Source organism: Lissotriton vulgaris, unplaced genomic scaffold (genome assembly GCF_964263255.1).
Source record: "Lissotriton vulgaris unplaced genomic scaffold, aLisVul1.2 SCAFFOLD_3251, whole genome shotgun sequence".
Lineage (NCBI taxonomy): Eukaryota > Metazoa > Chordata > Amphibia > Caudata > Salamandridae > Lissotriton > Lissotriton vulgaris.
The window spans coordinates 30906-91853 of record NW_028253665.1 but is presented as its reverse complement, the minus strand read 5'-3'; the positions used below and the strand labels follow the sequence as shown (position 1 = coordinate 91853).

The 60948-nt window shown below is 46.6% G+C and overlaps 1 long non-coding RNA gene across 1 annotated transcript; it reads left to right on the top strand.

Moving 5' to 3' along the window:
• The first annotated feature begins 2014 nt into the window (after window positions 1–2014).
• LOC147660891 (uncharacterized) lies at window positions 2015–33194 on the top strand. Its single transcript, XR_015306120.1, has 3 exons — window positions 2015–2090; window positions 29404–29442; window positions 33156–33194. It is a non-coding gene; the product is annotated as an uncharacterized LOC147660891 (long non-coding RNA).
• Window positions 33195–60948: the final 27754 nt, after the last annotated feature.

Here is a 60948-nt window from a genome sequence, read left to right as displayed (position 1 = left end):
TTGGATCAAAAGGTTGGAGATTGTTATTTCATCCATGTCAATTAAAAAACACTCTCTCACTCAACTAGAAGTGTGGAACATATTAACTAACAAATGCACAGAACTTAGGGTATGATATATATAGGCGGGCGACCCATTTCTCCATCAGGGAGATAGAGTAAATTATTCTGTCGCCCTGACGGATGTGCCACCTGCCTAGTTTAGAAATAAATGCTCAGCTGGCAGTCATTTCTAAAGACTTGTCAGAGACTACCATCACAGTGATGCACTTCAGTGCTGTTTAAAGTTTGGTGCAGAGCTCTGTCAACTTGATGCAGACCCTTGCAACAATTTTTATTTTTTTTATGTTTGAAAAGAAAATCTCAAAGTAGAATTTTCTTCTTGAAAATGAAAATAAAATGCTCTTCTTGCCATGGAGTCCTCTCGAATCGTAATGGGAGCATTTATCACTTTTCCCTGCCCCTTACCACCAGGGATTTCCAGGTGATGATGGATAGTGAAAACTGATCTCTAATTCTGCTCATCTAAATTTGGTTCAGCGGAATCCGAGGTCTGCCTCTGACAGCCCTTACTCCACCGGGTTGCCAGGGGAGTTTAATCATAGTAGAGACAGAGTAGTCTCTGCCATGATTAAACCTAAGATACGCCCACTTTTAGATTTGGAGGTCGGACCTATATATACTATGACAGTGTTAAAACATACCTCCAATATATAAATCTGGCTCAAAGTATTTGCAAAGCAAATCAAGTAGCTTCACCTATACAATGTGATTGTGTATCTAATGATACCACATCTCGGAAATCACTTAACTTTTATACATTTTCTTTCCATAGGATGAGGAAAGAGTCACATGGTAGAAAGCAAACCTGATGATAATGTGAGGGGAAGCAGGCACCCCTCATTCTCATGAGAAATATTTGAAAGCTTTTGAAATTAGGATACACAGGAAAAGCTTCTCCCTGAACAAAGAGACTTTAAGTTTCTTGCTTGAAAGTGCCAAGGTGAAAACCTGGTGTAGGCCCTCACAGATAGGGAGGGTTGTATATCTTGGTACAAAATAGGAGTACAATGTAAAAGTGATTTCAAAACAATGTACCTGCTCAAAGCGGCATTATAATAAACATAATACTATTGCATATGTATCCATTACTTGGAAGAACTGTGCTATCCACAAGCCCAGTAGGAGGCTCGGGTAGCATCCATACCTTGTATCAGACAAATGAAACTGCAAAATGTACTTCATCTTCCTTTTGCTCTACCTTTCTAATCAGCTGTCCTCCAATACAACTGGATAATGCAGAGGGGTAACAATTCTAAACATATTGCCACAAACATGTATAAAGGTTGCTATACAGCAACAAAATCCTACATTGTAAATCTTAGGCCATCATTTCAATTAGCTTGGAGCTTTTGCCTTGCACACTATTGTTAACAATAACACAATATCCTGGAAAATATCTGAGATATCAAGTACTGGGGCACCACAGTGACTACGAGCTCTATCCATTTAAGCCAGAGTTGAAGATTCATTCTTATCATCTTTTGAGAGCAAACATTTGTCTAGTTTTGTGCTCAGAAACAATGAACCAGTTAGCCTTGTGACCTGCTACTTTCGGAAGTATCCTAGATGTCTCTTTGATGACTCTGGACCCCTAATGACTATTTACTGTCCCAAAATCAGGATGTCTTAAGAATTCATAATTAAGTTACTGTGCGCAAACACATACTCTGCTTCCAGGTCGATACATAAATCATTCTAAGCCTGTATACAGATACGGACCTTACTCCCCAGTCTGAGCTTGAATGATTCCAGTCCTATGTACAAACACTAACTCTACTTCCAGGTCAACACATAAAACATTCCAAGTCTATGGCCAAACAATCTCTCTCTTTCCAGGTCACAATGTAAACATATCAGATGCTGGGTGTAAACACTGAATCTATGTCTAGGCCATAACATAATTCAATCTCATCCTGTTTCCAAACACTGATGCCAATTCCAATTCAAAGTACCAACAATGTTCCCCTCTGTTGCAGAATATCCATCTCTCGGGAATGGAGAAACAAAGAAGAAATAAAACCAGCAGAAGTATGTACCTTTCATTGCAAATGTTTTAAACTGTAAATTGTGAAGAACCTGGTTTCATATGCATACATAGATTGACCTGTTTAAATTGCCTCTACTTTTTTCAGGACGCTTCATGTTCAAGTGCAATGGATTTATTTAGGTAAGGGAAAAATCCCAGTGAGGCAACCATGTCAGGGTAAGAAAGGTTACCAGTTCTCATGCCACATCACCCAGACTTCGGTGGGTTAGTCCAAACAGTGAAACAAGTGAAGTAGGCTAGTGGACTCCAATATTGTCAAGCAATTAATAATTTGTGTTTCATAGCAGTATTGCATTACTGCAGACGAGACCTGAAACATCGCCTGCCACACTGTTACCAGTTATTTGTAGATACTCGTAAGACATCAGTTTTCACTGCTCGTTAACTCTTTTCTTACAGCAGAAACTGACTCAATATATACTTGCTCTTCATCTATATTTAGGGCATTGTATTTCCTGTTTTGATACAACCTGTTTCTCTGTTTCATAACATAATTCCAGGGAATGTACAATTTTTCAGGATGAACACCATCACATTTTAAATATATTATGTTGCGCGTCTTCCGTTAATCATTTTTTAGTGAGTAAATTAGGTAACTGTGAGAAAATTAGAAATTTACAAATGTATGTCCAATTTCCCCATGATTTTCTCCCAATAACTTTAATGATAATGTTGTCAACAAAACGAAAGCCGCACTCGAGTGAAACCCTTATGAATTAATGCAGCCCAAATGGGAAGAACTAGTAATTTATAGTACATTTTAATCGCCGGGACTCGCAAAGCAAGGACAAGTGGGCTGGGATTGCTGCGGCCTTATGTTTTTCTTCTCCCTGAATGTTGTTTTGGTGTTACATTCGGTTGGCTCCGCCTCCCAACTGGCCTCTTTGGTTGCAATGATATGATATAGCGCAGGAGGTAGCCTTTGCTACCTCGTGCTTTTGGCATTCAGGTCACTCTGAGATATATGGTTGTTGGTTTTGGGCTGTTGCTATGATGGTGCCATCAAAGGCTGCGTATGGTGGTTCTGTGGACGGATGTCTCCACTCCAGTGACCAGCGTTTCACCTCATGGCCACAGATTAAATTATCAGCAAGCCCACATAACATTTCATCCTTCTGGGGTTTGATAACCAAGTTCTTTTGTGCTATGTCACTATAAACACTTGTCAATCGGTGCCCCCTTGCCCCATGGGGTGAATGTGCACTTTATTCAGGGCATGATTGAGGCTGTGGAGGTGGCGACTTTTTTGGCCCGGGCATTAACCATTTTAGCCTAATGGGGGTTATGGGGTGGTGGGTCGGAGGGTTAATTATGTTCTGGGTTCTGTTCTGGCAGACTTAATGAGGCGTTTTCATGGCCTCTGGTCTCCCCGCATCTTGTCTACAACTGAAGGTTATGCTGTTTTTCAGGAATCCGAGTCAGAACACAAGGGAATCAAGACCAACCCGACCAGATAGGTTCAAAGTTGGGGATCCAAATATACCTGACGGGCTCCCGATAGTAGGGGCACTTTAGCGGAGATCTTTTTCCAATAGCCGTATGGTGAAGTGGGGGTGAGGGGCCAGAAATGTGTAGATCTATAGGTTGAGGGTGAATCTAAAATAGGGTTGGGAGTACCATTGAGATCACATTTTATTCAATAGGTCTCCTACCCATAATTAATAACGATAATGATACGTTAAATTCATAGAAATGCTCCGAATAGCGTAGACTAAAACATCACACTGTACAATTTAGTGCCCCTACTATAGGGATCCCATCGGGTATTGCACCGCTGACCCGATGAGGAGCAGCCCAAATGATGAAGGATGACACCCAACTGGGTGTGTGAGGGCATTATAATCCAATATTTGGATCCACAACTTTGAATCTATCTGGTCGGGTTGGTCTTGATTCCCTTGTGTTCTGACTCGGATTCCTGAGGAACAGCATAAACTTATTTTGTAGACTTGCTTTGGGGCATTTATGCTGGACCTCTCCAAAAAAGCTCCATAGTCCCCTCTTTGTGTATTGATTCACCTCATCTTGCTCATGAGCTCCTTGTCTTGGTGCCTGCCTGTTTGTTTCTCTTTATTTTGCTTTGCGGGGGAAGTGTATGGGGTCTGTCATCTTCTGATTCTCCCCACTGGTAGTCCCCCCTCTCAATCTGCTGCGGCTGATTTTGATTTATTTGTTGCTTCATTTCAGCAGAATTGTGCCTGGGTGTGTACCGTTCCATTCTGCTAGTCAGGCCGAGTATGGTGGCTTGATGGACTTAAGTGACCCCTGCAGGGGTCCTGTGTTTGGCCTCAGGGTCACAGGTTCCTATTCTGTTTGGTCCCCTCAGCCCGTCATTCTTCTCTGGTCAATAGTTTGAGTCCCATTGAGTTGGGTTGCAATACACTTCTGTTGTATCATGCCACGGTGCCCTTCTGGACGTTTGTGTGCTGTGCACTTACACATGTTATGTTGTATGGGTGCTGTGGCATGTTTGGCAGGTGGTGGACAAATCCTTTTCCCCTTGATCTCTTTAACGGTGGTCTCCTGTGGATGCCTTTGCAGTTATTTTTCAATCGGTGTCGTATTTGACTTTTGGTCAACTTGGTCTCCAGGTTTGGCATGATATGCAGTGGTGGCTGTACCCATATACCCTCTCCAAGGGTTCTCAGTTGGGTCTGCCCCTCCTGTAAGGGGTTTGGTATAGCGGACAGTCTCTCCTTTTCCATCTGTTAGGCATTGGCTCAAGTTCGAGCTTTTGTTTCCTCCCATCTGTCGGGGGGCTAGAGATGTGTATTCAGGACACCCAGGTGACATGGATCCTATGTGTGTCAGCAAGTGGGGATGTTGGTTTCCTTCTTTTTTGTTCATTGCCAGAAACAGAGCATGGGCCTGCGGTTCAACTCAGTCTCCAAGGACACTGTTCTCATGGCTTCTGAGGGGTGTTTTCTTGCATCCCTCATCCTGATGGATGCCTGCCTGCTTAATCTTATCCATCTGGCTGGTCCACTGTTTCTTCATTTGTCTGTGGGCTCATGTTCCCGCCTTTTCCAGGCGCTTCTTTTTCAGCTTTTCATCAATGACATTGGTTTTTCCATCCCTCTTGGCACCAATGGCTCTGATGTTTATCATGGCTCTCTTCCATCTGTTCTACTGTGTATCCTGGGTTCTTTCCCAACCTTGAGTGTCTGCCCATCTCTGACTGCTGAGACTAAGGGAGATGACCTCTGCATTGCCTGTGTTCTCTGGGGCCTATATCCATTTGTTCCCTGGTTTCCGGCTTCTCATGAATCAGCGGCTTTCATTTCTGGGCCCCCGGAGGTTGAGGGTTTCTCTGGTGGTGGTTGTTGTCTCTTGTTCCCTCAGGGGCTCATTCCTTTTCCCTCAGTAGTCTTGCGGACAAAAACTTGCACCTGGGGGAAAAGGCACTGCTGGTGGATTCCTGGGCCCTGGGCTGATGATCCCTTTTTGGATCTCCGGTCTTCGTACTGGTGGATTTTGGTGGTGTTATGGCAGGCACTATCTTTGTTAACCTCCTCTCCTTCGGTCACGTGCTATCTGTGTTCAGATAGCCAGCCATGTCCTTTGTGCCTCTGCCTAAGTAGGGGGGATGTGAGGGATCTCTGTTTTTCTCTTTTCTCTAGGGGATTCGCCTTTGTGTGGGACTTGTGAAGACTCCTCTCTCTCTCCTTGCCAGTCTCCCTCTTTGGGGTGGTGAAGTGGCCTGCGAATTCTTTTGGACTGTGTGTGCCCAATCTCTATCAGCAAAATAACTCCTGGTTCGACCTTCCCTGGCTGGGTGTGCTTGCCTCAGCAGAATTGGCTGTTCTCCCTCTGTTTGTGGCTTGATTCACTCATGGTTAGGACTGGATGTTTCATGCTTTCTTCTTCCCTTGGCCCTTGCTTTCCTGGGCCCTCAGTGCATTTGGGTTGTTCTGACAGTGTTCTTCTGATTGTTCCATACTGGTCTCGGACCTTGGTTTCCCCTTCTTAATGGTTTGACTGCTTGTCTGGTTTTGTGGGTTCCTGTACACCCATCTCCGCTGCTTGCTCCTCTATTCTGCCCATCCTCTCTCCTGTGCCTCCAGCTGGGAGTTTAGCTCTTGTGAGATTGTCCCTGTTGGTTCGCTCACGGGCATTCGCCCTGGTGTCTTGCATTCATCATTGGTGGTGCTTTGGCTCTTGGTGTAGGTAGATGGGTCTATCTCCTGTTTCCTATGATTTGGTCAGGGTGTTAGGTTATTTTTAGGGGAATGGTTTACTGTTGGGTCTGCTGATATCTCCTCTCCTTGCCCAGTGGGTCTCCATTCTGCCCTTCAGGGGCTGAATGTCTTCTTTCTCTCCATTGAAGTATTGCTTTTTGCTGAGTTTTCTGCTTCTGAGTACTGACCCCTGTTTTGCGGTCCCCACCCAGGGTCTTACATTGGTGCTTCTGGCGTTGCCTTGTCCTACTTTGCACCCCTGGTTTCCGTTGGTCTTGTGGGTCTTGTCCTTCTGGTTTTTTCTCTTGCCACATCTTCTCCAGAGGTTGTGATTCTCCGTTTTTTGGATGTGTTGTAGGCCTTTCGCATCTGCCTGTATTACCTGTGAATTTGGGTGGGAATTTCCTTATGTGTTGCCTGTGGTCTGTCTGGATGGTGTCTTGTGCCTTCTTTGTGAACTCTGACTCAATCAGTGTTCTTTTCATCATCTGTGGCATTGTTTCATGGTGCGTCCCTGCATGTTAATTGTACTGCTCCTTCTGGGGCGCATCCCCACACTTTTGGTTCCCACTACTGTCTCTGGTTGGGGATGGCTGTTTCCACAAGTTTTGGTGCTGATGTTTTGTCGGCTGTACATGATCATGGGTTTGTGCTGTTTTTTACATTGCTGTTCATGTATGTTGTGTCATCCTTGGTTTCTTTGTGGTTCAATCACCATGCGCTTGGGTATGGGCTCATTAGTAATGAATGGGACAGGAAGACGGATGAGGAGATAATGCCTGGTTACTCACAGCTAATCTTCATTGCTCCAAGTCATGTTCTTCCCATTCCGTTCCTGAGCCTGTCCCTCCCTCCCTTGTTTCTCTTAATGGGGATTGTTTTTTTGTTTTTCATTCATATGAGTTTCTTTGGTATTCTCAGGATGTCCTAGTGATGTGTTTTCCCCTATGTGTATGATGGCTAGGCAGCACCATATTGGGGGAAGTATTCTGACCTCAGGCAGGTAAAGGTTTTTGTGGAGCAGGCTAACTGCTCATGCATAAGGAATGGAATGGGAAGATTACTGGTGAGTAACAGTGCATTATTGCAGTCCTCATTCATTGTGAAAGCACATTTCTTCCTTATTGTAGACGTTATTATGAATATATTAGTAGATTATTGTGATTTAAGTAAGAGGGGATGGTAAATTAAAGCAGCCATTGCAAAGAGCACCAGTAAATAAGTACAACCCTTCTGAGAAGATCTACCACATTAGTGCACCTGTGGGGCAAATTTCTCATACATTATTGCATGCCTGATGAGAAATGCTGGTAAATTATTGCAGTCCGCCTCGGTTACACTAATATGTTATGGAAGCCTCGACAAGAAGCACTGGTAATTATTGAAACTTTTGTGAGAAAGGATGGTAAATTAATCCAGCCCTTTTCAGTAGCCTCATGAGAAGCTTTTGTTTATTTTTGCAGTACATGTGAGAAGCACTAGAAAATTATTGCCGACCTGTTCAGAGTAATGTTAAAGCATTGCAAGCCTAGTAAAGTGTATTTTTTTTTGTAAAATTTTTATTTATGGTATGCAAGGTGAAAAATAGAAAAAGGGAGGGGAATAGTGCAAGAGGAGCGAGAAAAGTAAAAGGAGAGAAAGAAACAGGCGACATTCCGCCACATAACCCCACACAGGGGGTGCTAAAAATATTATCGCAAGGGAAGGGGCAATAGGGAATCAGAGCATGCATCATAAGGGGCGGAAACCAGTTAGGGCACCAGAAGTGCGAACGATATGGGCCTGCTCGTCACAGTGTCCGAAGTGTGCCTGGAAGTCCCAACAGTCGGTGCGATGTCCCCAGCCAGGGAAGAACAACCCAAGCCCCGCTATAATCATAGTGTCCTTTCTCGGGGGCACAGCAAGTCGCAACAAGAGAAAAACAACTTCCCCAACTACCACCCCTCCACCCCCCTTCCCTCCCCACCACCCACCCCCCACCCAGTGGTGGCGACCAGCATTAATACAATCAGCAACAGTCACACCGGTAATCAAATTTGGAAGAGATGAAGTGCCCGTAGCGCTGACGGGCAAACTGCTGAAGGCAGACCTCGGGACAAAAACCTCACCAAGGGGCCCCAATTGAACATAAAGTTTTTTAAATTCCCCAGGAAGATATCTGAGAGCTGCTCCATACTCAAAAGGCGCCATAGCCGTGCATGCCACAAAGAGACGGCAGGGGCAGACGGGCTTTTCCAAGCAGCTGCCAAAGTCAGCTTGGCCGCCCCCAAGCATAGCCACATAATGCGCTTATCAGCCCTAGTCTGGTACTCAAGCAGTGGGTCTCTAAGGCCCAGCAAGACAAAGTCCATGGAGTTTGGGAGTGGGTAACCCAGCACATCTTTAATGTGGGAGAGAATCTCGGCCCAGAACGGCCGGATGGTGGGGCAGTCCCACCATATATGGCTCAAGTCTCCCAACATCCCGCAGCCCCGCCAGCACCTGTCTGAGGTAGTTGGGAATATTCGGTGTAGTTTGGATGGATACAAGTACCAGTCGAACAGAAGCTTCATATGGGCCTCCCTGAGGTCGGTAGAGTGGTTATGTGCTGTCAAATCCCGCCACAAGCTCCTCCACTCGCTGTCGGAAATGTCCCTCCCCAGTGTATTCTCCCAGTGATCCTTATACCGACGCCGGGGGGGACATCGTGGTGTCTAACAGCAGCTCATATAGAAAAGAGATTGCTCCCTTCATGGTGGATGTGCGAAGGATAAAAGTTTTGAATTTCGTCAAGGGTCTGGTAGCGGCATCTGCCATAATCCCTCATACAGTTATGGAAAGTGAGGGGTTCGGCACCATGGAACAGGTGGGTGAGGGCCCTACAGCCACCCTCCCTCCAGGTCTCAAAGGGACCCTCTGTCAACGCCGGAGGAAAGGCCGGATTGAAATGGATCGGGGTGAACGGGTACGGGAATGTGGTCCACCGGTCATCGCTACTAATCGTGTCCCAGACCATTAACACCGTGCTGGTAGGAGTGCTAATGTACGCGTTTCTGGGCCGGTCCACCTTAGGTTTCCAAGCTAGGTCCCAGATGGAACGACCCGCAACGCTCCGATCCTTGTGGAGCCAGTGCTTCTCCGAAAGCTGTTGGGACCACTCCACTAGGACTCTCAATTGGGCAGCCTTGTAATACAAATGCATGTCCGGAAAGCCCACTCCCCCCTCCAGCCGCGGGCGTCGGAGAACCGTAAACGGAATTCGCGCCCGACCGCCTTGCCAGACATACTTCAGCATCAGGGTCTTAAGCCGACGGAAGTAATCCAGTCCTATCGGGATAGGCAAGGCCTGGAAGAGGTACAGGAGTTTAGGCAGGAGAACCATTTTAAGTGCATGAATCCTACCCAGCCACGAGATAAATTTGGGCTTCCACCGTTCCAGTTCCATACGAATCGACGTCAGCATCGGGGGGAAGTTAGCCTGGAACAAGGCGCCTATGGTAGAGGTCAGCCGCACGCCCAGGTAAAGCAAAGAGGAAGACGTCCACGAGAGCGGAGTAAGCAACCGGATCTGTTGCACCTCCCCCGGCGGTAGGGTCAAATTCAAGATGTATGACTTGTCAAAGTTAACTTTGAACCCCGCCACCGTTTCATACTCAGAGAGCACCGAATGGGCATGGGGTAGCGACAGCGCCGGGTCTCGAAGGGACAACAGGACGTCATCGGCGAAGAGTGAAATCTTATGCTGCTCACCCGTAAAGGGGAGTCCCAGGACCAGCTCATTCTCCCGGATCGCCAGCGCCAATGGTTCTATGCTAAGGGCAAAGAGAAGGGGCGAGAGTGGACAGCCCTGGCGTGTTCCTCAGGAATGACGAAAACTCCCGGATCTATGGCCGTTAACCAACACCCGGGAGGTGGGGTTATTGTAATTGGCCTCAAGCATTCTTATAAACTGGGCCGAGAACCCGAAGGTCACCAGCGTTCGGTGCAAGAACCCCCAATCAACGCGGTCAAAGGCCTTTTCCGCGTCAAGCCCTACCAACACTGCTGGTATGCAGAACCGCTCCGCTTTTTCGATTAAATGGACGACGCGCCGCAGGTTGTCATGAGTTTGTCTACCTTTAATGAATCCAGACTGATCAGGGTGGATCAGAGCAGGCATCAAGTCTTGCAGTCTGCTCGCCAGGATGGAGGAGTACAATTTAGCGTCCAGGTTAAGGAGCGCTATCGGACGATAAGATGCACAGTAGGTAGGGTCCTTACCCGGCTTGGGGATAATAGTAATCATGGCCTCGGCCATGGTGTCCGAGGTCCTACCCTCAGTGGCCATCGCGTTGAAGAGGGATACTAGGTAGTCGCAGATGTCGGACGCAAATGTCTTGTAGAACAGGGCCGTATAGCCGTCAGGCCCGGGGGCCTTATGCAGTTTCAAGGTCTTGATGGCGTCTAATACCTCCTCCCTAGAGATGGGGGAGGACAACAAATCATTCCATTCTCTGGAAACTCTCGGTAGAGGCAGACCACCCAAAAACTCGGATTGAGCCTCCGGATTGAGAGCTTCGCTCGAATAGAGATCTTCGTAGAAGCGACCAAATATGGCCGCCTTGTCCACGTCTTTATGCTGAACAGAGCCCGTATGGTCTCGCACACCCCCGATGTAATCCCTTTCGCGCTTGTCACGAAGTTGCCGAGCAAGGTGGCGCCCAACCTTATTGCCTTGGGAATAGGAGACACGTCGAAGGCGCAGAAGGGTGAATTCCGCCCTGTTGTTATAATGGGCCTTTAGTTTCCCTCGCACCGCCGTCAGGGGGCGCAGGGTCACCCTGGAGGGGTTCGCCTTGTGCGCCTGCTCCAAGGTGGCAAGCTCCGATTCCAGAGCCTCCCTCTCTTCCCGCCGAAGTTTATTAAGGTTCGCGTTAAGGGCGAGGCACGTGCCCCGCAAGGAGGCCTTACACGCATCCCACGTGTTATACACCGACGTGTCAGAATGCGGATTGAGGACAAAAAAATCACCAATAGCCTCATCCCTCACCAGTGCAGCCGGGAAGTACCACTTTCACCAGCCGCCCCCCCCGCGGCCCAATGCAACCCCAGTACCACCAAGCTATGGTCTGACAGCGAGAGCGGAAAGATATCAGTCATTCGAATATCTCCTCTGAGAGCTTGGCTAACTAAAATGTAGTCTATGCAGGAGTACGAGCGATGGACGTGAGAGAAGAAAGTATAGTCCTTGGCCTGTGCGTGGACAAAGCGCCAGCTATCTACCAGCCCCAGTTCACCCACTTGACGTTGTGTTTCCTCCGAGAAGACACCAGTATCCGCCCTGCGCGCCCCAGAACTATCCAAGTCCCTGTCCCACACCATGTTGAAATCTCCCAACAGTATTAAGTGCCCATCCACAAAGTCCCCCATCTTATCCATCAAACATTGCAAAAAGCCATTTTGACCCGCATTCGGAGCATACACCACAACAAAGGTACACAAGCGACCATACAGCGTCCCCTTCACCATTAGCCAACGACCCTCCTTATCAACGCTCACCCCCAGGGGTTGAAAGTGGAGGGAGGCCTGAAAGAGGAGGGCCACCCCTCTATGCTTCGTGGGCACGGACGCCCTGTAAATAAGGGGGAAGTGTCTATGGCGAAGTCTCATTTCGTCCCTCCTAGCCAGGTGGGTTTCCTGAAGGGCAACCACGTCCAGGTGATGGTCCGAAATGTACTTCCAGAGTTTCTGCCGCTTCTGCGGGGAATTGAGGCCTTTCACGTTCCAGGTGCCTATACTAACAGGCATAATGGGGACTTAAGACTCCATGCCATGTGTGTGCCAAGACATCCACATTCCAACCCCGGATCCCCGTCGCATACCGGACCCCAATCACATTGAGGGCAACCACGCAGAGGCAGCCAAGGAAAAGTCCCTAGCAACTTCCGCACAGGAGGGACCACACACACTCCCCCCAGCACCCCAGGAAGGCCTCCCCTCCATAAAGCACAAGAGATGCAGAAGTATCATCATAGAGCAAAGGAAAAATTGCAGAGAATACCAGCATCAAGGTCAACAGCAGCACACAACCACCATTCACGATCGCCACCACACCACCCCACCGCCCCAACCCCAACCCCAACAACCCTACTACAGTACCCACACTCAAAGCACCCTCTGTCCCACCCCCCTCCAACAACCCGAGAAACAAGAAAACAGAGCACAAGGCCCGTAACCTGAACCAAGCACTCAGCAGTTCCAATGGGCCACAGGTCACAAGGTCCACATCAGACTGGAATCGGGGTGGGGGCACCAGTTCGGGGGCCCCCAGGGCCATGGCCCGGGGTGTCTTCTCCAAAAGTACCATAGTACCCCAGGGCCGTAGGGACAGAGACTCTCCGGTGCCCGACCATCGAGGAAGTCAGGGATCATGCCGCTCCAGAGCTCTGCTGAGTATCTGCAAGCGTGGCCGAGGCCACCGATGCCACCGCTGAACCTCTCTCCTGCAAGCTAACAGAGTGGTCCGGACGCATCCGGTCCGGGGAAGAGCCAACCCGGTGCCATGAAGAAGATCGACGCCGTCGTCGCGATGGTGAGGATTGTGCCGCCTGAGAGGAAGGAACGTCCTCCAGCCCCAGCAGCTCCTTCGCGGCCTGTAGGGAGCGGATCTGCGCCAGTCTGTTCTGCCACCGAAATATGATACGGAAGGGGTGCCCCCAGGAGTACGAGATGTTACCCTCCCTCAGAAAAGCAGTCACTGGGCGGAATTCTCTCCTCTTTTGAAGCGTGGACGCCGCCAGGTCCTGGAACAGCTGCGGCCGATGGCCTCGAAATTGCAAGGAGGTGATGGCCCTAGCTTTCCGGAGGATGCGTTCCTTCGTCTGAAAGTCATGTACACACACGAGGATGTCCGGGGGGGGGCCACCTCCTCACCTAGGCAGGCCAACTCTGTGCACCCTATCCATCTTGATCTCCTGAACGTCCTTCTCATCTAGTACTTGCAGGAATAGGGCCTGTACATATTCTCTCAAGTCTCCAGCCTTACCCTCCCAAGGGACCGCTCTGATGCGGATGTTGTTTCTCCTGGAGCGGTTTTCCAGGTCCTCCGCGTATGCCTGCAGGTTCAGGTTCTGGTCAGTAAGGCGAAGAACATCTTGTTGCAATTGGTGAACATCATTCGCCATACTTAAGTCATGATCTTCCAAGGTGGCCACCCGCTCACCAATGCCGTCCACATCTCTTCGGACCTCCCGTAGGTCCGACGCCAGCTGGGCGCGAAGCTCGGAGATATCCTCCTTGATAGAGGCAAACAGCTCCGTCATGAATGCCTTGATGGCGGGCGCCTCCTCGTCCGACTGTCTAGTCGAACCACTAGCTCCCGGGGAAGATGGCGGCTGCGACGATTTAGATGCTCCGTCCTTCACCGTCCTCCCCTTGCGTGGCAAATTCGACATCACGGTGGCACGGCCGAGCCGTGGAGTCAAGGCTATTGGGGACGAAGGCCGCTCAGAAGTACCTGCGTCACGGGCAGCTGCTGCCTGATTAAGATGGCGGCGCAGGAGCTTCCCGCCAGAGGTCAAGAGCAATGTAGGGACAGTGCCGTCCGGTCAGCAAGCCCGGAGTCCCAGTCGCTCACAGCCGGGTCACTAATGCAGCCACTCGACACTGCCAGAGCACAACTTAGTCCACTACCACCGGACAATGTGGGCCGGGCAGTTAGTCCGTAGAGCAGAGCTGGCCTCCGAGTCTAACCAAAGTCCAGACCCGGGTCCACCACGCAGGGCCAATAACTCCGAGTCGCAGCCGGTGCAGGCCACGGGTCCACTCCAGGTAGCAAGTCGCACGCAGGGACGAGGAGGACACTCTGTCTCAGCAGTGGACGCCGAGGGTCGGTGTCGCGTTATCCAGAAGTAGCCGCAATCAGGCCTCACAGCCCCGCTAAGGATCCGGGGCCCACCCTCCACGTGGTTGGTCGTCCGCCAAGCCTCACAGTCCGTTACAGCAAAGTGCTCGCAGTCATGCCAGTGTCCCGATGGGTTGGAGGGACCCTGGTGGCGAAAGGAGGCAGAGGGCACCCGCCACACCTCGATGCCACGCCCAGCCGGCGCCGACTCACTGCACTCAAAGGCGGCTGCTCCCTCACGCAAGGCCGGTGCGGAACAGGCCCGATGACGAAGTGCCTCCAGAGGCGTTGCACGGTCACTCAGGAACTCGCCGGGGACACCGGACCACTCCGCTCGATGCCGCTGGTCTCTGCGACCGTTTCAGAGCCGATTGGCACCCTGAAGGCGATGCTGTACAATGCTTAGCAGGTCGGGCGCCGGAGCGACTCGAAAGCACGTCTTACTCCGACGCCATCTTGGCCACGCCCCCCGTAAAGTGTATTTTTAAACTGTTGAAGATCTGATAAGGTCTAATGTTAAAATATTGCAGCCTACTAAGGAATACAGTTAAATTATGGCAGGCCTGATAAAACATATTGTTAAAGTTTTGCAGGCCTAGTAAACAATATTGTTAAATTATTGCAGTTCTGGTTAGCAGTGCTACATTTGAGCCTGTGGTTTCTGGTGCTTGGTACCAGCACTTAATTGTCAACACTGGCAGTTGCGACAGTCTGCCACAAGGGGGCGATGTCTGACTAATTTTGGGATTACCACAACAGTAGTTCATTATTAATTCAATATACATTAGAAATTACTATTACCTGCTACCCGCACCATTCTTATAGCTCTGGGGGACCGAAATTGTTCAAATTGCTGCCTTTGTAGGAGTGTGATGGTTAGTAGTTGTAATGTTACTATCACTGCCAGCATGGCAGGGGCAATGTGTGGTGCAAGTTGCAGTAGCTCCTGACGAGAGCCTCAGCACTTATAGTTTTTACAAACTAAGCACTGTTTGTAAGGATAAATGTTAATTATTGCAGGCCTGGTAAGGAGTACTGTTAAATTATTACAGGCATGGTAAGAAGGTGTACTGTTAAATTATTACAGGTGGTAAACTGTATTGTTAACGTCTTCCAGTCCAGTGCGGCGTATTATCACTGCAGGCCTGGCAAGGTTTATCATTAAATCATTGCAGTCCTGGTTTAAGGCTTTCAAGAGTAACAATCAGTAAATGTTTGCCACCATGATTAGAAATGCTAGAGTGGTGTAAAGTTATAGAAACATGTACATAAAAGAAATAAAGCAGTTGTCGAGCTTGAATATGATGTTGGAGACTTTAGAAACTGCAGAAGTGCAGCGGTGCATCAGGTCGTTCACGTTTCTTTCTCTAAAGGACTTTGGGTCAAGGAAACAAAATAAAAACGTGGCTAGTGAATTTACATTTTTTTTTTATTTGAAAAGTCATAGCTAATTGCACACATGCAACATATATTTCACCATTGGAATATTAAATTAGTTTCTGGGTAAATCCCTGCTCAAAGAAAGACTCTGCGGGCCTCGATTATGAGCAATTGGAATTGGGCCGTGCCACCAGTCTTCTTAGTGCACTGCCCTACACATATGAGAAAGAGCAGAAATGCACGGTATTAATGGAATACTGTGCATTCCTGTCCTTTACCCCTCTGATTGCGAACAATTTGCTTTCAATGTAAGACCCCTTGCACCTCCGTTGCAGTAAAGATTATTTTGGGGAAGAAGGGACACCTTTCCTACACAAACACAATCCAGAGAGGCGTTTTCCTCCAACTATTTGTGCTGCAAAATGCATCACACATGGAATGAAGAAATTATGAGACATAAAATGTTCTCCTCATTATGCCTGGTCTGGGTACGCGTAAGGTTTTGGCGCTGCCCCAGGTGTACATCACATTGTAAATAGGGGGCAGTGCCAAAATCCATGCGCGCTACTTGGAAAACCCCACTGCAAAGCCCATGGAAAGCCTCCTTGATGCATAGTAAGGAAAGGCAGTGACTTGCGCTGCTTTGTCTTACTCTTATCTATGAGGCTATGCAAGGCCAAGCAAAGCCACGCAGAGTGGTTTTGCGTGATCTCCTCATAGATAAGCTTCAGAAGCTTGCTCTGCTGGAGCATCCACAAATGTGGAGCAATGGCTGTGCAGGCCGCTTGTAATTGAGGCCTGCAGTGTCAGGTGTGGTCGAAAACATAGTGTAGTGGATGATAGAAGAGTCTAGAAAGAATGATGGTAGTCGAGGGTTTCAGAGGTGTCTGATAAACAACCTCAGTAAATTACAGTCAAACAAATGGCATATTCTTAACGAGGGGAGCAAGAAACAATGCTTGCATGCTTAGAAGGAGGGTTTACCAATTTAAAAAAAAATATCATAGATGATGGGAAGTTTAGGGGAAGAATTGAAATTACATCAGTGGTGTGGTCCAGTGAAATACCCAATGTTTTTAGCTTTAGAGATAAAGGTTGTTGCTACGATGGTCTTCATTTTATGCTATTGAGTTTTGGTGACTGGAAACATGACTCAGATTTCGTATTGTAAAGGAGAACATACATTTCAAATTTTGACTAGTTTGAATGAGCAAGCCATATTTGCTCACGTTTTCTTGCGTTGTCCAATATAGTCAGTGTGACCATTATATAGAGTAGTTGAAATCTGCTTGTTCATTTTGAATATTTTGGTAGTAAGGCACGCATGAACACACTGCCAGGCCACACTGGCTGAAATTAGAACATTTATATTTAAAGGGGAGAAACAGGCTGCTTGCTTCAGACTGGAGGCAGCAAGGGAAGACTTCACTGACAGCCATGAGGGAATTGTTTGCCTGAAAGATCCTTGATCCGGCCTGTGAGCTTCTTGCAGTAGGTCTGGGTTCACCACAAAATGCAGTAGCTAAATATGATTGAACGAGTGACAGAAATAATAAGGACTATGTCTGGCATACATTTAAGCATCTCATGTTTTAGCTGAGGAGTTTTTTTTATTTGGTTTCTGGTTGATAGAGGTATGCGCCCTGTCCAAGCAGGATGCACAGTCCTAGTCAGGGTAAGTCACAAATACCCTAAATTAACTTGTGCTCACCCTCTGGCAGCTTGACAGTGAGCAGTTAGGCTTAACTTGATAGGCAATGTGTTAAGTATTTGTGCAACAAATCAAACAGTAAAACAGTAAAATCACCACACAAAAAGATTCCACACTAATTTAGAACAATAGCTCTTAATCTAATAAATAAAACAAGACTAAAACAACAAAAATTCAATAAGTAGAAGTCAAGATATGCATTTATAAAAATTAAAAGTGAAAATAACGCTTAGAAGCAATAAGTGCCTATGGGCTTATCTGGTTTGTCAAGAATTCATCGGGACCACAATTGGGTGCAGGCCAAATACAGGGACCATGCAAGGCCCGTGGAACAAAAGTACCATGATCGTGGTCGCAACAGTGACATGCGGGAGGCAGTCAAGCGATGCATCTGTCGACCCTGCAGTCAAGGTGATGCATCGATATTCTCCTTGCAACAATGGTTCTGAAGATAAAACACTGTTTCAAAGATGCGATGGTTCCCATGCCGATGCGCTGGGTTTTTCCACACAGTCAAGGGGATTGCGCTCTCTACAGTGGCGACAATGTGGTTGTTCCGATTATGAGGTTCCGATGGCGATGCACTGGTTGCACGAGTGATGCACCGGTTCTGTTCCTGCAACAGCTGTGATTGCGCGATTCCGCACTTGCAGCAGAAGATGAGTCGGTTACACTGAAGCAAACATCTGGATCCTCTCCCAAAGGGCCAGGTACAGAAGCAGGGTGGAAAACCGTTATGTCCACAAGGCTTCATATCAGAAAGCTAGTCATCTAGCCCTTGGAGTCTCTCTTGGTTGCAGTGATGGTGGTCCAGTCTTTACACAAGTAGAGATCACGATTGAGAATTGATGTCCCATAGTCACATTTTCGAGTGCTAAGAGGACACCCAGCAATATTTTCCTACGTGGGCAGTCACAGGTGGTCGTGGATGTTCGCGATGAAAAAGTTTGACTAGAAAATCTACTTTAACGGCAACCAATTTGAAAAGCAACACCTATGGCATGCCGTGTGGTACTGTTCACGATGATTGTTCAGCTCGCACGAGCTCCCAATGCTAAAAATGAGCATGGCCTGCTTATTTGCACTCATTTGAAGAAACTTCCTCAGAATCTCACAGAGTTTTCATTTAAATCTGTGGAATTCCACCGAGTGAAACTCGACGGATTCAGCCCACCCCAAGCTATTTGTAGTAATTAAGTATGGGTTGTACACGCTTTGCTTAGTTTTTTTTTTTTTTTAAACAGATTTTATTTGTCATAGATCACATATATTGCATAGCTCCGGAATCCGGAGTCTGCTGCAAACATTAATGGAACGACAATAGCATCTTAGACTTTTACAGTAAAACAAACACCACCACCACCCCAACCCCTCCCCCGTTTGCGCAGCTTCTGCCACTGATTTACAATATAATATCTTAACGAGACATGCCAAGTCCAACAAAACACTCTGTTGTCTTCACCAATGATCCATCAGTCACATCGTCGGGAGGGCGGCCGTCTCTGACGGAGGGTCCAAGTCCAGCCCATGGTAGTCGTCCCACCTCTTCCAGATCCTAAAATGCTTATGGGTGCACCCCCTAGCCATGAATTTAGGTTGCTCAAGTTCCATACAAAATTCCATGCCATTCCTCCAAGCGGTCAATGGCAGAGCTTGAGGCGCCTTCCAAGCTTTGGCAATGTCTCTTTTGGCCAGTGTAAGGCCCAGCAATAACAGGTGCTCCATCACATGCAACAAAGCCAAATTCGAAGCGCGTGGGAGCTCCCATACCACCACTTCAGATAAGCACGTGAACACCCCGTTCCAGAATCTATGCAGCGCCGAGCACCCCCAGACAGTGTGTAGAAGTGTACCCTCCTCTGTACCGCATCGGAGACAATCGGGGGAGCCAATCATGCCCGCCCTCCATAAGCGTTCTCGGGTAAAGTAGGTGCGATGTAAATATTTAAATTGTATCAGTCGCAGGCGAGTGGAAATTGCTGCCTCCCTCGGGCTTGCCAAGGCCTCTGCCCAATCCTCTTCCTCTAAGTCCCCCACATCCCTCTCCCACGCGGTCCTAAGTCTGTGTAAGTCGGAGGAACAGTGGTGGACCAATGTCTGGTAGATACGTGAGATTTTCTTATCAGGTAATTCCCCCATAAACAATTTGGCCTCTAGCGGACTAAACTCGGGAAGATGTCCTAGGTCTGTCAAATATGGCATCAGTGCGTGCCGAAACTGAAGGTATTTAAAAAACTGGGAGCGAGGCATCCCAAATTCATCTTGCAAATTCTGAAAGGACTTCAGGGAGCGGCCCAACATCACATCTCCCAGGGAGGAGATTCCAATTGCGTCCCACTCCCGGAATCCCTGCAGAGTGTCCATGCGGGGCAGATGACCATTGCGCCAGAGAGGGGTCTCTTGGGTAAGCATGTTCTACCACCCCATTCTGCCTAGCGTTTGCCTCCAGACATAAAATACCACCTGCGTGGCAGAGGGAAGGCACCTCCGAAGCGAGGCGGAGTACAACAGTGTGGGCACAGACGCGGAGCCCATTATGTGCCGCTCGACCGCGTAGGCCTGGTCGCCCCTATCGCCATACCACCACTCGTTAAGAACCAACAAGTGTGCCGCTTGATAGTAAGAGAGAACATCTGATGTGGCTAGCCCCCTCAGTATAGGAGGATAAAAAGCACGTTGGCAACGCCACACGCGCGGTCCCCCCCTCCTACAGAAACCCACCCAGCGCCGAGTTGATCTGCTGAAACCAACGGGGTGGAATCCGGTGTGGATGATTTTGTAGTTGAGACAATAGACGAGGGAGCACCACCATTTTAAAGATGGCCGATCTGCCATATATCGTTAGTGGCATACGGGACCAAACCTTCAAGTCCTCGCGCATGCGGTCCCATACTGGAGTGAGGTTGTGATCCCAGGAGGCGGCTGCCTCCTCCGACAGATACAATCCCAGGTATTTCATCCCTCCAGACGCCAAATGAAGGCCCGGTGCCCGTGCTCCCACCTACTGCTGTCCACCCAGTATTCACAACGTCGACTTACCGGATTCATATAGAGGCCAGAGGTTTCACCGAAAATCTGCAGAATACGAAGCAGCCGTGGCCCCGACCGATCCAGATCAGTGAGAAAGAACAGGACATCATCAGCATAGAGTGCTATTTTATCAGCAAGGCCCGATGACCACCGAAAACCTTTGATCTGGGCATCTATACGCACCATCGCCGCCAGGGGTTCCATTGCGAGCGTGAATAGGTAGGGGGAGAGGGGACGGCCCTGTCGCGTGCCCCGCTGGACCCGGAAGGATCAAGAGACCGCGCCCCCACTCGTACTGACACTGTGAGATCAGTGTACAGCAGCTGTAAGTAAGCCATGAAACGCGGGCCCAAATTGAGGCGTCGCAGCAGGGCGAACAGATATACCCAGCTCAGGGAATCAAAATCTCTGTCCATGTCTGCCAAAAACAGCGCTGCCTGTTCCCCCAAACTCCTCCAAGCCGATATTGCGATGTGGGCGCGCCTAATGTTATGTCGAGTCGCCCTCCGAGGCATAAAACCCACCTGATCTGGGTGGACCAAATCTGCTATGTGAGGCTTGAGTCTATTGGCTAGGGCCTTAGCCAGGACCTTGGCCTCAGTATGTCGCCAATCCAGGGGGAGCATGCCGCCTTCACATGCCTACTCCACGACCAGACAGAGATGCGAACCCATGTGTACATAGAACCGCCTTAAAAATTTGCACGGAAAGCCGTTGGGGCCGGGAGCCTTACCTGGATTCAGCTCACTCAGAGCGGTGCCCAATTTGTCGTCGGACAGGGGCCTATCTAATTGTTCCTGTACTTCGTCCGAGACAGACCATGGGGGAAGTTCATCTATAAACTGCTGGATGACATCGTCTGTCAGGCATTCCTGGGGCGCGTTTACCTCCTCATAGTACGCCGCGAAGCTCTCCGCGATTGCCGGGGGTTCAAGTACAGGCACCCCTTCTGGGTCCAATATCTGGGGCAGCGGTTGGGCATGGAGTGTGCCCTGACACAAGTGATGCAACATCTTGGTGGATTTGTCCCCCACTGATACACCCGACTACAAGTGGCCAACCAGCCCTGCCGTGCCACCTCCATCAATACCGCGGTATACTACTGCTGAGCCAGCACTAGCTGTCGTCTGACAGGTCCACCGCCCACCTCCCGACCCCTGCGCTCCAGCGCTTCCAGATGCGCCTCTTGTTGCACTAAGTCTCTCTGCCGCTCCCTACGGGCCGCCGAACACCAGGAAATGTCAACACCCAGCAATGTGGGTTTTAATGCTTCCCAAAGGGTAGTTGGGGAGTCTATGGAGCCTACGTTTGAGACCAGGTAGTGATCTATTTCTTTAGTCATGTTCTCCCTGTACTCGTCCTTCAGCAGGTGCCACCCCGACATGCGCCACCAAAACGATTGCCTGGCCGGGCCTATTCTGAACGTAAGGGCCACCGGCAAATGGTCGGACAGGGCTCTCGGCAGAATAACCGCCGATAGTATCATATGTGCCAGCCCCCTGGGAACGAAGATGCAGTCTAATCTGGAGAATGAGTCGTGCACCGTGGAAAAGTAGGTGTATTCCCTAAGTGGGCCATGCGTGTACATCCAGTTGTATGTCCAATCAAGTCCTGTGGCTAGGGCATGAAGTTTGGTGGGTGAGCCCCCCGCCCCCCGTCAGTCGCCCCACTACTCCATCTATCACTACCCAGTTCCATCACATCGTTCCAGTCCCACCCGACCACAGAGAGGGTATCCTGCCTGTCGCTCCAAAGGGACATACGTTTCTTCACCAAGGTCCACTGTAGCGGTGGTGGGGCATAAACACTACCCAGGGGTCAACCTATTCCCCCTCACCCTGCCCTGTACAATAACATACCTGCCCTGTGATCTGTCCAGAGTTTTTCATGTGTATACGAGACCCTGCGGTGTATAAGGATCGCAACCCCCCTAGAGCCCCTCGTAAATCCCGAGTGGTAGACCTGATGGAACCCAAACCGTTGCAGGCATAGCGCCTTCGTGCCAAATGAGCCTCCTGGAGCAGAAGTACATCCGCACTGGCTCTTTTAGCAAATTGGAAAACATACCCCTATTTCACCTTATCCAGCACCCCCGCACGTTCCAACTAAGTATGCGCAGGGAACCAGGGGCTACCTGCCCTCCCCTCTCAGCAGTGGACATGGTGGAATGTTACTATGTAAGCTGCAGGTGTCTCTGTGGCTCAGAATGCATATAACGTGGCACACATATTGCATCAAGACTTGCGGAAACAATCCCCCCAACCCCAGACCCCCACGCCAACCCGCCCCTCCACCCCCAAACCCGTACCTCACTAACATGGAAGCACCTGTTGCGGTCGGATCGTAGCCTATTCACCATTGGGGGAACAAGAGCCACCCCATCCAATGGACAACCCACAACTATAGGACTTCACTCCCACCCACCCATTCCTACAGGGCCAGGCTCCCAGCCCTAAAGAGACTGGCCCACCTAGACATCCATAATTACCATACATTTAGACCTGTGCAGGAGTCCCAGACATCATTTCACTCCTGATTGCTGCTCCGGTGTCGGATCGCGCTGTCGAAGCGCGGAGCCAGAGCGCAGGCTGCGCACAGACCTCGATCTCCTGCTGCGTCGCTGCCGACTCCTGAGGCCCTCGCAGGCCATTCCACCCGAGGAGGAGTCCGATTCTCCACCCTGTGGCATGTTGACACGAATTTTCACCGTTTCATCCGTCCATTTGAACACTTCCTCTGGGGAATCGAAAAACAGTGTGCGGACTTGAAGATAACTCTCAGCCGCGCCGGGTAAAGCAGGGCATATTGAAGTTTGTGGCCTTGAAGATGGGCCTTTGCTGCAAGAAAGGATTGTTGCTGCACCAAGCATGTATAGTCCGGGAAGATAAGGATGGTCGCATTGCCACACGTGAGGGAGGCCTTCACCCTCACCTGTCGCAGGATGGTGTCCCGATCCGAGTGATTTAAGAATTTGGCGCTCATCGGCCGCAGGGGTGCCCCAACAGGGGGCTTCTGCGTCACAGCCCTATGGGCCCCCTCAACCACAAAGCAGAGAGAGAGCAGGTCCGGGGGGAGCCAGCCCTCCAGCCACTGGGCAAGAAATCGCTCCACGTTGTCGCCCTCGCAGCCTTACGGAAATCCCAAAAGCGTAGGTTGTTCCGCCGAGACCGCCCCTTCGGCATCATCGACCTGCATGGCTAGGCCCTTTTGTATTTTCTCCATGGCTGCGACCTTCTTCTTGAGAATGGATACCTCGTCTTCCACCTCCGATATGCGGGTCTCCGGGCCAGTGATGTGCTCCATGGCATTCCTCAGGTCCTGGTGAAGCAACATGACGTCCGATCCCACAACCCCGATCTTGGCGTCCAGCATGTCCCTGGACTGGGTTATTGCCGCCAACAGCGCCGCATTGTCAGGTGCCTGGTTCTGCGACCCCGCGGCCCCGGGCGCGTGGCTCGCCTCCGTGAATTTATCCAGGGTCCCTTGCTTGGTGTGACCGCCACCGGTGCGATCCCGCGTCATCGTAGCGGGGTTGGTTCTTCCAGGCGATAGTACTCCCTACCCCAAGGGTCGTCACAACCAGCAATTCATGAGTCAGGCAGAATGACAGGTAAACCAGTCGGCTCACTCCAAAGGTCTCCAGGCAAACCGAACTCAGTGCAACAAGTCGCAGGAGCAGACTCCCGGTTTCCACTGTGGTGGGCAATCAGAGAAGGCTATGGCCACAGCCGCAGGGGTCCCCCACAAGAGGAACGCAGCCAACAGGCCCAGGGCGCAGCCCGAATGCACCTCCGCTCTGGCACCTCACTGCCAGCCCTCAGAGCTCCTCCGTCCTCAGCCGACACCACCGATGCCCGATCTGGCCCCTGATCCTCCCCAGTGCAACAGACAGCAGCCGCCCAGGAAGTTCAACACAAGGGGGAAGGAGGTCAAAGCGCCCCGCCGCCCCGCACAGGCCCGGTCTGCTAACCACGCTGCAATGCCGTCCCAGATCTCGCCGGGCAGATTCAGCTAAACTGACCGATCCCCCACATTCAAAGTCCACAGGAGGGTCTCCGGCACCACGCCTGTCAAGGGGCACACTCCTCTGGGCGAGGGTGTAGTGGGCCCCATCCTCCAGTTCCTCTTCAGGATGTTTGGTGTGCCTCAAGATGGCGGCCGCTCCCACTTCGGGGTGTATCACTGCCCGGCACTCTCGGGTGCCGCTACACCTGCTCACCCACTCCCACGGCACACATCCATTCTGGTCAGGGTGTACCATCGTGGGCCATGTGTGCCAACCGAGTCGTCAGGATCTTAGTGAGTGTTAAGCAGTGCTAGGGGCCGGTTGGAGCCCACTTCATTGGGGTCTTTGTGTACCTTAGAGAGGGATATCAGCAGTGATTTGCACAGGGAAGTAGAAAGGCAGGAGGCTTCTAGAGCCTGTTCGTAGAGGATGAGCAATCGAGATGCAAGAAGTGTGGTATATGCCTTGTAAAATTCAACAAGCAGGCCATCTGGGCCAGGCGCTTTGCCTGTGGCTAATGCTTTGACCTCCTCCTGTATTTCAAATAGTGTAATTGGATCATCTAGTTCCACTGTTTGGATGGGTGTAAGAAGGGGAATCATGCTGAAGAAGGCGTTTCTGTCTGGTGGAATAGCAGGGATCCTTGCTCAGTACAGCAAGGCATAGTGTTGGGTTAGTTCTTGATGTATGTCTTGTTGCGTGTAGAGTATGTCGCTGGTAGCAGATTTCAGTACAGCAACTGGGTAATGGGGCTGGTCCGACCTTATTAGCTATGCCAACAGCATGCTAGATGTGTCAGCAGCGGCATGTGTACTGCAGAGTGGGCCTCATAGTTCAGGCAAGGCAACGGCTCCAGGAGGGAGAGATGTTCATGTTGTGCTGCTAGCAGGCGGAAAGAGCTGTCAGGGTTTCGCCCCGCGTCTGTCTCGTGTTGCAGGAGGGTTTGTTCTATATGAGATATATTGTCGTCAAGCTGTTGTTGGGCATTCCAAGTCACCCCTAGACAATAGCCCCCAACTGCCACTTTGAGTGTGTCCCACTCAACCAGCCTTGATGTCGCTGATCCATGATTGTGCTTGAAATATTATTTAATAGCGGCATGTAATTAGATGTGGGATGGGGGGGTCATCAAGCGCCGCTGGCTGTAAGCGCTATGACGGAACGGGAGGAGGGCCATTGTGCCATGTTAGCTGTGGCTCTGCGGGTTATGATCTGAATGGGTGCTGCCCAATTACTCTGTATGTGTTACAGAGGACAGTAGGGATTCTGTGGCAATGAATCAATCGAGCCTAATGTGAGGTGATGTGGTGAGGAAAAGAAAATTACGCTTTTGTTTCAGCATTGCTCTATTGAAAATGTCTACTATGTGCCAAGTCAGTCATGTATCGCTCGCATGTTTCACGTGCCCAGGGTGCTGAGTGGCGGGGGTAAGGATCTGTCAAGGTCTGTGAATAACCATGGGTTTCCACCCCAATGAGAGAGTGTCGCCGACATCCGTTCAAGGAATAGGGTTGCTCTGGATTTGGAGCATATATACAACCAACAAGAATGTGTTGACCACCGAGGTTGCCCTTGACAAGGACGAAGCGACCTTCACTATCTGCTACCACCTCCTCGGTGGACAAAGGGACCCATGACCTGATCCAGAGCAGGACCCCTTGTGCAAAGAAAGAAAAGTTAGCAACATCCTCATCAGCAACTCTGAAGTTTATACTCTTCAGTTAGTGTTAAGTAAGTTTCCTGAAGCATGGCCACCTGCGCGGAACAGGGCTTGAGGTATGCATAGAGGGCATATCAGCAAGAGTGGGTCTGAATACCCCACATGTTACAGGTTATGAAAGTTGTATGTGTCATGTCAGTGTATTGTGCTAGGGCATGGAGGTAATGCCAAGTTAGGGTGAAAGAGGCACAACCATTTAATTCAAGTGGGGCAGACAAACAATGGGTTTTCCTGACCAAACATATTGAAATACATATGCAAGATACAGCAGTAAAGCCTGAGACCGAGGGTTTTAATGGTGGAAGGTGCAGCGGCCAAGGGTGGTGTACCCCATGTAGTGTAGGCATATGAGTTGCAGCCAGTGTAAGATGTATAGGAGGGTGATTGTGTGCAGCGTGTGTGTCGGATGAGCTGGTAATATAATAGGCATTGATCATTGAAAAGTGGAATGGCAGGCAGACCGCCAACAAAATTATGCATTGTCCAGTATTTAGACATAACTCGCCGCTGTGAAAGTGTAATGTGCTGGTTGGGGTAGGTCAAATAATGCCATCAGCTATCTGTGGAGTGACCTCTAATAGTGCCAAGGCATCATAATCAGCTGGCCAAACAGTGGAAGAATCATCCTCACTTGAAGACTTCACTGCTCTTTCATTAGAGCTGGTGTCAAGTCGGGCGTCGCTGATTGCTACTACAGAACGGAGGGCCTGTCTTCTTTCCTGTATAACCTGTTCCATGTTTGGGACCACCACAGGCCTGGGAGGCTGTCTCATTGCTCGCTGTTCCTCACGACTGCGTTCGCTGTCCTTTCTGTCAGTGCACGGTTCGGCTCCAGTGGCTTGGCAGGGTGACTTGAGTTGGAAGGCCTTCAGCCATCGCCAAGCATCTTCTGGCAAGTTGAAAAACCATGCTTTGCAATCCATTACAACACGTTTTCTTGCCGGGAAGATCAGCAAATATTTCAGCTTCAGTTCACGTAGATGGCATTTGACAGCTAGGAAGGAGGCCCTGTGATGTTGCACTGTTACTGCGTATTTCAGGAAAAGCATGATGCGGGCCTTATTAACCACAATTATTAAGTTTCCTGGTTTCTTGTAGGATGATGTCCCTGTCACCGTTATGGAGTAGGTGAACTAGCATTATACTGGGGTTGGAGCTAGGTGGAGTCTTCCTTGTGAGAAAGCAATGCACACATTCTACAGAGAAGAACGGCGTGAGGGGATGAGGCAGAAGCAGGTTCCACAGCCAGTTGCCCAGCTAGTCAACAGGATTACATCCTTTGATGCTTTCCAGGAGGCCCACAACATACATGTTGTTTCTGCGTGAGCATCCCTACGTGTCTTCAGCCCTGGCCTTCAGGGTGTGGACAAAATTCGTCTGTAGCTGGACTTAGGATACCAGTACTTTGAATGCCAACTGGAGTTCAGCAGTGTTTTGCTCTGCTGTGCACACTTTGTCTGCTAGTTTACGATGATCAGTGTGTAGCAGATTTATCTCCATTGCTATGCTGTCGATCTTGCTCTCAAGGTAGACACAAGTGTTTACAGTTTTGTGTGAGTCCTCTCCACTGCATCCATTACCACATTCAACAGAGGTAGTTTTCTGCCTGCTCCGCTGGTCTATGTCCTCAGTTGGGTCTGGAGGCCGCACTAGTGGGGGCTGAGCACCATCAGCGCTCTTGAATGCTTCAGTTCAGGGCCACTGACTGTTCTGCAGCAGCTGGTTCCATGTGCCTGCAATGGTCACCGACTGATGCAATAGGCCGAATCAGGGAGGGGCATCATACACAACACGGCTAGGGGCCGGCCCCAGATCCACCCGCCAGGCCAGCCGTGTTTCCCACCACCCCTCCGGCTCTCAGGGAAGCAGCATCTGGGTGGCTGCAATGAGAGAGCAGACCTTTTCACTAATTTCTAGAGGGGAGGGACCAGGTCAGCCCAGCCTATCAGGCAGTGGCAGCAGTGACCGGGCCCCAACTGTGTCCCTTGTGCACCTCAATGCACACACCAGATGACCAGGTGCTCAGTCCTCAGTCGCCTGATCTCTACCGAGGCCCTCCACTCCACTTGCAGTTATATCAGAGTGGCACAGCTGCTGGGTCCCAGTACGCTAGCAGGCCCGTACCGCCAGCAGCAAGCCAGATTCGGCTCAGCAACAGTCACTAGGGGTGTTCACAGCTGGCCTTCCAGCAAACAACCTTTACAATTGGTTGACAGTCATTGGTAGGTGCACGATCAAGGCTCGGCAGGTGTCCAGGATATGGCTGGAAGCAGGATTACTCTGTATAACCCAGATTTACCCATCAGAGCTACCTGCTGCACATCTGCCATCTTGATGTCGCTCCACAGACTTGCTTATGATAAGAGGCTGCTTAGTCACACTTGTTTGTTATTTCAGGAATGGGATGTACCAGTTAAGGGTCTTGTTGTAGACTTTGATGGCCTGTTGTGTCGTAAATGCCAAAAACCTTGGAGAGGATAAGCATTGTAATTCTTTTGTATGAAGGGCATGAGTTGCATGACAGGAGTGTTAAAAGGCACATTGGGGACAAAATCAAAATCGAGTATTGCCAAGGACAATTACAAGGATCATTTACAATGAAAGGTTCCAGACGGAGTAAGAGGAGGTTGGTAACATGTTACAGTGGAGCAGATTTCTTGAATGCTGGAATTTTGCAATTTGCTGTTTGATGTAGTTTGGCCTGGCTTTTGCATTTGTTTGTTACAGTGTGTGCGGAGTACATGCAAGGTCCCCAAGATGGTTGTGACATTTTGCCTCCAAACCTATTCTGATTTCGATGATCAGAAAGGGAAACGTCTGAAGCCAGGTTTCCAGTACATTGTGGCTTTTGTTTTTTTATCCTAAATAGCAAGGGTTAGAAGTCAGTGCACAGGATATTCACAAAAGCATTGCAACTGAAGGGCCTGGCTTAAAGACATTCATGTTCATGCTGTGTCCTTCGGTAAGGGTAGAGGTAGAAATGTGTTGAGTGTTTTTTAGAGAGTGCATTGGAGGTCAATGGACAGTCAAGTCAAGTCTTCCATTTTTCATCTTGATTGGAATGTATGCTTTGTCCAAGTTACATTACAGAAAACGTTGCCTCTTTTTGAAGGACCGATGAGATGGCTCATTGATTTAATGTTTCTGCTACAGAATATTATGTTAACCTGAAAAACACAAACTAGAAGCTTGCCATGAAGGTCTAAGTGCTCTTTCAAATGTTTGCATACAAGAAATGGCTTTTAACGCTCTGCACAACTACTACAACTTAAAAGTGGATGGCCCTTCAAGAGGAAAACTGAGGTGTGGCTTTACTAACCAAGACTTTTGAAGGATTACAGTATGAACATTTTAACCTCATGCAATCTTTCTAAATTGGTGTTCTTGTTCCTTTTCATCTCTCCATAGAGACCAGGATGAGGGAAGTTGCTCCGCTCAATTGGCCAGGTATAGTCCCATGTGTGAGAAGGGCACCTTGTAAATTTCTGGATGCCTGCTCTGAGGAACAGTGTGAAATCCTTGCTACACTGTGCTGTGTATGGTTGTGATACTGGCTGATAGGAACAGAGGCAGCTCCTTGCTGCATTGTGTTGTGTGTCATATTGGATTAGAGGAACAGTGGCATCTACTCGCTGCAATTTGTTGTGTGAGATACCATCTCAGAAGAATAGTCACAAATCCTAGTATGCAACATAGTAGGTGTGTCTGGATCACTGACAGAATTTCGACCTCAGAAATATCGACCTACAAGAATATCGAGTCAACAATATCGAGTGCAAAAATATCGACATCCTATCTACAACATGGTAAGTACAAAAATATCGAAAAAATAATATTGATGTAAAAAATATCGATGTTAAAAATATCGTTTTTTTTATATATATAAATGTAAAAGTAAGTATATAACACTAATAAATAAAATATACATATTTAAAAGTATCTAATAATGTTTAAAATTAATAAATAATACATATATATTAATAATACATTAATTAAATATATACAGTAAAGATATAATATATATGTACTGAACAATAAGTATTAATAATTAATTTACTAATTTATAAATTAATGAAATATATTCTAATTTACTAATACATTTACAAACATAAAACAATAACATAAATAAAATGTAAGTAATATAAAAAATAAAATAAACATGTGATATTTTAACAATTAATTATATAAAACGTTGGATAGCGTAAGGGTAAAAATTACTATTCCTACTGCAGAGAGTGGAACAGTAGGGAAAGCGTTTGATAGCGTAGGGATAAAATTACTATTCCCACTCCAGAGAGTGCAACAGTCGAGAAAACTGACCCTGAACCCAAAAAACACCCCTTTACCCACGAACTGAAAACTGACCCTGAACACTAAAAATACCCCTTTACCCAAAAACTGAAAACTGACCCTGAACCCTAAAAATACCCCTTTACCCAACAACTGAAAACTGACCCTGAACCCTAAAAATACCCCTTTACCCAAGAACTGAAAACTGACCCTGAACCCTAAAAATACCCCTTTACCCAAGAACTAAAAACTGACCCTGAACTCTAAAAATACCCCTTTACCCATGAACTGAAAACTGACCCTTAACCCTAAAAATACCCCTTTACCCAAGAACTGAAAACTGACCCTGAACCCTAAAAATACCCCTTTACCCATGAACTGAAAACTGACCCTGAACCCTAAAAATACCCCTTTACCCATGAACTGAAAACTGACCCTGAACCCTAAAAATACCCCTTTACCCAAAAACTGAAAACTGACCCTGAACCCTAAAAATACCCCTTTACCCAAAAACTGAAAACTGACCCTGTACACTAAAAATACCCCTTTACCCAAAAACCCCAAAATTACCCTGAACCCTAAAAATACTCCTTAACCCAAAGTTAAATAATATTATTTAATTAGCAATTATTAATTAATTAACAATAACAATAAAGTAAATATATTAGCCCATAAGCTGTAATTAATATAATTTAATAATTAATATCATTTTTCCCCAAATAATTAATTAACAGTAACTAAAAATTATATATATAAATAAATTACTCTAATTAATGTAATTAACTAATTATTATTATTTAATTACCAATTAATTACTAATTTAAAATATGTTCAAAATTATATTAATTAATTAACTAATTAATATTAATTATTTGCCAATTAATTAGTTATAAATATTTAAAAACATATATTAATTAATTAATTAATATTAAATTACTCCCCACCCTATTCCCCTATAAACCCACATCCCGCTACAGAAAATATATATCAATTAATCAATTAATTATTTCCCAATTAATCAATATTAATTAGCAAATAATTATAATTAATTAATTAATCCTACTAATTATTAATCAACTTACCATAATTAAATTACTTCCCACCCTATTCCCCTATAAACCCACAACCCGCTCCGGTACTAAAACATCAAATTTCCTTATAAATTTATATATTATTATAGAAAATGTATACACATATAATAGTAATTATTTTAAATACTTAAATTAAACATATAACACATACATAATAAAAAACTATAAAATAATACAAATATCGATATTAGTGTCATCGAAATTATTAACATCGATATATATGCTATCGATATTACTAACTTCGATATTACTTACATCGATATTAAGTATATAGATATTACTTACCTTGGGTCGATATTCTGTCCTACGATATTCTTGCCTTCGATATTATGCTCCTTCGATATTTCAGACTCGATATTATGGTAGGTCGATATTTCCAACTCGATATTTTGACTGTCTACCGGTGTGTCTATGCCTGGATCAGAGGAACAGTGCCAACTTCTTGCAGCAGTGTTCTAAGATGCCAAAAATCTTGGCCATTATAAGCAATTTAACTATTCTTCATGAGGGGTATTAGTTGCACGATAGCAGCGCAGAAAGGCATATTTGTGACACAATCAAAATTGAGTGGTGCTAAGGGCACTGACCATGGTAATCTTATCCCTGAATTCCAGTGGATACTGCCCTTTTCATGGATTTTGCACTTGAAAGAGATTTGTAATGGCGAATTTCCATTATTTTAAAGAACAGGGTTACTTGCCTTTACTTGAATGCGATGGAGTAAATGCTGGTTGAGAAGATGTTTATGAAACTGATGTACAGCAGATCATGATTTGGAAGCAGTCTATCCCAACCTGGGTTCATTAGGAGTCTGAGTCTGGTTAAAGTGAAGTCATTTAAATCATATTTTCTAAATGTTTGGACAAATTTGATCACAGACGCAATAGCTAGTTTGGTAAATTAGTTGATAGGTTGAGAAGTAAATAGCTTTCAAAAATGCCTTCATGAAGAAAACTGTGAATCTGTTTGATCATTTTACAATTAGCGGATCCAGAGGGAGTAAGAGGAAGTTGCTCACACCTTAAAGTGTAACACGTTTCGTGACTGTTGGTATTTTGCATTTGCTGTGCGATGTAGTTTGGCCTGGGTTTTGAATTTGTTTGCTACAGTGTGTGAAGTACATGAAAGGTCTCCAAGATGGCTACGACTTTATGTCTTCAAACTTATTCTAATTTAGATGATCAGAAAGGGAAATGTCTGTAGCCAGGTTCCCAGTAATAGATGTGTTTTATTTTTTTAACCTAAACAGCAAGGGTCAGAAGTCAGTGCAGAGGATTTTCTTGCAGGCGAAGACCCTACTTTAAGATATCCATGTCCATGCTGTGTCCTTTAGTATGGGTGGAGGTAGAAATGTGTTCAGCAATTTTTGGAGAGTGTATTGGAGGTCAGTGGATAGACGATTCAAGTCTTCCATTGGTCATCCTAGTTCAGATAAATGGTTTGTCCAAGTTAACTTGAGGAAAACATTGCCTCCTTTTGCAGGGTCAATCAGATACCTCAAAGATTTAATGCGTCTGCTCCAGAATAATATATTAACCTTAAAAACACAAACTAGAATCTTGCCACGTAGAACTGAGCATTCTTTCATTTTGTACGTAAAAGAATTGCGTTTGAAAGCTCTGCTAAACTGCGTGCAATATTAAAAGTGGATGGCCCTTCGAGAGGAAAACTGAGGTCTAGCTTTACTGGCCAAGTCTTTTGAAGGATTACAATATGAACATTCCAACCTTATGCAATCTTTCTAAATTGGTGTTCTTGTTCCTTTTCATCTCTCCATAGAGACCAGGATGAGAGAAGTTGCTCCGCTGAAATGGCCAGGTATAGTCCCATGTGTGAGAAGAGCACCTTCAAAATTTCTGGATGCCTGCTCTGAGGAACAGTGTGAAATCCTTGCTACACTGTGCTGTGTATGGTTGTGATACTGGCTGATAGGAACAGAGGCAGCTCCTTGCTGCATTGTGTTGTGTGTCATATTGGATTAGAGGAACAGTGGCAGCTACTCGCTGCAATTTGTTGTGTGAGATACCATCTCAGAAGAACAGTCACAAATCCTAGTATGCAACATAGTAAGTGTGTCTATGCCTGAATCAGAGGAACAGTGCCAACTTCTTGCAGCAGCGTTGTAAAATGCCAAAAACCTTGGCCATTATAAGAAATGGTATTATTCCTCATGAGGGGTATTAGTTGCACGATAGCAGTGCTGAAAGGCATATTTGTGACACAATCAAAATCGAGTGGTGCCACGGGCACTGTCCATGGTAATTTGATCCCTGAATTCCAGTGGATACTGCCCTTTTCATGGATTTTGCCCTTGAAAGAGAGATTTGTAATTGGGAATTTCCATTATTTTAAAGAACAGGGTTACTTGCCTTTACTTGAATGCGATGGAGTAAATGCTGGTTGAGAAGATGTTTATGAAACTGATGTACACCAGATCATGATTTGGAAGCAGTCTATCCCAACCTGGGTTCAGTAGGAGTCTGAATCTGGTTAAAGTGAAGTGATTGAAATCATAGTTTCTAAATGTTTGGACAAATTTGATCCCAGACGCAATAGGTGGTTTTGGTAAATTAGTTGATAGGTTGAGAAGTAAATAGCTTTCAAAAATGCCTTCATGAATAAAACTGTGAATCTGTTTGATCATTTTACAATTAGCGGATCCAGAGGGAGCAAGAGGAAGTTGCTCACACCTTAAAGTGTAACACGTTTCGTGATTGTTGGTATTTTGTATTTGCTGTGCAATGTAGTTTGGCCTGGGTTTTGAATTTGTTTGTTACAGTGTGTGAAGTACATGAAAGGTCTCTAAGATGGGTACCACTTTTTGTCTTCAAACTTGTTCTAATTTAGATGATCAGAAAGGGAAATGTCTGTAGCCAGGTTCCCAGTAATTGATGTGTTTTTTTTACCCTAAACAGCAAGGGTCAAAGGTCAGTGCAGAGGATTTTCTTGCAGGCGAAGACCCTACTTTAAGATATCCTTGTCCATGCTGTGTCCTTTAGTATGGGTGGAGGTAGAAATGTGTTCAGCAATTTTTGGAGAGTGTATTGGAGGTCAGTGGACAGAGGATTCGAGTCTTCCATTAGTCATCCTAGTTCGGATGAATAGTTTGTCCAAGTTAACTTGAGGAAAACATTGCCTCCTTTTGCAGGGTCGATCAGATAGCTCAAAGATTTAACGCATCTGCTACAGAATAATATGTTAACCTTAAAAAAACAACCTAGAATCTTGCCGCGTAGAACTGAGCACTCTTTCATTTTGTACGTAAAAAAATTGGGTTTTAACGCTCTGCCGAACTGCTCGCAATATTAAAAGTGGATGGCCCTTCGAGAGGAAAACTGAGGCCTAGCTTTACTGGCCAAGTCTTTTGAAGGATTACAATATGAACATTCCAACCTTATGCAATCTTTCTAATTTGGTGTCATTGTTCCTTTTCATCTCTCCATAGAGACCAGGATGAGAGACATTGCTGTGCTCAATTGGCCAGATATAGTCCCATGTGTGAGAAGAGCACCCTGTAAATTTGTGGATGCCTGCTCTGAGAAACAGTTGAACATCCTTGCTGCTCTGTGCTATGTCTGCTTGTGACACTGGCTGATAGGAACGGAGATATTTCCTTGCTGAATTGTGTTGTGTGTCATATTGCTTTACTGGTCAAGTCTTTTTAATGATTACAGCATGAACAGTTAAACCTTATGCGATCTTTCTAAATTGGTGTTCTTACTTTTCATCTCTCTGTAGAGACCAGAATCTGAGGAGCAGCATTTCCCGAGGCAACAGGTATTGTCCCATGTGTGAGAAGCTATCTCTGAGGAGCAGTTTGAAATACTTGATGCACTGTGCTATGTTTGGTTGTGATACTGAGTGGTAAGAACAGAGACAGCTCTTTGCTGCATTGTGCTGTGTGTCATACTGGCATAGAGGAACAGAGAGAGTCCGCTGCTGCATGGTGCTACATGTCATAGTGGCTCAGAGGAACAGAAGCAGCTGCTTGCTGCAATTTGTTTTGTGTGATACCCACTCAGAAGTGCATATACAAATCCTAGTATGTTTTATAGTAATTGGGTCAATGCCTGGATCAGAGTTCTGTGCCAACTCCTTGCAGCAGTGGGTTCTCTGTAATACTAGCTGAAAAGACCACCAGCAGCTCATTGCTGCACACCCAATGTTGTGAGTGATGCTTGCTCAGAGCAACAAAAACAATTCTTTTGATACACAGAGTTGCGTGTGAAACTGACCAGCGGCGGCTGCTGTCAATCCAAGGTGGGGGCGGGGCAGAAAATAGTAATAATAAAAATTAAAACTTACCTTTTTCTGTCAGACACCATGATCGTCTGCTCCTTCTCTGTGCCTCGCTGCTCCTCTGCTCCCATCCAGGCACTGCAATCCCTAGGAGCACAGGCTCCCACACCTCACCCAATGCCAGCGCTTCTCTCATGGTATTACTCCCAGCATGGGCGGAGAGGTGCAGGCCAGTTATATGCTTCAGCAGGGGCTGGGAACTTGGGCCTCTGAGCACTAGGATATCTCCAGGAACAGCCTGGGGATATCCAATTGCGTGTGTTGATTTGGCCAATCATGGACAGCCACCCAAACTGACATACGCACATTCAGTGCATACCACTCCTCAGTCACCTGCTTTGTGGCACTGCGGTCTTGCCCTGCCACAACCTAGACTTGTCGGACTGGAATTAAAAATAAAATGACAATAAAATAGCTTTATTGTCATTTTCGTTTTCTTCTGTCTGCTTCATTTCAGCAGTAGGGTGACGCTCCTCCACAATAGCGGAGGAGACACCCCTGATAGTGTCTCAGATTAACTGTGCTAGCTCCTTGCAGCACTGTGTTGTGTGTGATGTCATCTTCGATTTACGGAAACAGCTCAGATAAACAGTAATAGCTGCTTGCTGCACTGTGTTGTGCGTGATGCTGGCTCAGATGAACATCGACAGCTCCGTGGTCCAATTAATTGTGTCTGATTTGGCTCAGAGGAGCAGTGACAGCTCTTTAACACAGTTTGTTGTGTATGATAACTATTAAAAAAAAAAGATAACAGCACCATACAGGACTGTATACTGTGTTCACCTGATACAGTGTCTAATTTGTAAAATAATAAGTGCCAGTGTCCAAGCACTTCTCAGATGCCCATGGCCAGCAATATTTAATGTCAACATGCAGAGTGAGAAGGCTGTGAAGTCCTAAATCCACCCCAGGTCTCTTAAATTCAATGCCAGACACTCCCTGTCCCTTTATCTCACTCTTGCAGCTTCCTGCTTTCTCCTATGGTGACTGTTTTTCAGTCTTTCTTTCTATGTGTTTTCCCCTTTCCTACTCTCTAGAAATATTTGATGTGGAAAAATAGGTGGTGGTCTCCAAAAATACCAATGAGACTCTGCCAGAAACCACCAGCTGATTTTAAGCGTTAGTTTGATACTGGTGTAGAGGAACAGTACCAGTTTATGCGGCACTGTTGATAGATACTGGCTGCGCTGTGTTGTGTATGGGTGTTTTTCCTCAAAGGAACTTATTTCCCTATGATGTGCATGGGTTTTTGAGGGTCTGTAGAACAGTGGCAGCCCATGTCTGCACTATACTGTTTGATGGTATGATCCGAGCATAGACAGCCACACACACTTCACATTGTACTGTGCTGTTTGTGGGTGTGATATGGTCACAGAGTAATAGTAGCAACTCTTTGCTGCACTGTACTATTTGATCGCATGACTCATAGTATGAAGACCCGTGCAATACTCTGCTTTTGGGTAATATGCTGGCTCAGAGAGACACAGACACCTTCTGTGTTAAGTATGGAGTAATATCTGCTGAGAGTCGTGGTGACTGCTTCTCCATGCACTGCTGGGTGTACATGATGCTGGTTCAGAAAAAGAGTGCCAGCGCCCTGCTGCACTGTAGTGTGTGTGTGTGTGTGTGGGTGGTATGCAATATGGATGAAGACGGTGAACAGAAGTAAAGTAAGCAATCATCGCTTGAGGGTTATAGTCAGAGTCTAAGTGAGCGAAGGAGTGAGTGGCGGTAGAGGGGATCACAAACTGCACAATAATATAGGAATTGCATTTTTGAATGTCGATTTACATCACAGTGGCTGGTAGCTGGAGCTTAGAAGACTGCAATCCCTCTTTATACCCTCCTTTTCACCCTAGTTCAAATTGAAGTGTTCATCACCCTCTCAGAATAGTACTCTGTTACCTACCATGGCTGAAAACATGAACTCGAGGCCTTTTGTTAGGCCTGCCGCTTTACCACCGGAACACATGAAGGTCTCCTCCCTGCACACAGCCCTGATTTTCTGCCTGTAAAGAGACTTGCTGATTCAGAACATTGGTCTCTTGGTCTTTTTCTTATGCTAGAGATCAGTGGGGCAGGATGTGACTACCAACGTTAAGGGAAAATCACAATGTATTTTTGTCCTTGAGCTACGTTATAGCCAATGCAGGTGAATGAAGAAATGCTGTTTGCCTCTTTCTCCTATAGACATCGGATATTTACACTTACAGTTAATGGAGGATGTCCATGTACTCCATTCTTCCTCAGAAATCTCTAATTTGCAACAAAGGTCAAGGGAGAATAAAGTTTACTTAGTAATAGAACTTGATAAAGTGCACTAAATGTCAATGGGGAATTCATAATCTTGCTTTCACCTATAGAAGGCAATGCACGTGAATCTATAACTGTGCACGAGAGATCGATAGACAGGCAATACACCTTTTTAGGGACTCTCTTGGGCACTCAATTTAATAATCTAAGGCATAGCAGTGGCACTGGTGCTGCAAGATTATATTTTCTAACTGGGGAAAATCAAAAAGAAATGTTAAGGTGTACTGATTGCTATCGTGCTGTTTTTTCACCCCTGAGGCGGAAGCCGGGGGCTCTTCTGATCTATCTGCTACCTCATTCTTTTAACCTTTGCTAACACGCAATTTTAAATCGAAGCATGCCTTTCCAAGTAGACTACTTACTTGCCTGGACTCTCTAGGTCACTTTGTCAACCCGCAAAATCCCCCAATACCGATTCTGGCGCAGCCGAGTAGGGGCTGCCGCTGAGAAATAGAAATAGGGCTTATTGCCAGTGAGAGCCGCCATCTTTGAGAGGGATAAGGGGTTGCAGTCTAGCTGCAGGACGCCTCCCGCCCTCCCGCGGTATTTAAATCCGCCACTCCCTACAGTGCGCTGATTGCTATCGTGCTGTTTTTTCACCCCTGAGGTGGAAGCCGGGGGCTCTTCTGATCTATCTGCTACCTCATTCTTTTAACCTTTGCTAACACCTCATTTTAAATCGTCGCATGCCTTTCCAAGTAGACTACTTACTTGCCTGGACTCTCTAGGTCACTTTGTCAACACGCAAAATCCCCCAATACCGATTCTGGCGCAGCCGAGTAGGGGCTGACGCTGAGAAATAGAAATAGGGCTTATTGCCAGTGAGAGCCGCCATCTTTGAGAGGGATAAGGTGTTGCAGTCTAGCTGCAGGACGCCTCCCGCGGTATTTAAATCCGCTACTCCCTACAGCACGCTGATTGCTATCGTGCTGTTATTTCACCCCTGAGGCGGAAGCCGGGGGCTCTTCTGATCTATCTGCTACCTCATTCTTTTAACCTTTGCTAACACGCAATTTTAAATCGAAGCATGCCTTTCCAAGTAGACTACTTACTTGCCTGGACTCTCTAGGTCACTTTGTCAACCCGCAAAATCCCCCAATACCGATTCTGGCGCAGCCGAGTAGGGGCTGACGCTGAGAAATAGAAATAGGGCTTATTGCCAGTGAGAGCCGCCATCTTTGAGAGGGATAAGGGGTTGCAGTCTAGCTGCAGGACACCTCCCACCCTCCTCAACACCCTATAAAATCCCTATGTCACCACGTCCGCGCAGCGGGCGCACCGGCGGCGCGCCGAAGGCACGCCAAAGGCAAGCCCATCTGTGCCCGTCCGTGCCCGACCAGGACCAGGGGCCACCCCCCCTGGTTGTTTCCAGCAACAAAGGCTAGTATACAATGAGGACTCCTTACTACGATTTTGTCCTCAAACATCTTCATGCTGCCTACACCATCTATCCCCTCTGGAGACTCCTCATACCGAGACTCTAAGGACTATCAAATGTTTGTCCTTAACTGCCGCTCTCTTCCTAAACACAGCTTGGAGATATCGCTGTTGTTGGAGGAACATATGCCAGATGTGGTATTTCTAACGGAAACTTGGCTCACTCAAGAGTCACAGTTTTCTGTAGTACAAGCCCTCATCCCTGGCTATCAGATAGCCCGATTAGATCGCCCGCAGGGCAAAGGCGGAGGGTTGCCTATCATCTATAAAGACATCTATGTATGTCGTTGTTTAACAGAGTCCATTGCGGACTGTGAAAGTCTCCCTTTTGTGATTGAATTCACATCCAGTATTAGTCTCTCTGGCTTTCTCATTTATCGTCCCCCTGGCCCCATAAAAAAATTCTTGACGGACCTACCTACTGTGGTGGCAGAGATGGTTACTTCTCCCTCAAATTTTACATTACTGGGTGATTTTAACATTCATTTCGACAATTTGCTAGATACCACTGCCACGAGAATTATAACCAGTCTAGCAGCATTGCAATTAGAGCAACTGGTTCTAGGCCCAACCCATATCAAAGGTAATCTTTTAGACCCTATATTTAGTAATAGTAAACACCTAAAAGCGGGAAGTACTAGCCCTATCCCCTGGACTGACCATTTCTTAATCCCTTTAACCTGGTCTACCCCCAGAATCTCAATGCCTACTCCCCCTCCACGTACAACCTGAAACTGGTCAAAGCTTAACATAGACAAATGGACAAGTAGTCTTACTGCCACTAACCCTTTACTATCTCTTGATCCTTGCGCTAATAATAAGGTATTCAACAGCTGGATAACAAGCTCTTTGGACGCCGTACTTCCTCACCGAACCTCTGGCTCTAAAAGGAAACAAAAAACTGCTCCTTGGTATTCTGAAGAGCTCAGAGGAAAAAAACATCTCTGCAAAAGACTAGAAAGGAAGTGGCGCTTATCCTACGATTCTACGGATAAAGCGACCTATAGAGAAGCCATCAGGAACTATAAAAATGAAATTAGAGTCAAACAATCTACACACTATACGGAAAAGATTAAATCGGCCAAATCTAAGCCCAAAGAAATCTATCAGATTGTGAAAACACTGACTAGGCTGCCATCTCCATCGCCAGGCAATAACAATCCCTCCTCCCGATGTGAGGAATTGGCTAATGCCTTCTCTTTAAAAATCAATACAATCTATTTTTCTTTTTCTGACCCAGAAATAGATCTGCCTTTGCAAAATACCGAGCCATCGTCCATACCAGAGCTCTCTCACAACAACAACTATTTAGATCATTTCCCAATGCTGCATCTCGACACCCTTGAGACCTTAATAAATCAAATTAAATCAGGCTCACCCTGTGACCCTGCTCCCCCTGACACATTGATTCAAGTCAATAAAACTATTCTTCCCACTGTAATGGAGTTGCTGAGCTCGTCCATTATAAGCGGGATAGTTCCACAGGCCTGGAAACATGCCATGGTTCGAGCATTGTTAAAAAAAAAAACACTCTTGATCCAACAAATTTTAACAGCTATCGTCCAATATCACTGCTTCCCTGGGCAACCAAGATCTTAGAGAAACATATCAACATCAGTATAACTCAGTTCTTCGAGCGTAACCAGCTACTCGACACCTCCCAGACAGGCTTTCGCCCAAACACGGCACAGAGACAGCCTTGTTGGCTGTGACAGAAGAGACAAGGCGGATACTCGATCAGGGAGGGTCAGTGGCAGTGATCCTCCTTGATCTGAGTGCCGCCTTCGATACGGTCAACCATAAAATACTCTTAAACCGCCTCCTCGATATGGGAATTTCGGGAGAAGCCCTGAAGTGGCTCAGGTCGTTTCTATCTGACCGAACCTTCCAGGTCTTTGAAGGCACTTCGAGTAAGCCTCTGGGATGTGGGGTCCCGCAGGGCTCCTCATTGAGCCCTACGCTCTTTAATGCCTATTTGAGACTGCTGGCTGGAATTGTGCGTCCGCATGATATTAACATCATTACCTATGCGGACGACACCCAGCTAGTGGTCTCCCTTGTACAAAAGAGCAGCCCATTACCGCAGTCCAACTTAACAACATGTTTGGAACATGACAAGAGCTGGATGACCAAATCATGTCTGAAGCTCAACGATGATAAAACAGAGCTAATGATCCTAGGCCCTCCAACTCTTTCCACCTTGGAGCTGTCATGGCCTCTGAGCATGGGCACAGTCCCCACCCCTAGAGATAACATCAAAAGCCTGGGGGTGTGGATAGATAAATCGTTGACCTTCGACACGCAGGCTACCAAAGTATCTGCGACCTGTTTTGGCCTCCTAAGGATGGTAAAAAAATCCTTCCACTGCTTCCCTTTGAGGCCAGACAGATAGTCATACAAGGCCTAATTCAATCGCGCCTTGATTTTAGCAATGCTCTGTACCTTGGGGCGCCGGAGTACACCCTACAAAAGCTGCAGCTCATTCAAAATTGTGCAGCTCGAACATTGCTTGGCACCCCCCGTAGAACATCTATACAACCTGGCTTAAGAGCATTGCACTGGCTCCCCATTAAAGAGAGAGTCAAATTCAAATCTCTGTGCATTGCACATCAGGCCTACTGGAAATTAGGTCCAGCCATTAGTCATTCCTTGATATCGCCATACAAACCTACCAAAGCCCTTCGATCTTCACAAGCTTTTCTAGCCCAAGTCCCAAGGATCCACAGAGCGAGGGCCGGAGGTCGCTCTTTTGCCTATAAAGCCCCGAAAATATGGAACACCTTACCACTTCATCTTAGAGCAGACTCCAACCTTCTGAGCTTTCGCAAGCAGCTTAAAACATTTATTTTTAATCAATAGGGTTGCCACCCCATTTTTCTTTTCTGAGTACTGATGGCAGTTTTAGCGCCTGGACACCTCAGGGCAGCTGTTAGCGCTTAATAAAAACGCTTTTCATTTCATTCATTTCATTTCACTGAAGCAACAAATTAGAGACAGCCAAGCATTTCAGATCAAGCCACTTTCTTATTCAATGAACCACGGTGTTAGCTTGGATTGTCCAGGTAATATGTCAATTAGGGGTCTCTACCCGTGTCCCTAACATATTAAACTTTCTCCAGCTGTTGTCTTTTTTTTCAAAAGCTTATCTCCTCCTTTAGGGTTTGATTCACCTCCTTTTCTTTCACAAGTCGGTTTTGCTTATTACTAGTGAAGAGCAAAACAAGAATATATGAAATCCTACTCATAGTAGGATTGTTTTTTAATCTACTGCAGTTTTGCAATTCCATTATAAAAAGTAGATGCCTCTGGAGATTGAGTTTCACATCTTAAACACTCAAAGACACTAGAATGATAAAATTGTGAAGACGACGATTGCTTATCACCTCTTCATCTGTAAATCCCAGCATTAATAAAAAGGCATCAAAGGGCAATTCAACACCAGTCACATTTCTAATCTTCAATAAGATCTCTTTTCAAAATCCTTTTGTGGTGAAATGTTCAAATTATTACCGACAAACGATTCGCCATGTTTTTAGGGTGGAATACACCAACATTTCAATTTGAGTAGCATAATGTTCTGTCTAAACAGGACGTAGAATAACAATAGAGATAGTAATATTGCTTTTTTCTTCAAATTAAACTGAGGCACTAAATAATGCATGCTTGTGCATGATGACTCCCAAAGTCATCTCAGACAGTTTCACCAACACAATTTTACAATTGAGTCTCAAGTGGTATATCAAAGAACTTTTGTTTAGTGGCATCATGTTTACATAAAGCTGAGAGTTATCAGTGTCTTGGGAATTTTCCACTTCCTTTCCCAAAAATCTACGGATTTATAGATAGATGGACATATCTGTAATGTGGCATGCTGTGCTTCATGTCGCTGACTAATAATTTTTACGCCATCCAGCTCGAAAAATAGCTTCAAAATGCTTTATGCAATTATTATTTGTAGGAGTGGATGATAAATGCTGCTCCCCCAGGGGATTTGGTGGAATTCTGGCCACTCCGTGTTACACTAATACTGCAGAGTTCTGTCCAAATTCCGCCAACCGCAGTGTGGTGGAGTTTTTTCTGTGCACAGCTCTCCAACGGTAAGTGGGCAAGCACGATTAAAAATTGATGTCCCGTGGTCCAATTTTTGAGTGCTAAGAGGACACCCAGCAATATTTTCCCAACGTGGGCAGGCACAGTCGGTCGCTACCATTCGCAATGAGAAACTTCGACTAGAAAATCTACTTGAGCGGCAGCCAATTTGAGAAGCAACACCTCTGGCATGCCGAGTGGTGCTGTTCATGCTTATTGTTCCACTCGGACAAGCTCCTGATACTAAAAATCAGCGTGGCCTGCTTATTTGCACTCATTCGAGGAACTTCCTCAAATCTCACAGAGTTTTCATGTAACTCATGGAATTCCAGGGCGGGAAGCTCTATGAGTTCTACCCACCCCTAGCTATTTGTAGTAATTAAGTATGGGTTGTACATGCTTTGCTTAGTTTTTAACCTAAAAAGTGCAGCAGCAATCATAACTGTGCAGGAGAGATCGATAGACAAGCAATACACCCTTTTAGGGACTCTCTCGGGCACCCAATTTAATAATCTAAGGCATAGCAGTGGCACTGGTGCTGCAAGATTTTATTTTCTAACTTACATATAAACTTGCCGCTACCACTACACATTACGTAGCAGCTGAATACCATGCTGCACAGTCTTCATTGCAACGAGTGTCTCTTTCGTTGACGTCGCTACCCTTGCTGTCTTTTTAGCTCACTGTTGCAGGACAGCTTTCACCTCTAGTTTCTTCCTTTTTCACTGTTTTCCTTTCGCAGCATATCACCCTCATTTCTGCCCTCCAGTTCACTCCATATTTGCTGATATAGAGAAGGATTAGGTTGCCCATTATCAAGGGCATTACATGGTTTGTCTTTTGTCAAGTCAGTTCTGAACAAAGTTAAACAGTTTTTATTGTCTCGATTCCTCAATGAAGATGCTTTGAAGAGTCCTGTGTAGACAAGGGTGGGTTTGTTATTAATTATTAGTATGGTCAAAGTCCTCTGTTGGCTGGTCGTGGGTGAATGTTATTTTGAGGACCATGAACCAGCTGAACAGGAAGGATTTTGGTTGAACCTCAAAGGTGGAGAAGAGGGTGGACAGTTGGTATTGTTTGCATTAAATTCAGAGACTCTTCGCAAGGAAAGGACTTTAACTTTTGGTTCTCTATCTTTTGGTTTGCTGAATTTGGAGCAGGGTCATGGGATCCTGATGTTTTGGACGGTGCTAGCTTTGTTACATTCAGAGAGCTGGGATTTCAGTCATTGAGGCAAGTCATCGGGAAGGGAAAGGCCCTTTCTTCAGTTGTGGACAAGTAGGAGACCCTGATGATGGAAGCAATGTGATCTAGAGCAAGTTTTAAGATATTGGTGCAAAAAAGGAAAGTTTGGCAGTGATCCATTCAGTGGAGGTTGAGCACTTTGATGACTGTGCAGAATATGGGCTATGACAGAAACTTTCTTGGCTTTGGACATGCTAGTGAGCAAATTTAGTTTCTTTATTCTAAGAGCAGTTATGCCTCTCATTTGTATACACTGTATTTTTTCAATGATTGGGTATTTAATTTGTCTGCTTGGTATTTACAGCAGATATTGAGTTTGAGAACAGGTTCAGGGGACTTGATGGCATTAGTTAGTTAGATGTCTTTGGCACACTGGTGTATGGTGCTGTTGTAAAGGCAGTTGCCTCTCCTAGTATATTTATGCATAGGTTGAACACAAGGGGTGGGGGTGTTGAGTCTTGGGTAATTTCAAAACAAACTTCATTATGATTTATTTTGTTTAAATCTGTTTATTGAAGTTTATTTTACAGGTGGTATACATGGTTAGCATTGTTGGTATAGCAATTGGCTCAGTATACATGGTAACAGTGGTACTGGGTACAATAGCATGATCTACCTTGTATTGAATTCATCCACTGTCAGATTCATCAAAACATTTGGAAATTGTATTGCTTACCCCACTGACAATGAGAGCTATAAGATTTTGGGCGAATTAGGTGCTGCAACCAACATTTTGCATCAATGAGGTCAGTTGTGTATCTAACAATACATAGGTTAACTGAGTAAAAAAAGAACAGTTAACATCAACAATAAAAACCTCAACATTTCCTCCACCCGCCCTCACTCTTCAGACAGTAAAGCCATTTCACACATTTTAAACAGTGTATTGGTGCGTGCATAGAAGCACTGTAACCAGGCAGCAGCTTGGAACCATGTGTAGGGCATATGGTGTACAAACCATAAAGTCCAAGCAGCTGGCGTGGTGTTCAGTGCACTGTGTCATCTAGCTGATTTAACGGCAAGTTTGTATCTGAATCTTGGGGTAAACTGAACAGTAGTCCACAATCTGCTAGAATAGCATCCCAGTTGGACGCTATAGGGAATTTGCAGAGTTTAATACTGCTTCTCAATGCTGGGTGATGCTCTTTGCTTGAGGCCAGGCCAGAAGCGACTGCATCCAAGCTGCGAGCACTGGGGGCTCCTGCTACTTCTATCTTTGAATGATAAGGCGCTCGGCTGTTATTAGACTTAAGTCGAGAAAGCTCAATATGACCTATGCTTCTTAGTCTTGCATTAGAGACAGAGAATGCACACCTACCCGGTGTGCATCTCCAAATGTCCTGTCCAGGCAGACAATTGTGTAGTGGTCCCTTATCAGTAGCCTTGTAGATGCTACCATCCCCAGAACATGTGCAAAAGGTCGGCGTCTGTGAACAATGGTGGCAGTCAGCAGGGTTGGATTGGGATTAGAAATTGGCCCGGGCACGCAAAAAAAAAAGTTGCCCACATTTGCATATTGCCTTGCAAAACACTGCTTCAGCCAAGTTTTCCAACAAAAAAAAGAGGGGGGGAGAAAATGCAGATTCGTTTACACTGGTGAAACACACTGGAATACAAGTGTGGCCAGTTTTGCTTCGCCCCCTGCCCCCGCTCAATATGTATGTGTTAATGGGCTGGCCCCAGCGAGATAAAGGGAGTGACACCTCTGTCCTTTGATAAAAGGGAAGCAATTGAGGCCCATCTGCCCCCAGAAAGGCCACTCAGGCACCCACTGGGCCGCTGGCAGCATTCGAGCAACCCAGAAACGGCCAAATCACCCTCAGACTGCTCAAAAAAGAAGCCCACAGCTGGGACTGGACACCGGCCCCTCGGGCATTGCCTGAGTGTCCGCGTTACCAATCCGACGCTGGCAGTCAGCAACTGCTCACTGGAAGTATTGGTTTATTTTATCAGGGGTGAGGTATGCCCTGTGCTCTATGTAGTATTGTATAGGCCAAATTTGGCATTGTGGGGAACATGAACTGGGCCCGCAGCAGCGTTTCCAGTTCCCTGTTAGTGCAGGGGTGGGCTAGTGACTCTTCACACCTGCGATGACGGGGGTGTAACACAGTGGAGAAGCAGACCAGGACACAAATGTGCAGGTATAGTAAAGGCTGTTTTCATTTAGTTCACTGAAACAAGGATTTGTGGGGGTTGTAGGCCAGTTTGTCTCTTCACTGTCCTTTAGACTCCTGGGAAAGGGTTTTCAACGTCTTCTTCTTCATGTGGGTGTGATTGGATATCTCGTTGCAACGTGGTAGAGTAGGGAGAGGGAAGAGGGAAAAGGGAAAAAAAAGAATCACCCAGTCAGGGTAATGTTGGGTTGTTTAAATACTGTATGGAGGGGGAAGTGTCAGGAGTAAACACCCAACCGTCACCAGTGAGGGGATTGTGGTGATAGCCGGAGGCACTCTACAGGTAGGGCAGCGGTTTATATCCTCACCCCGCGTACACTGCCCTCGCTGTTGCTTTCACCCTCCGCCATACGGCACCACACTGCCCCAAGGCGTCCCCGTACCTTGTCCAGCCACGACCCTGCTGTGCCATGGCTAGCTTGCTTGTATTGCAGGATGGGGTCCGGCGTCCCGTCTGTGCTTCCTTCTTCGGCTCTCAGGCATCGGGCTCCTGCGTCCCGATTGGGTTCTGTGGCCACCGTAATGCGCCTTCTCTCTCTCAGCTGCAGCATGACGACGATGGTCTGAACGCTGTAGTCCTCCTCCTTGGGTCCTTAGTTTTCCCTCTTCAGCCCGCCAAACAAACGACCGTCTTCCTCTGTTTCATAATTTTTGACGTCGAAGCAGTCACCTGACTCAGTCACGTGACGCGGAACAAGGCAAGATTAAAGGGCCAGTGTCCCATTCGCACATCCTGAAAATAAAGAAGGGGACAGGAGAAAGGTGAGCGGGGAAGTGTTCTGCTCTTTGTGTATCCTTTTCCATGGTCTGTCCTTCGTCCTCACACACCCCTACCCCAGTCTGTTCACGATCGGGAAAACAGTTCCAGCAATTTTTCGGTGATGTTCTGAGTTGTGGGTGTACATAAAGAGAAAGGCCTCTGGATATAGTGTGGCATAGTCCACCACGACCCAGGCTTAAAGATGGCCTTTCTTGGTTTGTGGCAGAGGACCAATGAAATCCATGCCAATCCTTTCAAACGGATTACCTACAACTGGGAGGGGTTGCAAAGGGACCGCCTGGGGTTTATACAGGTTTTTCTTCTGGCACACTTCGCATTCTTGAAACGTGTCGCTAATGGACCATTAGCGGCATCCCTCTAGGGCACACTATATCCTCCTTTTGGTCAAAAAAGGATTCCACTCAAAATCTCCATCTGAATGTTCAATTGTTTTTTATTTGTTCATTCGTAACTTTATATTAGTTGAACTTTTTTGTTTCATTCTCTGATTCAGTGTTTCTGATTGACATCATTGCTATTCAATCCTCCTATGCACTTCGGCCATGAAAAGCCCTTCCTCAGGGAGAGGTACTAAGAATTCAAAAAGCATATATAAACAAAAGCCAGTTCATCGTGCATAGTTGAAAAATAACCACAGTTAACTTGACATGAGGTGCTACATGCAAAAATTCAAGTGTGTTTGGTGTTTGTGTGCACCGTTAACCGAAAAAACGCGGGGTGCTATCCAAACAGTCAAAAAACATAACTCACATGAGTCTCCTTTACGTTATAGCGTGGTCAACCTGCAAAAACCAAGGGAAAAAACAAGTACCGTGGGTTAAAATCCCCACCTACTTATACATTTTAAACGTAAAACCATGTACGTCCTGTCAAATAAAAAACTAACCTTGAAACGTAATCGCTTTTCCACAATTCTGCTGGACCTGCTTCCACAGTCTTCAGGAACTCTGGGCGCTCTTACGCGCTTCCGTGTTTTAAAATGAAAAACTGTTCCAATTGGACCACCGTGCGGTCACGTGACTAGAAACTACCCATATTGCTAGTCCCAGGATGCTTGTTTCTGGTCCAGGGAAGACATGGCTTGGCAGTTCGGGCTGGACTGTTCCCATGAGGCACAGGGTCAGACTGATTTGCATATGGCCATGTCTGAAGAACAGGGAGGCGGAGTAAGCTAAAGAATGATGATGGATTAAACCCAGATCAGTTGACTGGGGGTGAGTGCTTGCAATGTTCAACACTCCGTCCATCATCCCCTTTAGTTTTGCTTTGGGGATACATCAGTAAAGCCTGAGACCGAGGGTTTTATTGGTGGTAGGTGCAGGGGCTAAGGGATGTATACCCCATGTAGTGTAGGCATATGTGTTGCAGCCAGAGTAAGATGTGTTGAAGGGTGATTGTGTGCAGCGTGTGCACTTGTCGCATGAGCTGGTAATATTGTAGGGATTGCTTATTGAAAAGTGGAATGACAGACAGCCAACAAAAATAAGTAATGTCCTGTGGTCAGACATAGTTGACTGCTATGAGGGTATAACGTGCTGGTAGGGTTAGGTCAAATAATGCCATCAGCTGTCTGTGGAGTGTCTTCTGATGTTGCCAAGGCATCATAATCTGCAGGCCAAACAGTGGAGTAACCATCCTCGCTCGAAGACCTCACAGATCTTTCTTTGTGGCTGGTGTCAGGTCAGACATCGCTGGTTGCTACTTCAGAATGGAGGGCATGTCTTCTTCACTGTAAAATCTGTTCCAGGTCGAGGACTGCCACATTCCTAGGAGGCTGTCTCATCACTTGCTGCCCCTCAGTTCCAGGTTCCGCTCTGGCGGCATGGCTGGGCGACGTGAGTCCAGAGGCCTCCAGCCATTCCCAAGCATCTTCTAGTGAGTTAAGAAAGCTTGATTTGCTATCCATTACAACACATATTTTAGCCGGGGAAAGCAGCAAATAACTTAGGTTTAGTTCATGTAGATGGCATTTGACAGCTAGGAAGGAGACCCTGTGGCATTGCACTGTTATTGTGTACTTCAGGAAATGCATGATGTGGGAGTTATCAACCACAGGTATGTCAAGTTTACTGGTTTCATGTCGGATGATGTCCCTGTCACAGTAATGGAGTTGGCGAATTAGCATCAGACTGGGGCTGAAGGCAGGTGAAGGCTTCCTTGTCGGGATACAATGCACACATTCTACTGAGAAGAACTGCATGAGGGAATCAGGCAGAAGCAGGTTACACAGCCAGTTGCCCAAATAATTGACAGGGTTACATCCTTTGATACTTTCTAGGAGACTCACCAAGCGCACGTTGTTTCTGCGTGAGCGGCTCTACGCATCTTCAGCCCTGGCCTCAAGGGTGTTGACAAAATCCGTCAGCAGCTGGACTTAGAATACTAGTTCTTTGAATGCCAACTGGAGTTCAGCAATGATTCACTCTGCCGTGCGCACTTTGTCTTCTGGTTTACGATGATCAGCGTGCAGCAGATTAAGGTCCATTGCTATGCTGTTGATCTTGCTCTCTAGGGTGACGCAAATGTTCATAATGTTGTGCAGGTCCTCTCCACTGCATGCAGTACCACATCCAACTTCTCTTGTAATGACGAGGGGTGATCACAGGCACCTACAGTCTTGGTCTGGCCGACCATGGTAACACCCTGCCAGACATCTTCGCGTGTGGGTGATGGCGCTCGATCGGAGGTGGCTTATCATGAGGGGATGTCCCCCTGGATCCAGTGCACACTCAAGGGATAGAAAGCACATGGGATGGGCCTGTTTAGTAGTGTTTTGGAAGTCTGCCAAAGTGCTGCAGCACGTGCAGCCGAGGCATCCTCTCCAGGCGGAGGTGGCCCCAACTTACTGAGAGCCTCCTTGGAGCGTGCCACAGTCACCGGCACAGATCGGGCACTTGTGCCACTGCATTTTGGCTTGGAGCACAGTGAGCTGATTGGCAAGTCAGGATAGCCACTTCAGTCTAGCGAGCTTTGTAAAATGTCCCCACTCTGCAGCGAAGTGCGCACTTGCAGCTATTAACCTTTGGCTTGGGCAAGCAGGCAGAGTACCTGGTTATGGTAAGAGTGTCAGTGAGGTCGTTGTATCAGTGTTCCCCCCTACATTCAGGGCCCAGTTTGGCACATGGGCCAGTTGCATGAGCCTAAAGGGTGCAGCGCCAAAACCCCCGGTATCTACCACAAGAGGATGATGCAGCTGCAGCTTCCTATGCTATGTGGGAAAGGCAACAGCGGTAGGTTTCTGTCTGCTCTACCTGTCTAGGTACTCAGTGGGGTATGGCGGCTGCACTAGGGGGGCTGTACACCATCAGCACTCTTGGATGCTTCAGTTCAGGGCCGCTGACCGTTCTGTAGCAGCAGGTTCCATGCAACCGCAATGGTTGTTGATGCGAGGGCCAAAGGGGGGAGGGTCATCATACATGCCACGGAGGGGAGCTAGCCCCAGCTCCAACCGCCAGGCCAGATGTGTTGTCCTCCACTCCTCCGGCTCCCAGGGAAGCAGCATCTGGGCAGAAGCACTGACAGAGCAGAGGTTTTTACTCAATTCCAGAGGGGAGGGCCCAGGTCAGCGCAGCCCATCAGTCGGTGGCAGCAACACAGTCACAACTAAGCCAGCGGCACGCCAGCAGGGACCGGGACCCAACTCTATTCCTCATGCCCCTCAATGCTCACACCGGATGACCATGTGCTCCATCTTCAGTCGCCTGATCTCAGCAGTGGTGCCCCATTCCACTTGCAGTTACCTCAGAGATGCCAGCGAAGCAGCTGCTGGATTGCAGTACACCAGCAGGCCAGTACCGCCAGCTGCAAGCCGGCTTTGTGCAGGAACAGTCACTAGAGGGGTTCAGAGGTGGCCTCCCTGCAGAATATGGATGGAAGCAGGAATACTCTGTGTACCCCAGATTTAACCAGCAGAGCTACCTTTACAATGAAAGAAGGAAGTTTGCAGTTTAAAGTGAAACAGATATCTTGACTGCTGGTATTTTGTATTTGCTGTTCGATGTGGCTTGACCTCTCTTTTGAATTTGTTTGTTACAGTATGTGTGAACCAGAAGCAAGGTCTCCAAGATGGTTGTGACTTTTTTTCTCCAAACTTATTCTGATATTGGTGATCAGAAAGGAAAATGTCTGAAGCCAGATTCCCAGTAATTGGTGGCTTTTGCTTTTTTATACTAAACAGCAAGGGTCAGAAGTCAGTGCACAGAAATTTCACAAAAGCATTGCATTGTAGGTGAAGGGCTCGGCTTTAAAACCTTCATGCTGTGTCCTTTGGTAAGGGTGGAGGTAGAAATGTGTTGAGTGATTTTTGGAGATTGCATTGGAGATCAATGGACAGTCAAGTCAAGTCTTCCAATGGATCATCCTGGTTGGGCTGTATGCTTTGTCCAAGTTAAATAGAGGAAAACTTTGCCTCTTTTTGAAGGACCGATCAGATAGCTCAAAGATGTAATGTGTCTGCTACAGAATATTATGGTAACCTAAAAAACATAAACTAAAATCTTGCCATGAAGGTCTAAGCACTCTTTCAAATGTTTGCATACAGGAAAAGGATTTTAACGCTCTGCACAACTGCTTGCAATATTAAAAGTAGATGGCCCTTTAAGAGGAAAACAGAGGTCTAGCTTTCCTGGTCAAATCCTTTGAAGGATTACAATATGAAAATGTAAACCTTGTGCAATCTTATTAAATTGATGTTCTTGTTCCTTTTCATCTCTCTGTAGAGTCCGGAATTGGAGAAGTCGCTGTGCCCAATGGATCAGGTATAGTCCCCTGTGTGAGAAGAGCACCTTGTAAATCTGTGGATGCCTGCTGTGTGTAACAGTGTGAAATCCTTGCTGCACTGTGCTATGTATGGTTGTGATACTGGCTGATAAGAACAGAGACAGACCCTTGTTGTATTGTGCTGTGTGTCATGTTGGCTTAGAGGAAGAGTGGCAGCTGTTCACTACAATTTGTTTTGTATGATACTGGCTCAGAAGAACAGTTTCAAATCCTAGTATGTAGCATAGTGAGTGGATCTATGTTTGGCACATAGGAACATTTCCAAATCCTTGCAACAGTGCTGTAAGATGCCAAAAACCTGGGCCAGTATAAGAAATTTCATCAGGGGCGTGAGTTGCACGATTGCAGCTCTGAAAGGCATATTCGGGACACAATCAAGATCGAGTGGTGCCAAGGACACTGTCTGTGGTAATCTGTTCCTGAATTCCAGTGGATACTGCCCTTTTAATAGATTTTACCATTGAAAGATATATTTGCAATGGTGAATTTCCATTATTTTAACGAACAGGGTTACTTTACTTTAATTAAATGTGGTGGGGTAAATGCTGGTTGATTAGAAGATGTTTATGAAACCGATGTACAGTAGGTCATGATTTGGAAGCAGTCTATCCTAACCTGGTTTCAGTAGGAGTCTGAATATGGTTAAACTGATGTGATTGAAATCTCAGTTTCTTAATGTTTGGACAAAGTTGGTCCCAGACACAATAGCTGGTTTGCTAAATTAGTTGATGGGTTGAGAAGTAAATGTCTCAGATAAATGTCTTCAGGAATAAAACTTTGAATCTCTTTGGCCATTTTACAATAAGAGAATCCAGAATGAATAAGAGGAAGTTGCTCACACCTTAAAGTGTAACACGTTTCTTGACTGTTGGTACTTTGCAGTTGCTGTGCAATGTAATTTGGCCTGGCTTTTAAATTTGTTTGTTACAGTGTGTGTGAAGTACATGCAAGGTCTCCAAGATGGTTTGGAGTTTTTGTCTCCAAACCTATTCTGATTTAGATGATCGGGAAGGGAAATGTCTGTAGCCGGGTTCCCAGTAATTGGAGGCTTTCGTTTTTTTATCCTAAACAGCAAGGGTCAGAAGTTAGTGCACAGGAGTTTCTTGCAGGTGAAGGGCCCTGCTTTGAGAGATTCATGTCCATGCTGTGTTCTTTGGTTTGGGTGGAGGTATAAATGTTTTGAGTGGTATTCAGAGAGTGCATTGGAGGTCAGTGGGCAGACAATTGCAGTCTTCCATTGGTCATCCTGGCTTGGATGCATATTTTATCCAAGTTACCTAGAGGAAAACATTGCCTCCTTTTGCAAGGCCGATCAGATAGCACAAATATGTAATGCGTCTGCTACAGAATAATATGTTAACCTTAAAAACACAAACTAGAATCTTGCCATGTAGAATTGAGTGTTCTTTCAGTTTTTATGTAACCGAATTGGGTTCTAACGTTCTGCCAAACTGCTTGCAATGTTAAACAGTGATGGCCCTTTATGAGGAAAACTGAGGTCTAGCTTTACTGGCCAAGTCTTTTGAAGGATTACAGTAATAACATTTAAACCATATGCAATCTTTCTAAATTGGTGTTCTTGTTACTTTTCATCTCTCTGTAGAGACCAGAATCTGAGGAGCCGCATTTCCCGAGGAGTCAGGTATTGTCCCATGTGTGAGAAGCTATCTCCGAGGAGCAATTTGAAATCCTTGTTTCACCGTGCCATTTTGGTTGTGATACTGGCTGATAAGAAAAGAGGCAGCTCTTTGCTGCACTGTGTTGTGTGTTATACTGGCTTAGAGGAACAGAGAGAACCCCTTGCTGCGTATTGCTACATGTCATAGTGGCTCGGGGGAACAGAGACAGCTGCTCGCTACAATTTGTTTTGTGTGATATCAGCTTAGGTGAACATAGACAAATCCTAGCATGTAGCATAGTAAGTGGGTCTATGCCTGCAGCAATGGGTTCTTTGTGATACTAGCTAAAAAGACCAGCGACAGCTACTTGCTGCCCATTGTTGTGAGTGATGCTGGCTCAGAGCAGCAAAAACAATTCCTTTGATACACAGAGTTGTGTGTGATAGTGACCAGCGGTGGCTGCTGCCAATCTGAGGTGGGGGGGGGGGAAAGAAAAGTAATAATAAAAATATAAACTTACCTTTCCTGCCAGCCTCCATGATCATCTGCTCCTGCTCCATGTCTCACTGCTTCTCTGCTTCAGTCCCAGCACTGCAATCCCCAGAAGTACGGGTTACCTGACTGTACACAATGCCTGTGCTTCTCTCATGCTATTATTCCCAGCATGAGAGCAGTGCTTGGATTGGGCAGAGCGGTGTGGGCCAGTTATACACTCCAGCAGGGACTGGGAGCCTGTGCCCCTGGGCACTAGGATATCTACAGGGAACAGCCTGGAGATATCAAAGTGTGCATGTTGATTTGGCGAGCCATGGACAGCCGGACAAACCGACATGCGCACTTTCAGTGGCTACCACTCCACCTTCCCCTGCTGTGTGATGTTGCAATATTGCCCCACCATGCCCTAGACACGTCAGAATGGTATTAAAAATAAAATGACAATAAATTAGCTCTATTGTCATTTTCCTTTTCTTATGTCTGCTGCATTTCAGGAGTGGGGTGACGCTCCTCAGCCATAGCCGAGGAGCCACCCCTGATAGTGTCCCAGATTAACTGTGCTAGCTCCTTGCAGCACTGTGCTTTGTGTGATGCCATCTTCGGTGAACAGAAACAGCTCAGATAAACAGTAGTAGCTGCTTGCTGCACTGTGTTGTGTGTGATGCAGGCTCAGATTAACAGTGACGGCTCAGTGTCTTGTTCGATGCTGGCTCAGATGAACATCAACAGCTCAGATGTCCACTTTTCTGTGTCTTAATTGGCTGAGAGCAGCAGTGACAGCTCCTTGCCACAGTGTGTTGTGCATGATAAAAATTCACAAAAAATGATAACATCATCTCACTGGACTGTATACTGTGTTCGTCTGATACAGTGCCTACTTTGTTGTATAATAAGTGCCAGTGTGCAAGCACTTCTCAGATGCCCATGGCCAGCGTTAATAAATGTCAGCATGCAAGGCTGTGAAGTCCTGAATACACCCCAGGTCTCATAAATCCAATGCCAGACACTCCCTGCCTCTTTATCTCACTCTTGTAGGCTCCTGCTTTCTCCCTTGGTGACTGTTTTCAGTCTTTCTTTCTATGATACTTTGTGTGTTTTTCCCTTTCCTACTCTCTGGAAATATTTGATGAGGAAAAATAGGTGGTGGTCTCAAAAAATGAGTGGCAATGAGACTCCACCAGCAACCACCAGCTCATATTAAGCGTTGGTCTGATACGGGTGTAAAGAAACAGTATCAGTTCATGCTGCTCTATTCTGGGCGTGGGGGTAACTCCGGCTCAGAGCAATATTGATAGATAATGGCTGTGCTGTGTTGTGTATGGGTATATCAAAGGAACTTGTTTCACTATGGTGTGTATGGGTTTTTGAGGCTCTGTAGAACTGTGGCAGCTCCTTTCTGCACTAATATATTTACAACAAGGGGTGGTGAGGGACAGAGTCTCTGAATTAAGCAGAAAGCTCTCACCCCGTCAAGAGATCAGGGCTAGATCCAACACCGTTTTTTAGCTCACTGCACCATCCCAGTTTCAGAACCTGGCTGTATGCAAATTAGTCTGTTCCTGTCCCAGTGCATGATGGGAACAGGGCAAACCAAACTACAGAAGCCAATTCTTACACTGGGAAGGAAACAAGCTCCCGGGGACCGGTTTCTGGCATTACAGCCGTCTTCGGCCCGGTTTGCTTGAATCCTGATGGTGCAATGAGCAAGGGTCTCACATCTGAGAATACCCTTCCACGCTTAGGGTGGACAAAAATATTTACAACAAGGGGTGGTGAGGGACAGAGTCTCTGAATTAAGCAGAAAGCTCTCACCCCGTCAAGAGATCAGGGCTAGATCCAACACCGTTTTTTAGCTCACTGCACCATCCCAGTTTCAGAACCTGGCTGTATGCAAATTAGTCTGTTCCTGTCCCAGTGCATGATGGGAACAGGGCAAACCAAACTACAGAAGCCAATTCTTACACTGGGAAGGAAACAAGCTCCCGGGGACCGGTTTCTGGCATTACAGCCGTCTTCGGCCCGGTTTGCTTGAATCCTGATGGTGCAATGAGCAAGGGTCTCACATCTGAGAATACCCTTCCACGCTTAGGGTGGACAAAAATATTTACAACAAGGGGTGGTGAGGGACAGAGTCTCTGAATTAAGCAGAAAGCTCTCACCCCGTCAAGAGATCAGGGCTAGATCCAACACCGTTTTTTAGCTCACTGCACCATCCCAGTTTCAGAACCTGGCTGTATGCAAATTAGTCTGTTCCCGGTAGCTTGTCTCCTTTCTGGTAAAGAATTGGCTTGGTAGTTTAGTCTGCCCTGTTCCCATGATGCACTGGGCCAGGGACAGACTGATTTGCATATAGCCAGGTTCTGAGCTGGGATGGGGCAGTGAGATAAATAACGGTGATGGATCAAGCCCTGATCTTTGGACTGGGTAAGAGTGGTCTGCTCAATTCAGACACTCTGTTCATCACCACCCCCTTTTGTAAATCGATTTTGGCCACTATAGGTGTGGCAGGGTATACTCAGACATGAGTCCCTTTCTCACTGCTCCATCAGGATTCAAGCAAGCCGGGCCGAAGAGGCTGAAATGCCAGAAACCGGTCCCCGGTAGCTTGTCTCCTTTCTGGTAAAGAATTGGCTTGGTAGTTTAGTCTGCCCTGTTCCCATGATGCACTGGGCCAGGGACAGACTGATTTGCATATAGCCAGGTTCTGAGCTGGGATGGGGCAGTGAGATAAATAACGGTGATGGATCAAGCCCTGATCTTTGGACTGGGTAAGAGTGGTCTGCTCAATTCAGACACTCTGTTCATCACCACCCCCTTTTGTAAATCGATTTTGGCCACTATAGGTGTGGCAGGGTATACTCAGACATGAGTCCCTTTCTCACTGCTCCATCAGGATTCAAGCAAGCCGGGCCGAAGAGGCTGAAATGCCAGAAACTGGTCCCCGGTAGCTTGTCTCCTTTCTGGTAAAGAATTGGCTTGGTAGTTTAGTCTGCCCTGTTCCCATGATGCACTGGGCCAGGGACAGACTGATTTGCATATAGCCAGGTTCTGAGCTGGGATGGGGCAGTGAGATAAATAACGGTGATGGATCAAGCCCTGATCTTTGGACTGGGTAAGAGTGGTCTGCTCAATTCAGACACTCTGTTCATCACCACCCCCTTTTGTAAATCGATTTTGGCCACTATAGGTGTGGCAGGGTATACTCAGACATGAGTCCCTTTCTCACTGCTCCATCAGGATTCAAGCAAGCCGGGCCGAAGACGGCTGAAATGCCAGAAACCGGTCCCCGGTAGCTTGTCTCCTTTCTGGTAAAGAATTGGCTTGGTAGTTTAGTCTGCCCTGTTCCCATGATGCACTGGGCCAGGGACAGACTGATTTGCATATAGCCAGGTTCTGAGCTGGGATGGTGCAGTGAGATAAATAACGGTGATGGATCAAGCCCTGATCTTTGGACTGGGTAAGAGTGGTCTGCTCAATTCAGACACTCTGTTCATCGCCACCCCCTTTTTGTAAATCGTTTTTGGCCACTATAGGTGTGGCAGGGTATACTCAGACATGAGTCCCTTTCTCACTGCTCCATCAGGATTCAAGCAAGCCGGGCCGAAGAGGCTGAAATGCCAGAAACCGGTCCCCGGTAGCTTGTCTCCTTTCTGGTAAAGAATTGGCTTGGTAGTTTAGTCTGCCCTGTTTCCATGATGCACTGGGCCAGGGACAGACTGATTTGCATATAGCCAGGTTCTGAGCTGGGATGGGGCAGTGAGATAAATAACGGTGATGGATCAAGCCCTGATCTTTGGACTGGGTAAGAGTGGTCTGCTCAATTCAGACACTCTGTTCATCACCACCCCCTTTTGTAAATCGATTTTGGCCACTATAGGTGTGGCAGGGTATACTCAGACATGAGTCCCTTTCTCACTGCTCCATCAGGATTCAAGCAAGCCGGGCCGAAGAGGCTGAAATGCCAGAAACCGGTCCCCGGTAGCTTGTCTCCTTTCTGGTAAAGAATTGGCTTGGTAGTTTAGTCTGCCCTGTTCCCATGATGCACTGGGCCAGGGACAGACTGATTTGCATATAGCCAGGTTCTGAGCTGGGATGGGGCAGTGAGATAAATAACGGTGATGGATCAAGCCCTGATCTTTGGACTGGGTAAGAGTGGTCTGCTCAATTCAGACACTCTGTTCATCACCACCCCCTTTTGTAAATCCTTTCTGCACTAAGCTCTTTTGCTGGTATGATCCTAGCATAGACAGCTACACACACGTCCTATTGTACTGTGCTGTTTGTGGATGTGATATGGACACAGAGTAATAGTGGGAACTCTTTGCTGCACTGTACTATTTGATTGCATGACTCATGGCATGAAGAGCAGTGCAATATTCTGCATTTGGGTAAGATGCTGGCTCAGAAAGACATAGGCAGCTTCTGTGTTAAGTATGGGAGCAATATCCACTCAGAGGAGTGGCGACTGCTTATCTATGCACTGCTATAATAATGATTCAGAAAAAGACACCTGCTCTATGCTGCACTGTCATGTGTGTGGGTGGTATGCTGGCACAGACGACCAATAAAGCAACAAACACCACTGTACTGCATGTGGGTATGATACAAGCTCAGATATACATCCTCAGTGGTATCAGGCGTGGCCCGTGCATGAAGGAGCGGTTTGGTGGTAGGGCAAGCACGGGGGAGTCGACCGACGACCCACTTACTTACCTTGCACTCGCCGTATCACAGAGTCAGCAATCTAGCGAGAATAAGGTAAGTGGTTTTCTTTTTTTAATTGTATTTTTCCACGTCGTCGTATGTCAACTCACCCCGACCCAACCCCACCGCTCTTACCTGCATTGTATATCATGGTATATCGCTAAAATATCAAGTTTAAATATCATTCTACAAAAATATAATACCAGAATATGGGCTACGAAAATATTGTGAAGGCAGACAAATGTAGATAAATGTACATTTCTTAAATCAGTACTTATATATATATGCCTGCGTTCACAATATTTTGGTAGTCAATACTTATGATGTTTTTGCAGAATGATGTTTCTGTACTCAATAATCAAACAGTACTTGTTCCAATGGCTATCATAGTGAAAACAGTCAGTACTAATGTATCTGGCCTCACTCAAGACACAGCTACAGACTGTAGTTTTGATAGATTTTTAAATATTGATGGGTCACTGTAAAACTAAGATTACAAAGCCCAGCCTGAAGCAATGCAACTTTGTTGCATGACACAAGAAAACAATCGAGCATATATACAAGGAGACTGCACCACCAGAGCGTCCCTTTTACCAACGTTTCAGTGGCGCAAAGCTCTGCTCCATATTTACAAAGTGGAGTTAAGCCCCATAAACATTAATTCCTGTAACGCAGACATCCTTGCACTATGGCGCATGGGTCTTGGCGCTAGCCAGCTATTTATAGCGCTAGGAAAAAAATACTGTGCATCCCTGCATTTTGCAGCATTTTTGCAGCACCGTGCTGCGCCATTTTCTTGTACATATTCCCCAGTGACTGTTCCTTCTTTAAATAACATTCTTCCAAACTGCGGAAGGACGGAAGGTTTTGAAAAAATGTTAAATGTCCGTTGGCATCCTCACATAACTTTTTAAAACCTTTTTCAGTTTTGCTTTGTTGGAAGCTGATGGGATCTATTTTTAAACACAATAAAAGGAGCCCTGTGCTGTTGTGGGAACATTCTTTCTGCCACACAGGGCTGCTAGCTTAGTGCCATGAAGCCACAATTTACTGTATTGCTGACGAGCCATGTGCCTCCACTGCAAGGATGCCTTAAGTTCCAGGGCAGGACCCCTTCAGCCAGTGGATGGTGAGGATGTCCTAGCAGAACCCATACACTCAAGCTGACAAGCTGAAATGGTCCCCCTTAATGTACAGAGGACAGCCCCCGACAATGTGGGGATGACAGGGATGTCCATGACGCTCTTTCCTTCAGCAAACATGAGTAAGTATGATGCTCACCTGTTGTTTTATTTTCCCACTGTCACTCAGAGATTTCAACCCTGAGCGACAATCGTGAAAACAATTCCTTGCAGCCAGATGTTGGTGTGCATTGACAGCACTATCTGTATGTCCTGTGTTAGAATAGCATTTGTACCAGAGGTCAGAATTTAGTGACATTTTAAGAGCTCTACCTGGTCCAGATATTGGCAGCTTGTTGGTTGTGGTAGGTTTGGTTTGAGGTGCTGATTTAAGAGCAGCGCTGCAAGATTTATTAGAGGTACACCAAACAAATTATGCGCTTCGGTCTCATCCAGTGTCACCACCTCTTCACCGAGAAAAATACCAGCAATCTCTTCATGTTTTAACATTCTGCA